Genomic DNA, 72089 nt, shown 5'->3' with positions numbered 1-72089 from the left:
ACTTGTATATAACTGTCATTAATTAAAAAAGGCTTAGGTAATATCGAACGATTTATTTATTTCTTTTTAAATCCAGAAAAACGAATTTGTTTATTTCTGATTTTTTTTCTTGCCCAAAACAATCCCAGGAACTCACTGATGAATCTCTGAAAGTTTCACGAAGATCTGTTCAGCCATCTCTGAGAAAAATGGCGACACACAGACACCACACACAGACACAGACTCTCATATATAGTAGACTAGCAGAAGTACCCGGCATTGCCGGGCGGGTGGGGTAGGAGGGGAGTGGAGGAGCGGGGGGGGGGGGGGAATGGGAGGGGAGGGAGGGGAGGGAGGAGGGAAGGGGGGAAGGGGAGGGAAGAGGAGGGGGGAGGCAGGAGAGGAAGGGGGTTCATGTATATGCTGGTGGGTGAATGTGGCTCACGTTTCTGAGTTAAGTGTGATGCCGATCAGGAAGAAGAAGAAGCGGTACTGCCAAATTAGTACACTTCCGGAATGGTTTGATTTATTTGTATTCAAATGTCTGGTGAATGTTTTGTATTTATTTATGCGAATGTGTACTTGTATATAACTGTCATTAATTTAAAAAACGTATGCACTATCGAGTGATTTTTTTTTTTTAACTCCAAAAAAACGATCTTTTTTTTTTCCAAAAATATATATTTTTGGCCTAAAACACTCCCAGGCACTCACTGATGAACCTCTGAAAGTTTGATGAAGATCCGTTCAGCCATCTCTGAGAAAAATGGTGACACAGACAGACAGACAGACATCTCTCTTATCGAGTAGATGTGCCATGTGGCAAACTAAAGAAAAGGCCCCTATATATGGTGTGTGCCATGTAACAAACTATCGAAAAGGCCCTTTTATATGGTGTGTGCCATGTAACAAACGAAAGAAAAGATCGGCGGGGTTGGGGGGGTTAGGGGGAGGGGGGTTGGAGGGAAGGGGGGGAAGGGGAGGGGGGAGGGGGCGGGGAGGAATGGGGGAGGGAGGAGGGGAAGGAAGGGGGAGGGGGGGAGGAAGGGGAAGAGGGCAGGAGGGAGGGGGAATGGAGGGGGGGGGGGGGAATGCAGGAGAGGAAGGGGAGGAAGGGGCTTCATCACCTTTTCGTTGAATATATGCTGGTGAATGTGGCGTTCATACCGTTTCTGCGATAAGGGTGATGCTGAACAGGAAGAAGAAGAAGCCGTACTACCAACTTCGTATACTTCCGGAATTGTTTGATTTATTTGTGTTCAAATGTCTGGTGATTGTTTTGTATTTATTTATGTGAATGTGTACTTGTATATAACTGCCATTAATTTTAAAAAGCTTAGGCACGATCGAGCGATTTTTTTTTAAACTCCAAAAAAACGATCTTTTTTTTTCTTTCAAAATAATAATAATAGATATACGTATATATATACAGTATATATATATATATTGTTACGGATCTCAGAGACGGCACTCCCCATTAGCAAGGGGGGGTTAATCCCCTTGGCCTGTTAAGCTGGCCGACTCTGGTCCTGGTACTTATAACGCTCTTTTGCGGGGTGAAATTGGTCAGGGTTATTGGTCAAGGTGTTCTCCCGAATACCTTTACCAATCCTTCCGCAAAACAGGGAGACATGTACCCCTCGAACCACGGACAAGATGGTATTTGCCGAGCGGTTTAGCAATCCGCAGCTCGAGCCATTAACAACGAACTAACCCGACTCCGAGCGTTGGCCAAAATCGCGCCACAGGTATTCAATCAGGGAAAACACTAAAGCGACCGGATGAGAGGAAAACCCAAAGAATAAGAAGGAACAGGTGTCATTTATTAATTATGTACAAAACCAAAGAAGAGGGAGGAAACAAAAGTAATATACAGAAGAAGAAGAAGAAGAAGACACACAGGGCAGCCTTAAGCAGTCTTATATTATTCCCCAGGACAACAAACAGGACAGACAAACAGACTTACACGAAAGGGGAATAGCAGGCAGGAATGACTGGAAGAAGGGATGAGAAGGCCCAGGCAGACGGTAGGCGTTGAGGTCTGGCTCCAGGAGTCGACTCGCGTCGTGGCAGGAAAACCCTGGCAGGTGGCGAGCACGTATCATTCACTGCGAGCGGACGTTGCATATAGCGATGGGATTGGGATGCTCCGTCTATAACAAATGGCTCGTGTCAACGCTCTCTCCTTTGAACAAGATGCCAGTTCGTCGCGCACTCCAGGTCCTTCCCCTCTCGTCGGTACCTTCTCACGCGTCTCTCAAGCAACTCTTGAACCCTCTCACTCAACTGGTACCTTCTCACCCGACTCGTACCTTCTCACACGTCTCTCTCTGCCTTCTCCCTAAAAAGGCTTCTTGCTCGTCCTTATATTACGTGTGTTGCAATCAATGCGCGCTTCATGGAGCCACGCCCGCGATGGTCTTTCGTCAGCCCTGGTTGGCTGGTGGGGGCTCGCTGGCCCCGCCTCGGGTGGTGCATCGGCGTGCCACGCCCGTGATCTGGCGGCTCCGCCCCCTTCTTCCTCGGCTTGACCGCATGGCTAATGGCAGCTTGGGGCAATCAAACGAACCAAGACAAGGGGAAGTGAATGCTGTTGGCAAGCGAGGTACCACAATTTGAAGAGGGAGAGCAAAATGGACGGAATGGGGCCTATCTTATTTGATTAATGCAACGCAGATTCAACTACTGGGAACAGATCCTTAACTGAAACACACAATAATGAAATAACTACGGAGAGGTCCTATGGTTCGCTACGTGTTGTACATGGACTAACTAGGGTGCGATCTTTAACAAACCAATTGATGGGGATATTTACAGGGGAACATTTATAAGGGAAATATTTACTAAAATTTACTAGTGAAGGTTCTAAAAACCGTAACAATATATTGCCTAAAACACTCCCAGGCACTCACTGATGAACCTCTGAAAGTTTGATGAAGATCCGTTCAGCCATCTCTGAGAAAAATGGCGATACACAGACAGACAGACATCTCTCTTATATAGTAGAAGATAACAGGGGAGAAAAAGCATTTGTAGAAGGAGATCAAAGAAGTGAATTAATAAATTATTAAACATTCGCTGCACCACTTAAGGCCCACGTGCGCAGGTTGTTTTAAACTTTGTTTCATTACAAGATTTGCGGACAAATTGGGAGATTACGGGAAAGTCAAAGTGACGATCTCTTTTTCCCTCCACTCTCGTGAACTATATGAAATCTAAATATGTATTATGGTGGAATTGTCAAAATGAGGCCATTTGTAAAGCTGTTGTTGGCGGTAACCCCACAACAGTCTAAGTGTCTAACATATAAAACACAATGTCAGTTTGTGTGTTTGTACTGATGTCTGTCCCCCTTCATTAGGGTATCTTTTAAAGGCCAATCTTTTAAAACAAATGTGTGTTCACTTCGATCTATTTTTACGATAAAAACAAACTCGAAAAACATTTTTCATAAAAGAGTAATTATGTCTCATCTATTGGAGAAGTAGTCGGTGGTTTGCAAACTGAGCCTCAAGGGCGGTGTACAGAAGCGTTTTACTGTTTGTTTGTTTTTATTTTATTGTCAACCACCAAAATTACCGCATTTGGGTGACAGAAACACCTCAGGAGGGCTGGCAACATTAAAGAGACTCATAAAAATCAATGCCTGGTGTTATCTCAACAAGTCGTGCATCATTTGTCCTTGCCTTTTTTGGAAGAAGCAACAGTCAACGATGAACGTTACTTTATAGTGTTGGAAACTTTACAATGTTGGAGAACTACGACGATTGAATATTTCACATATCACCTTGTACTGTACCAGCAAGATTCGGCTCCCTGACAATATTCTTCGAAAGTACGACGGTTTTTGAATGATCTCCCAGTGGTTGATCCGTAGATGTGGACAAATTTATTTTTCCATCATGGCCGCCTGACCCATCTCCATCGGACTATATTTTATGGGCCAATGCAAAACTATTGTTTACTAATCAAAACCACATCCTTTGGATGAACTTAGGGCAATGATCACAAATGCAACTACAATTGCAAGCAGTGATGATAAGCTTCCAGGCAAAATGGCCACCATACCACGTGACTGATGACATCATCAGTTCAATACTTTTTTCCCACTGTTAGTCGATCAAATGTGTAAATTTTGGTTTGGATTGGTTAAGCGATTCTGGAGTTATATACTGTATTTCCAATTTATTTTCCTTAGATCCCAGATGGCCGCCATACCATGTGACTGATGATGTCATCGTTTGTAAAAAAATAAAAATAATAATAATAATAAAAAAAGAAATATATATATATATATATGTATATATATATATATATATATATATATATATATATATATATATATATATATATATATATATATATATAGTATATATATATACAGTATATATATATATATATATATATATATATATATATATATATATACATACATACATACATACAGACTTGGCATTTAATATGGTATATTTTTTTTATTCTTGACTTGGGTTTACTTTCTGAACTCAGTATATCAATCTGGTGAGTTTCTTTTACGCTTCGGTGATTTCTTTGTCAAAAGAACCATGTCACTGATTGTCTTTCGCAGCAAGAAGTCAATAACAGGATAATATCACAGGTGGCGTGACAAAATGTAAGGACAGGTACATTTGACGATTGGCTTCACAATCGGGGAAAAAAGGGTTGTTGGTTCTGTATTAGTGGAAAACAACTGCTGCACGTCTACAAAAGTTATTGCCGCTTCCTCTGGAGATGGTCCGTCAACTTGACAATGCTGTTTGTCATGGAGTGGTGGCTTTACGAAATTCCGGCATGAAACAGCGTGCTATTGCTTGGCAGTATGGCATCACTCAAGGTCAGGTGTCAAAGATCCTGAAATGAAATGCTCAGAGGGGTGTCCCTACTACAATACCGAGGCCAGGACGTCCCCGCAGAATCACAAGGAGAGATGATCGCCAGCTGCACCGGTTAGTCTGCAATGGCCGTCCCAAGTCAGCTAATCGGCTTAGGGCTGAGTGGCAGCAACTGACAAATGTGCCTGTATCCAGAAGGATAGTCAACCAATGACTGGTTCAAGCAGGCTATCGTGCCAGGCGTCCCCTGAGAAAGCCATGCCTGACCAGACAACACAGCCAGCGCCGATTGCAATGGGCCAGAGAGCACCGTCAATGGCAGCCAGGACACTGGAATCACGTGACCTTCAGTGACGAGTCTAAATTTCTGGTCTATGGTCAAGATGGCCACGTCCGTGTATGCAGACATGTGCATGAAGCCTACAACGAAGATTGTATAGTGCCAAGAGCCCAAGCTGGAGGTGGTGGGGTGACCGTTTGGGCTGCTTTTCATGCATAGGGCAAAACTGACCTGGTTGTTCTGAATGGAAACCTGAACCAGTTCAAGTACAGGGCCATTCTGGAAGAAACATTGCTTCCATTTGCTCGTGCAGCCTTTCGAGGAAACTTTGTCTTCCAAGATGACAATGCACGGCCTCATCGTGCTCGCATGATCCAACACTTTCTTGTTGACCGTGGTGTCGAGCATATGGAGTGGCCTGCCATGTCCCCGGATATGAATCCGATAGAGAACCTGTGGGCAGAAATAACGCGTCAAATCGACAACTTGGTCCAGCAGCCCACCACTGTGCGTGAATTGCAGCAGGCTATTGTCACTGCATGGCAAGCGATTCCTGTCCAAACCTTGGCAAATCTCGTGAACAGCATGCCTCAACATGTACATGCTCTCCTGAATGCTCGTGGGGGTTACACGAAGTACTGAACTGTAATTTTACTGTCCGTAATCCCAGTCATGATTTAACTTTTGTTTTCGTTGAAATTTTTTTTGGCTCATGTGTAAAATAAAGAGATACTTCTGGAAAACGTACAGAAGTTTAACACAGTACTGTCCGTGAATTGAGTTCGATATCAGTTTACATCACTTTGAAGGATCAATTTATTTGTTTCGAAATGTCAAATGTGGTTTTTGTTTCTTTTAAAGGTCACATTAACAAAATCTAGAATAATTTCAACATAATTCCAATGAACTTTTGGTTCTAAGACATCTTGAAAAGTAAGTTCACCCCCACAAAAAAAATATTCCATATTAAATGCCAAGTCTGTATATCTCTATATATAAAGGAGGAGTGTCTGTGTGTCTGTCTGGATGTCCGCTTATAACTCAAGAACTACACATCGGGGAAAAGTTTTAGACACAGATTCGGAATCAGCATAAAATTCCGGTGGTTATAGGCTACTTTTTATTTTAATATCAATGGTTGAAAAAACCGTGCCAGCTGCAATTCCATGGTGTAGTTTGTGGCGGCGCTATTGCCCCTTTCCGATCCCATGACGCATTGCGGCTCCGATTCGCGATAAGGTCTATGCGCTATCACCGACACTTTTCCACCTTTTCCATACCTTTTAATCAGATTTAACTTATCGTCCATCGTAACCACATTACGCTTGGAAACACTAGCATTATCCTTCTTCGGACCCATGGCTAACACAGACACAGTAAAGGAATACTGTACGTCACCTATGTTTTGAATGAGAATCAGCGGTTGCGCGTACGTACAGTATACTGTACGTACATTTTTATATACTTTTAATGTGCTTTTTATTGTATTTTAAATTGTTTTTGAGCTTCTTTTATTGTAGATTTTATTTATTTTAAATATATTTTTAAGGAAAACAAATGTTTTCACGTCCGTAGGAGTGACGTAATGTCGCACATAATGACGTTCGCTGCCCGGTCATGAAAGAAATTATGATTCTCTTGCCAAAGTGACATGCAGATCAGGCAGTAAACCTCCCAACTGAGTTTCTCAACAGTCGTCAGCCTCAAGGACTCCCAACACACAGGTTGATTCTCAAGGTGGGAGCACCAATCATGCTTCTAAGGAATCTTGATCCACCAAAGCTGTGTAATGGAACACGATTGACAATCCAGCAAATGATGCCGCATGTCCTAGAGGCAACCATCCTCTCAGGACAATACAGAGGAGAGAAAGTATTCATTCCAAGGATACCACTTATTCCTCCTGACCTTCCATTCTCCTCCAAGAGGATTCGGTTCCCCATCAGGCTATGTTTTGCTATGTCCATCAACAGGGCGCAGGGGCAATCAATGAAGGTTGTAGGCCTGAACTTCACAGAACAAGTGTTTGCCCATGGCCAGCTGTACGTGGGCTGCTCGAGGGTGGGAAAACCAAGCAATCTTTATGTCTTGGCACCACGTAAGAAAACCAGAAATGTTGTATACCAAGAGGTTTTGAGAAATTGAAAATTGAAAAAACGTCATGTAGGAAATGTACTGTGATATTGCTCTAAAATATACATGTTCTTTTCATCATATATTTGTATTATTCTTATTCAACCCGGGCGAAGCCGGGTACCTCAGCTAGTATATATATATATACACATATATACATATCTTTCAATCCTGACAAATCTCACACTCTTACGATGTCTCTCCGAAAAGACCGACTGGACAACCCTCCCATCCACTTTCTGAATAATCCTCTCGAAGAAGTTCTGTCACTCAAGCTTTTGGGTCTCACTGTCTGCCATGATCTTTCCTGGGAAAACCACATTTCAAATCTGGCCTCCAAAGCCAGTCGCTGACTGGGCATCCTCCGCCGTGATAAGTCCTTCCTTGGCACACCTGAGCTCCTTACCACATACAAGGCTTTCATCCACAGCTCAATGGAATACTGCTCTCCCCTCTGGGCTGGTGCTCCTGCCTCACACCTAGCTCGTCTTCACGCTGTTGAAACAAAAGCATTCAGAATCATTGGAATCTCCCGCGATGAAGCTAACTCCAAGGGCCTCTCACTCACTCACCGCAGGCAGGTTGGTGGTCTTTCCGTCTTCTACCGACTCCTCTCTGGCCTTGCCCCCCCAGCTCTCTCTGGGCTCTGTCCCGCAAATATTCCTACAGGTCGCACAAGATCTGCCTGCAACCCTAAATGGTTAAACTGCCAAAATTAAGACTCTCTGCTCACCTTCACTCCTTCATTCCTCTTTTCTCCCACCTCTGGAACAAACTCCCTCACTCTCTTCAATCCCACTCCACCCTCCAGGTCTTTAAAACAGCTGTTCATCACCATCTCTTATCTTCCCCCATCCAAAACCTTTATCTTTTCTACCCCCGCTAATTTCACCCCAATTCCACTTTTTTGAAATACCAACTTCTGTCCTGGAAGTCCTTGGTGTCCTTGTGTTTTATACTTCTCCCAGCCCCCCCCCCTTTCCCACGCCTCCTCCCCCAAGCCCTCTCCCTCCCACACATCTCCCTGCTCTCAAATGTTGTGTTTGTGTGCTTCCCCTTCTCTCCCCATCTTGTCTTCCGCTCCCTCTTTTATATATTTTGTTTGTCTGGTTGATTTGTTTGTGAAGTAAATGTTAGCTCTTTCACGAGCCTCGATGCAGTATACAACAAACAAAAAAAAAAAAAAAAAAAAATATTCCTCATGTGTAGTCAATTATGCGTATGAAGTTTTGGATTGATCCGTTGAGTGGTTCTGGAGATATGGATTTTCAAATACTTTTTCCTTAAATCCAGGATGGCTGCCATACCACGTGACTGATTATGTCATAGTTCAGGAAAGTTTTTCCACATGGGGAGTTGATCATATATGTGAAATTTCTTATTGATCCGTTCAGCAGTTTTGGAGAAAAATATGTTTAAAGGTTTTCCTTAAATCCAAGATAACCACCATATCACGTGACTGATGACATCATAGTTTACAAATATTTTTTCCACATCAGTAGTTGATCATATGTTTGACATTTTGCATTTATCCGTTCAGAGGTATTCCGGAAAATGTTATTTTTGTTTTTTTCCTAAAATTCAAGATCGCCGCCAAATCACATGCCTGATGACATCATAGTTTGCAAATATTTTCCCCCATCGGAATGTAAACATTTGTTTCAAGTTTTGTATCTTTCGGAAAAGCGGCTTCGGAAAAATAGATTTTAAAAGTTTTATTTTTAAATCCAATATGGCCGTCAAACCACGTGACTGATGACGTCTTTATCGCAAACTTTTATCCCCATAGCTTGGTGATCACATGTGTAAAATTTCGCATTGATCCGTTCAGCGGTTCTGGAGAAGATGTGCAAAGTTTATGACGTCATAGGCAATGGTAGCCAATGTAAGTCAAAGTTGCAAAAACAAAATTCATGATGCACTCAGTTACATTGGTATATATATAATGAGTTAAAGTTTTGTAGAGCTAGCTGTAACGGTTTTTTCGGAATCGTTGAATAATAGCCGGCGAAGCCGGTGTTGTCAATAAACGAGTACGTATTATGTTGAAAACCTGATTATGCCTTGGCTCGAGAATCCGAAGCGCAGTGGGCGCAGCCATCTTGCGGAGGCGGAAGTATGCATAACAAATTTAAAACGTTCATTAGGAGTTTCTTTCAGCCGTCGTCGTTTGATTCACAATCTTATGCACCTCCGATGTATTAATAAAATAATTTAAGACCAACATCGGCCCGCACGGGCCTGGTTATCTTCAACAAAAGGCGTCACCAAACACCGGACCCAATGAGAGTCGAGCATTTGCAAAAGTATTTCTAAAATGAAAGCGCTCAATGGTGGGCGCCATCGACCGGATGCGGAAGTTTGCATAAAACAATTGCGAAAAAGTTCAATAGGAGTTTGTTTCACCCGTCGTTCTTTGATTCACAATCTAATGAAACCTCTCATTAGTAATTAAAATACGTTAAGACCAACCTCGTTATCTTCAACGAAAATCGTCATCAAACACCAGAACCAATGAGATTCGAGCATTTGAAAAAATATTTTTTTTAAAGCTTATTATGCGTTTCGGACGGTGAAAACGGCGACAAATATTCTAACATTGACGAAGAATTATTTTTTAGAAATCTCGCGGCCATATGGGATGGTTTTTCACGGCCAGAAATACGGTATAAGCAGTTTACATATTTAGTTTAGAAATACGGATAGTTTTTCACGGCTGGAAATATCCGAAGTTGAGACGGATTTCACCGAATTAATCACTGCAAGCTAACTTCTTCTGGTGGACGAAGCCGCCGTGCCCGGAGAGTCAGAGAACCAGCCCTGGCGCCTGACAGCGACTGAAGTTAGAAGACTACACACTTAGTGTGAAAACGTATGTTAAGCCCAGTTAAAAATAGGCCTTAAGCTAGCACATCGTATAGTTACTTCCTGAAGCTTCTTGTGACATTTATTGTATGCAGGTATTGCCATTGGGGAGGACAGTCTGCTCTTCTCTTTTACCAAGTCTTACCAGGTACGGTACCTACTACACCTACCTACTACCAACTACCTACCTACCTGCTACCAACTACCTAACCTACTGATGCAATGGTGATGGGTAAAATAGTGGCAAGAGGTTTTGGCTTCGCCGGCTCATTGCGGCTTTGCAGTCGGTACTAGTAGCCGGCGAAGCCGGTGTTGTCAATAAACGAGTACGTATTATGTTGAAAACCTGATTATGCCTTGGCTCGAGAATCCGAAGTGCAGTGGAGGCAGCCATCTTGCGGATGCAGAAGTATGCATAACAAATTTTAGCCGGCGAAGCCGGTGTTGTCAATAAACGAGTACGTATTATGTTGAAAACCTGATTATGCCTTGGCTCGAGAATCCGAAGCGCATCGGGTGCAGCCATCTTGCGGAGGCGGAAGTATGCATAACAAATTTAAAACGTTCATTAGGAGTTTCTTTCACCCGTCGTCATTTGATTCACAATCTTATGCGCCTCCGATGTATTAATAAAATAATTTAAGACCAACATCTGCCCGCACGGGCCTGGTTATCTTCAACAAAACGCGTCACCAAACACCGGACCCAATGAGAGTCGAGCATTTGCAAAAATATTTCTAAAATGAAATCACTCAATGGTGGCCGCCATCGACCGGATGCGGAAGTTTGCATAAAACAATTGCGAAAAAGTTCAATAGGAGTTTGTTTCACCCGTCGTTCTTTGATTCACAATCTAATGAAACCTCTAATTAGTAATTAAAATACGTTAAGACCAACCTCATTATCTTCAACGAAAATCGTCATCAAACACCAGAACCAATGAGATTCGAGCATTTGAAAAAATATTATTACGCGTTTCTGAGGGTGAAAACGGCGTCAAATATTCTAACATTGACGAAGAATTATTTTTTAGAAATCTCGCAGCCGTATGGGATAGTTTTTCACGGCCAGAAATATGGTATAAGCGGTTTACATATTTAGTTTTAGAAATACGGATAGTTTTTCACGGCCGGAAATATCCGAAGTTGACACGGAATCCACCGAATTAATCACTGCAAGCTAACGTCTTCTTGTGGAGGAAGCCGCAGTGCCCGGAGAGTCAGAGAACCAGCCCTGGCGCCTGACAGCGACTGAAGTTAGAAGACTACACACATACTGTGAAAACGTATGTTAAGCCCAGTTAAAATTTCTTAAAATAGGCCTTAATCTAGCACATCGTATCGTTACTTCCTTAAGCTTCTTGTGACATTTATTGTATGCAGGTATTGGGGAGGACTGTCTGCTCTTCTCTTTTACCAAGTCTTACCAGGTACGGTACATACTACACCTACCTACTACCAACTACCTAATCTACTGATGCCATAGTGATGGGTAAAATAGTGGCAAGAGGCTTTGGCTTCGCCGGCTCATTGCGGCTTTGCAATCGGTACTAGTAGCCGGCGAAGCCGGTGTCGTCAATAAACGAGTACGTATTATGTTGAAAACCTGATTATGCCTTGGCTCGAGAATCCGAAGCGCAGTGGGCGCAGCCATCTTGCGGAGGCGGAAGTATGCATAACAAATTTAAAACGTTCATTAGGAGTTTCTTTCACCCGTCGTCGTTTGATTCAGAATCTTATGCACCTCCGATGTATTAATAAAATAATTTAAGACCAACATCGGCCCGCACGGGCCTGGTTATCTTCAACAAAATGCGTCACCAAACACCAGACCCAATGAGAGTCGAGCATTTGCAAAAATATTTCTAAAATGAAAGCGCTCAATGGTGGGCGCCATCGACCGGATGCGGAAGTTTGCATAAAACAATTGCGAAAAAGTTCAATAGGAGTTTGTTTCACCCGTCGTTCTTTGATTCACAATCTAATGAAACCTCTCATTAGTAATTAAAATACGTTAAGACCAACCTCGTTATCTTCAACGAAAATCGTCATCAAACACCAGAACCAATGAGATTCGAGCATTTGAAAAAATATTTTTTTTAAAGCTTATTATGCGTTTCGGACGGTGAAAACGGCGACAAATATTCTAACATTGACAAAGAATTATTTTTTAGAAATCTCGCGGCCATATGGGATGGTTTTTCACGGCCAGAAATACGGTATAAGCAGTTTACATATTTAGTTTAGAAATACGGATAGTTTTTCACGGCTGGAAATATCCGAAGTTGAGACGGAATTCACCGAATTAATCACTGCAAGCTAACTTCTTCTGGTGGACGAAGCCGCCGTGCCCGGAGAGTCAGAGAACCAGCCCTGGCGCCTGACAGCGACTGAAGTTAGAAGACTACACACTTAGTGTGAAAACGTATGTTAAGCCCAGTTAAAAATAGGCCTTAAGCTAGCACATCGTATAGTTACTTCCTGAAGCTTCTTGTGACATTTATTGTATGCAGGTATTGCCATTGGGGAGGACAGTCTGCTCTTCTCTTTTACCAAGTCTTACCAGGTACGGTACCTACTACACCTACCTACTACCAACTACCTACCTACCTGCTACCAACTACCTAACCTACTGATGCAATGGTGATGGGTAAAATAGTGGCAAGAGGTTTTGGCTTCGCCGGCTCATTGCGGCTTTGCAGTCGGTACTAGTAGCCGGCGAAGCCGGTGTTGTCAATAAACGAGTACGTATTATGTTGAAAACCTGATTATGCCTTGGCTCGAGAATCCGAAGTGCAGTGGAGGCAGCCATCTTGCGGATGCAGAAGTATGCATAACAAATTTTAGCCGGCGAAGCCGGTGTTGTCAATAAACGAGTACGTATTATGTTGAAAACCTGATTATGCCTTGGCTCGAGAATCCGAAGCGCATCGGGTGCAGCCATCTTGCGGAGGCGGAAGTATGCATAACAAATTTAAAACGTTCATTAGGAGTTTCTTTCACCCGTCGTCATTTGATTCACAATCTTATGCGCCTCCGATGTATTAATAAAATAATTTAAGACCAACATCGGCCCGCACGGGCCTGGTTATCTTCAACAAAACGCGTCACCAAACACCGAACCCAATGAGAGTCGAGCATTTGCAAAAATATTTCTAAAATGAAATCACTCAATGGTGGCCGCCATCGACCGGATGCGGAAGTTTGCATAAAACAATTGCGAAAAAGTTCAATAGGAGTTTGTTTCACCCGTCGTTCTTTGATTCACAATCTAATGAAACCTCTAATTAGTAATTAAAATACGTTAAGACCAACCTCATTATCTTCAACGAAAATCGTCATCAAACACCAGAACCAATGAGATTCGAGCATTTGAAAAAATATTATTACGCGTTTCGGAGGGTGAAAACGGCGTCAAATATTCTAACATTGACGAAGAATTATTTTTTAGAAATCTCGCAGCCGTATGGGATAGTTTTTCACGGCCAGAAATATGGTATAAGCGGTTTACATATTTAGTTTTAGAAATACGGATAGTTTTTCACGGCCGGAAATATCCGAAGTTGACACGGAATCCACCGAATTAATCACTGCAAGCTAACGTCTTCTTGTGGAGGAAGCCGCAGTGCCCGGAGAGTCAGAGAACCAGCCCTGGCGCCTGACAGCGACTGAAGTTAGAAGACTACACACATACTGTGAAAACGTATGTTAAGCCCAGTTAAAATTTCTTAAAATAGGCCTTAATCTAGCACATCGTATCGTTACTTCCTTAAGCTTCTTGTGACATTTATTGTATGCAGGTATTGGGGAGGACTGTCTGCTCTTCTCTTTTACCAAGTCTTACCAGGTACGGTACCTACTACACCTACCTACTACCAACTACCTACCTACCTACTACCAACTACCTAACCTACTGATGCCATGGTGATGGGTAAAATAGTGGCAAGAGGTATGCAGGTATTGGGGAGGACTGTCTGCTCTTCTCTTTTACCAAGTCTTACCAGGTACGGTACCTACTACACCTACCTACTACCAACTACCTAATCTACTGATGCCATAGTGATGGGTAAAATAGTGGCAAGAGGCTTTGGCTTCGCCGGCTCATTGCGGCTTTGCAATCGGTACTAGTAGCCGGCGAAGCCGGTGTCGTCAATAAACGAGTACGTATTATGTTGAAAACCTGATTATGCCTTGGCTCGAGAATCCGAAGCGCAGTGGGCGCAGCCATCTTGCGGAGGCGGAAGTATGCATAACAAATTTAAAACGTTCATTAGGAGTTTCTTTCACCCGTCGTCGTTTGATTCAGAATCTTATGCACCTCCGATGTATTAATAAAATAATTTAAGACCAACATCGGCCCGCACGGGCCTGGTTATCTTCAACAAAATGCGTCACCAAACACCAGACCCAATGAGAGTCGAGCATTTGCAAAAATATTTCTAAAATGAAAGCGCTCAATGGTGGGCGCCATCGACCGGATGCGGAAGTTTGCATAAAACAATTGCGAAAAAGTTCAATAGGAGTTTGTTTCACCCGTCGTTCTTTGATTCACAATCTAATGAAACCTCTCATTAGTAATTAAAATACGTTAAGACCAACCTCGTTATCTTCAACGAAAATCGTCATCAAACACCAGAACCAATGAGATTCGAGCATTTGAAAAAATATATTTTTTTAAACCTTATTACGCGTTTCGGACGGTGAAAACGGCGTCAAATATTCTAACATTGACGAAGAATTATTTTTTAGAAATCTCGCGGCCGTATGGGATAGTTTTTCACAGCCAGAAATACGGTATAAGCGGTTTACATATTTAGTTTAGAAATACGGATAGTTTTTCACGGCCGGAAATATCCGAAGTTGAGACGGAATTCACCGAATTAATCACTGCAAGCTAACTTCTTCTGTTGGACGAAGCCGCCGTGCCCGGAGAGAACCAGTCCTGCCAGCGACTGAAGTTAGAAGACTACACACATACTGTGAAAACGTATGTTAAGCCCAGTTAAAATTTCTTAAAATAGGCCTTAAGCTAGCACATCGTATAGTTATTTCCTTAAGCTTCTTGTGACATTTATTGTATGCAGGTATTGGGGAGGACTGTCTGCTGTTCTCTTTTACCAAGTCTTACCAGGTACGGTACCTACTACCAACTACCTACCTACCTACCTACTACCAACTACCTACCAAGTCTTACCAGGTACGGTACCTACTACACCTACCTACTACCAACTACCTAACCTACTGATGCCATAGTGATGGGTAAAATAGTGGCAAGAGGCTTTGGCTTCGCCGGCTCATTGCGGCTTTGCAGTCGGTACTAGTAGCCGGCGAAGCCGGTGTTGTGAATGTGAATGAACGCGTACGTATTATGTTGAAAAGCCAGATTTTGCTGGATCCTTTGAGAATTTCGAAGCTTTGACGCACCAAATCACTCCATGGAGGCGGCCATCTCGCAGATGCGGAGGTATGCATAAAAAATTGCGAAAAAGTTCAATAGGAGTTTGTTTCACCCGTTCTTTTTTGATTCACAATCTTATGCACCTCTAATTTGTAATAAAAAATACTTTAAGACCAACCTCATTCTTGTGGCATTTTAAATTTTCAACTCAGGCCTGCACGGGCCCTGGTTATCTTCAACGAAAATCTTCACCAAACACCGGAACCAATGAGATTCGAGCATTTGAAAAGATATTTCAAAAAAGCTTATTACGCGTTTCTGACGCTGAAAACGGCGTCAAATATTCTAAAATTGACGAAGAATTATTTTTTAGAAATCTCGCGGCCGTAGGGGATAGTTTTTCACGGCCGGAAATATCCGAAGTTGAGACGGAATTCACCGAATTAATCAAGAAGGAAATTTTATAAATTTTAATCTCATCCAGAATGCAAATGGTGTCATTTTGAACTAGGTACGGTACCTACTACACCTACCTACTGCCAACTACCTAACCTACTGATGCCATAGTGATGGGTAAAATAGTGGCAAGAGGCTTTGGCTTCGCCGGCTCATTGCGGCCTTGCAGTCGGGTCATATTAATCCTTACAAGAACAATAGCCTTCCAGTGGGAACCTCAATGGAAGCCTAATTGATGACATCACTCAGCAGCAAATGGAGAAAATTTTCAACAAGTTTGGAAAATTAGATTGAACGATGCATTAGAGAAGATGGCGGTTATATTGTGGCATAAGCATGCTGATGTAGAAGTTTCCTCGTCAGAAAATGTCAACTCATCAAGAAATTCATGGGAATTGTGGAGTTAACAACAGCAATATCAACATTCATAACATTATACGTTAACTATAATTATGATGTTTGTTTCTTCTCCTCCACTGCCAAACTCTGGAACTCTTTACCTTCCCATGTATTTCCAAACACTTAGACCTTCCCCTTTTCAAAAAGCAGATTTTTTACTTTCTCAAAATCTCTTAGACTATTCTCTCCTTCTTCACTTTTCTATCAATGCAGGCCTCATTAAAGGCCTGGCCTCGATGAGGACGATATAGTCCATTAATTTGGAGCCTTCAACGTAAAAACAAAACAAGAAAGAGCAATCAGAGATTGCAGACCCTCGCCAGGACGTGTTTTTAGTGGTTTTTAGGGCTTTTGTATTAAAACAAATATGGCGGTTGAACCACGTGACATATGACGTCATAATTATCATTAAATTAAATTCTAAAGGTAGAGTTGCACCTGTGGTAAAAATTTCCTGTCAATCGGACCAACGGTTGTAGAGAAAATCATATTCATTCCGTGCGGACAAACAGACAAACAGACAGACAGACAGACAAACGGACAAATGGACTCAAATGCAATACCCACTCCTCTGGCGAGGGTAAAAAGTACATTTTTACCTGCGACATGTCATATCTCTAGAAGAGCTTCGCGTTGCTGTTGTTACCTATGCCACTAAAGGTGGGTGGAGGTTATGTTTTCACCCCTGTCTGTCTGTCTGTCTGTCTGTCTGTTCATCCTTTTGTTTGTCCGTTTGTTTGTGAACAAGATATCTCAAAAAGTTGTGGACGGATTCGGATGAAATTTGGCAGAGATGTAGCGTATGTGACAAGGACGAAATGATTAGATTTTGGTGAACATCGGGATTCGGATTCGGCTACTAGAGTTTTTAAAAGTGATTCTTCGCCATTGGCAGATAGGGCCAAACACGATACATAGCAGGATATCCCAAAATGTTATGGACGGATTTTGACGAAACTTGTTGCACAGGTTGTGTGTCTGACAAGGAATAATTGATTCAATTTTGGTGAAGATCCGGATCCGGATAGTAGAATTTTTAAAGTGATTCTTCACCATTGAGTGAAATGGCCAACCAGGCGGAGGTATGCTTTCTACTGAGTGCCGTTCTAGTTGTTGCTGTTGTTGTTGTTGGGGGTCGATTTTTGATATGTGCACCAATTGGTTGGACAGCTGCTGGACCAAACCCCCATCTGTCTCTTGACTCCCCCCACAACAGAGTCGACACGAAATGATATGGCCGCCATCTTGTTTTCTGGTGAGCCTAGCACATTAGTCCTATATAGGCCTCTGCTGATGAAACACTGCCTGACTTTGTTGCATCAGATTTACATTGGCTTTGTTTGGGTCGAGTGTTAAATTACACTGTTAAATTACACTTGTTGACAAAATCGAAATTTTTTCTCTCTTCAAAGTTGTAAGCATACTTTTCGAGACCAGTTTTGCACGCCAATTCGAAATCTGTTTTTGGTTTTTCTCCAGCACGTCTAGTTTTTGTGACAACACCGATCAAATTTGAAAGGTTATTGCCTTATTTAAAGGTAATAACCTTTCAAATATCACTAAAACTTGTACGTGCGAGAGCAAAACTAGAAACAGATTTAGAATTAGTGTCCCAAGAGCTGTCTTGAGTGCTATGCATGGATGCGAAGCCAAAAGCAAACAAACAATGCGGAAACTGTAAGGTATCTCGACAAACTACGATCAATTGTAGTACACGTTTATTGACTCTGCCGATACAGGCCCGATTAACTGCAGCGCCATCCGATCTGGGGCGTAAGGATACCATGCGGTCACGGTGTAGGGATACAACGGTGAATATTTGCAGCTTCATACATGACATCCTCCCCTTTAAGTCCAAAATTACCAAGAGCAATACGTGCTAGATTTCCAGAATTGACATTTCAAAAGCAACATTTCCAAAACATGTGAAAATATGTGTGCAAACGATTATGAGAATAATGAAAATACGTGAAAGTAGAACGTGTTTCAACGTGAAAATAGAACATGTTTCAACGTGAAAATAGAACATGTGTCAACGTGAAAATAGAACATGTTTCAACGTGAAAATAGAACATGTGTCAACGTGAAAAAAAAACGTTCAAATATTCGACCGGTTGGGTGCTTTTCTCTCACGCATTGAGCGTCGCGGTGTACCAGTGGATACAGAGTCCAAGGTGATCCCTTTGGGTCGCGGTGTACCAGTGGATACAGAGTCCGAGGTGATTCCTTTGGGTCGCGGTGTACCAGTGTGTACAGAGTCCGAGGTGATTCCTTTGGTCTCCACGAAGGGTGTAGTGTTCGCAGAGGTTTTCGGGGCATCCGAGCCGGCTGGAGCGGCCACGACGATCTCCGGCAGTGGTGGGTCGAACTGTTGTCCTGACTGTGACGATGCTGCCTGACTGACGATTTCTCTCACGCATTGAGCGTCGCGGTGTACCAGTGGATACAGAGTCCGAGGTGATTCCTTTGGGTCGCGGTGTACCAGTGGATACAGAGTCTGAGGTGATTCCTTTGGGTCAAGGTGTACCAGTGGATACAGAGTCCGAGGTGATTCCTTTGGTCTCCACGAAGGGTGTGGCATTCGCAGAGGTTTTCGGGGCATCCGAGCCGGCTGGAGTGGCCACGACGATCTCCGGCAGTGGTGGGTCGAACTGTTGTCCTGACTGTGACGATGCTGCCTGACTGACGATTTCTCTCACGCATTGAGCGTCGCGGTGTACCAGTGGATACAGAGTCCGAGGTGATTCCTTTGGGTCGCGGTGTACCAGTGGATACAGAGTCTGAGGTGATTCCTTTGGGTCAAGGTGTACCAGTGGATACAGAGTCCGAGGTGATTCCTTTGGTCTCCACGAAGGGTGTGGCATTCGCAGAGGTTTTCGGGGCATCCGAGCCGGCTGGAGCGGCCACGACGATCTCCGGCAGTGGTGGGTCGAACTGTTGTCCTGACTGTGATGATGCTGTAGGCTCTATCGACTCACAGTGACGGTTGGTTATGTGGTCCTGATTTCGACGAATTTCGCAGCCATCCTGCAGGCGAATCACACAGGACAGTGGACCTGGCTTCTCGATGATGTCCCCCGGTAGCCACGTCGCACCTGCACCAAAATTTCGGGCAAACACTGGATCTCCAATGTTGATACATCGACTGTTGGACGACGTATCATGCACCAACTTTTGATTAAGCTGGCTCTGATAAACATTTGATGATATGTCCGGTTTGTGATTGTCGATCTCAAGTGTCGTTTCATCAATAACTCAGATGGAGCTGCACCGGTTGTTGATTGTGGCGTGATGCGGTATTTGAACAGGAGACGAGAAAGCTTTGTTTCCAGGGTTCCCTCCTGAAGTTTCTGCAATCCGGATTTGATGATTCCCACAGATCGTTCGGCCAAGCCATTTGAAGCCTGGTGATGTGGGCTGACAAACTTATGTTTGATGCCGTTCCGACGTGTGAACTCGGCAAACTCGGTACTGGAAAAACACGAACCGTTATCACTCACGATCATCCTGGGCAGACCATGAGTGGCGAAACAGCGTCTGAGTCTTTCGATGACAATGGCTGACGTAGTACCACGCGTCACATAGGCATCAATCCATTTTGTGTGCACGTCCGTAATTATTAGAATCATGCTGCCGTTAATAGGCCCGGCATAATCGAGATGCAGGCGATGCCACGGTTCACTGGGCCATTCCCAGGGATGCAGTGGCGCTTTCGCAGGTGTATTCCGGGTGCTCTGGCAGGGGTAACAATGTCGAACATGATGTTCGATATCAGCATCAAGATTCAGCCACCACACATAGTTTCTGGCGAGTGACTTCATCTTCACAATCCCGGGGTGACAGTCATGGATTTCATCCATGACCCTGGAACGCAGATTTTTCAGGATCACGACACGACATCCCCAGAGTCGGCAACCATTTTCCACGCTGAGTTCGTTTTTACGTGCTTTAAAAGCCACAAAATCTGGGTCACCCTCAGGTAGCAAATGCCATCCAAGCTGTACAGCCTGGACAGTTCTGGACAGAACGGGGTCTCGTCGAGTATGAGTGCGGATCTGGCCGGAATCGACAGCACAATCTTCCAGATGATCCATCAGTGCGATAATGGATCCTGGTGTAGGCGAATCATCAACGGATTCTGGAAGGGGTAACCGACTCATGGCATCTGCATTTGTGATAGACGAACCGGGCTTATAACATATGGTGTAGTCATAAGCAGCGAGAAACAGGGACCAGCGGATGATCCTGGGCAGTAGTGTGTCAGATGTCGCCTTAGTTGGACCAAACAGACTGATCAGCGGCTTGTGATCAGTGCGAATCGTGAAATGATGTCCAAGAAGGTACTGGCGAAATTTGCTGATGCCGAAAACGATTCCCAATCCTTCCTTGTCAAGTTGGGAATAGTTCTTCTCTGCCGGGGACAACGTTCTGGATGCAAATGCAACCGGTCTTTCCGTACCATCAGGCATCACGTGTGATAATACACTCTCCACTCCATACCGACAGGCATCGCATGTCAGCACAAGATCCTTCTCTGGATCAAAATGAACGAGAACATTGGACGATTTGAGCAGATCCTTAGAGGTCTGGAATACTGATTGTTCAGTAGACCCCCAGCTCCAGGAGCTTCCTTTCCTCAAAAGCCGATAAAGGGGGCCCAAAACGTCGGTCACATTCGGGATGTAACGACCATAGAACTGAAGCAAACCGAGGTATGACTTCAATTTGGTCACGTCTCGTGGAGCAGGAGCATCCTTGATAGCTCGGACTCTCTCATCTGTCGGGTGTAGACCCTCGGCATCAATCGTATGACCCAGGTACGTGACTGATAGCACCATAAACTTGCACTTGTCTCGACGCAAACGTAGGCCGGAGTCCGAAATCTTCTTCAGAACTCTCTCCAGGTTTTGTAGATGTTCCGCATCCATACGACCAGTAACCAGAATATCATCCTGGTAACAAACGACATTGTGTTCGGTGGCAAACAAACTGTCCATGACACGCTGATAAATTCCAGGTGCAGATTTCACTCCAAAACTGAGTCGGTGGTACCTGTACAACCCACGATGTGTGTTGATGGTAAGATACTGTTTCGAATTCTCGTCCAAACGGAGCTGCAGATAGGCGGATTTGAGATCGTGTTTCGTAAAAGTCTTGCCTCCCGTGAGACGAGCATAGAGGTCTTCGATCCTCGGGATTGGATATTTATCCAATGAAGAACACTTGTTCACGGTCATTTTATAATCCCCACATATGCGGATGGACTGGTCCGATTTTATGACCGGAACGATGGGTGCCGCCCATTCGACATACTGGATTTGCTCGATGATCCCCAGATTTTCAAGATGATCCAGTTCCTTGTCAATCCGCTCACGCAGGGCGAAAGGGACTGGGCGAGCCCTGCAAAATATAGGATTGGCATCCCGGTCAACCCTGAGTTTAGCCGTATGTCCTTTCAAGGTTCCAAGCTCATCCTTGAAGACATCCGGGTACGTATCCAGCACATTTTTAAGTGTATATGCTGCGGTAGGAGAAACGTTGGCTGCCCGGAGTTGATGAATATCTCGACAAATACGTTGGCTGCCTGTAAAGTATCTCGACAAACTACGATCAATTGTCGTACACGTTTATTCACTCTGCCGATACAGGCCCGATCCACCTCAGCGCCATCCGAGCTCGCGCGTAGTGATACAATGCCGTCACGGTGTAGGGATACAACGGTGATTATTTGCACTTCATACATGACATTATGAAAGCTTGCTTCTAATTTATTGGTGGAGAAAAGCCAATGACAAAAAAGAATTTCTGGGCTACTTAACAGTGGATTCAGCACTTTATGGGTTAATCTTCCTTGTATGTAAAGTTTTTAGACGATTTTTCCTTCTTCCTTTAAAGGTATTTTAAACATGCTCCCAATTTCACAATCTCCCCGTGATGGACATTAACGATGTGTTCCTCTTCTTCACCACGTTCAAACGACGCTTCTTCTTTTTCTACATCAAGATTATTTTGTTCCTTTTCTCTTGTTTGTATCCTCAGGCTCATTTGTTCGGTGTTCTCGCTCTTCCAGGAATTTAGGTTGCGGATGCAAAAATTTCAAATAATCCTTTGCTGGGGGATTAGCTTGGGTTAGCCACGCGGTCTGGAAGTGGACAATGATCCGCCTTTTGAGGACCCTTGAGGTAATTTGACCACGAGGTTGATGGCGGATCGTGCGCTCATTTTGATTTTCGGCTCTGTCACGTTTGCATAATCACGTGATACATTGAAGGTCATGTGACCTGGCTCGCGGATAGTGAGATTCCGTCACGTGTGCTTTATCCGTCGAGATACAACAGGCTCGACCCTCCCCCTGAGGTGTTCACATAAAACAAACAGACGGGATAATCTCAAGACAAAAGCGCTCGAAGGTTGTGGTGTCATTAAAACATTTAAATAACAACCCCAAAATGAGGCAAAGCGTGTGACGAAGTACACGTGGCTGTATCTTATTGGCTGATCATTGGTTTAACCAAGCCCTCTCGAAGAGGATTCTGGACTTCTGGTTCTGGTCCACTGTTCGAGGCAGGCCCAGTGAACTGGGCCAAAGGTTGATTACTCGCGCCACCATAAGCCAATCACGTGAGTGTTGTGATGATTTACGACTGTTTGTCTTTTTCCGCAGAATAACCGGATAACAAAGGCAGCTAAAATCGACAAATTTCGGTACCTGGGTCGTTTTGTTGAGTGGCGTATATAGAGCCTTGCGGCTCTGATACTAGATCTGATACTAGTTACATATTCTAGAACCACGGATACGCGGCAGTACAGTTAACGTCCTCTAACTAAGGCGGTATTACATGACAAAGAGGAATCCAGGATGTGAGCGAGCACCTCATTAGGATGCATGGTAGTCTTAAAAATAGCGATTGATTTTGGAGCTAGTTATATGTGAGTATATTTCTGGTGTTATTATTATTCTTTTTGAATACATTTTACACTCTGTAGCACAATGATAAGATCCGGTGAGTCTCGCGCGCAGGTCGGCGGTTCGATTGCCCCGGGCCGAGCGGTTTAACATTCAGCATTTAAAGAACGTATAACGGACAAACATGACGAAACATGATGGTGACGAAAACATGTCTGACAAAACATGATGGTGACGCCGCTACGCCCCGGAAGTTATCACGTTCCCCATTACAGTATCTGACGAAACGTCCGGCGTTGTGTATACATGTCTGAAGAAACGTCCGGTGTTGTGTATACATGTCTGACGAAACGTCCGGTGTTGTGTATACATGTCTGACGAAACGTCCGGTGTTGTGCATACATGTCTGACGAAACGTCCGGTGTTGTGCATACATGTCTGACGAAACGTCCGGTGTTGTGTATGCATGTCTGACGAAACGTCCGGTGTTGTGTATACATGTCTATTGTCTGACAAAACGGCCGGTGTTGTGTATACATGTCTGACGAAACGTCCGGTGTTGTGTATACATGTCTGCCGAAACGTCCGGTGTTGTGTATACATGTCTGACGAAACGTCCGGTGTTGTGTATACATGTCTGACGAAACGTCCGGTGTTGTGTATGCATGTCTGACGAAACGTCCGGTGTTGTGTATACATGTCTGACGAAACGTCCGGTGTTGTGTATGCATGTCTGACGAAACGTCCGGTGTTGTGTAGGCATGTCTGACGAAACGGCCGGTGTTGTGTATACATGTCTGACGAAACGTCCGGTGTTGTGTATGCATGTCTGACGAAACGGCCGGTGTTGTGTATACATGTCTGACGAAACGTCCGGTGTTGTGTATACATGTCTGACAAAACGTCCGGTGTTGTGTATACATGTCTGACAAAACGGCCGGTGTTGTGTATACATGTCTGACGAAACGGCCGGTGTTGTGTATACATGTCTGACGAAACGTCCAGTGTTGTGTATGCATGTCTGACGAAACGTCCGGTGTTGTGTGTGCATGTCTGACGAAACGTCCGGTGTTGTGTATGCATGTCTGACGAAACGTCCGGTGTTGTGTATGCATGTCTGACGAAACGTCCGGTGTTGTGTATACATGTCTGACGAAACGTCCGGTGTTGTGTATACATGTCTGACGAAACGTCCGGTGTTGTGTATGCATGTCTGACGAAACGGCCGGTGTTGTGTATACATGTCTGACAAAACGTCCGGTGTTGTGTATACATGTCTGACAAAACGGCCGGTGTTGTGTATACATGTCTGACAAAACGTCCGGTGTTGTGTATGCATGTCTGACGAAACGTCCGGTGTTGTGTGTGCATGTCTGACAAAACGTCCGGTGTTGTGTATACATGTCTGACAAAACGGCCGGTGTTGTGTATACATGTCTGACAAAACGTCCGGTGTTGTGTATACATGTCTGACGAAACGTCCGGTGTTGTGTATACATGTCTGACGAAACGTCCGGTGTTGTGTATGCATGTCTGACAAAACGGCCGGTGTTGTGTATACATGTCTGACAAAACGTCCGGTGTTGTGTATACATGTCTGACAAAACGGCCGGTGTTGTGTATACATGTCTGACAAAACGTCCGGTGTTGTGTATACATGTCTGACGAAACGTCCGGTGTTGTGTATGCATGTCTGACAAAACGGCCGGTGTTGTGTATACATGTCTGACGAAACGGCCGGTGTTGTGTATACATGTCTGACAAAACGGCCGGTGTTGTGTATACATGTCTGACGAAACGTCCGGTGTTGTGTATACATGTCTGACAAAACGTCCGGTGTTGTGTATACATGTCTGACAAAACGGCCGGTGTTGTGTATACATGTCTGACAAAACGGCCGGTGTTGTGTATACATGTCTGACGAAACGGCCGGTGTTGTGTATACATGTCTGACGAAACGGCCGGTGTTGTGTATACATGTCTGACGAAACGTCCGGTGTTGTGTATGCATGTCTGACGAAACGTCCGGTGTTGTGTATGCATGTCTGACGAAACGTCCGGTGTTGTGTATACATGTCTGACGAAACGGCCATTTAATTCGGGAAATATTCGTCAGTTTCCGTTTCCCCGGGTGAGGCTGTAGTCTGGAGGCATATCCCCAAAAGTGGCCTAGAAAAGGTGGTAGGGGTACACTCATGTTACAAGCTGGCAACAACGTTTTTCTGAAAGCCCAGACCTCTAGGAACCCAAAAAGTCTTGTTGCCAGCTTGGGAAATGGTTTGGACCAGATTTGTGGCCATTTTTCAAAATGGCCGCCTACATTTTTGGTGTTTTCTAATATTTCAGCTCTAGAACTTATATCTGGCTGTCTTAAAGGTCTCTAGGGTTATGACCTTATAACATATAGTCATACAACAATCCTCACCCAAATTGGGGTGCATGGCATATCTATAAGTGGTTTTATTGAAGCAAAAAGGCAAAAATATGCCTGAAAAACGCGTTCATTTTGATTTTTCCAAATCACTAAATTGCATACTGTGAAGTTGTTCTTTGGTCAATTTCTTTCAAAATAGTTTTAAAATTTGCCCAGATCCCTCCTCTTCATTAGCAAATCTTCAGGAATATACCCAAGTTCTCAGAAAATATGTTTTATGCATGATCAGCTACCCCTACCCCCTAAATCACAAAACGTGCCAATTTTCAATATTTCCAGATTCCAACCAATATCATTGTTGTATGACTTTTTCTCATCATGATAGGTCCAAATTAACTTACTCTATGTGATTAGGTGTTAATAAAAATTGAATTTCACACTTTAGTGAAAATCCAAGATGGCTGCCAAATGGCCATAGAATATTTGGTGGCGCGAGACCATAAGACTGCAATTTCATTCAGAGGCACTTCTAAAATGTTCCATTTATACTAAATATATGAGGCACTACTATTCTATAGGTCACATGTATGTGAAAGAGTCTTGATGAGTTGAAGATGTATTATTTTAGAGGGGGACTTTATGTAAAATTTATGTTTTATAACATTTGAATTTCAGGAAAGTAGTGTGGATTTGGAAGTGCCTTGTTTGCGGAGTATATTAGTTCCAACATAGCTGACAAACAAGGCACTTACATAAATGAAGACATAGAAGATTGTAAAATATAAGCTATATTATTTAATGTAAAACAAAAATAAACATACATAACTTGTATACATAATGCAAACATTATTATGTTACACTGATCCAAACAATACAAACGTCAATGCAATGCTTGCACCTTTAAACTAAACAAATATTTGGCACTGAATTAACAAAGTCATACCCAACAAGCTAATCTGGCTATTCATACATAAGTGACAGAATGTGGGATACAGTCATATCATAGACTAGTAATACATTGGTGGAACAGAGCTGAAGCAAGACTAGTTACATTACGTCAAATACAGCCAGCATAGTAACAATATGACATTATGGAATATACTCAAGTTTCCATGCATGTCGTCTAATCACTATCAGAGTCATTGAGGGGGTTCCTGCATAAGTCTGCACATTTGCATGCCAATGTGCACCGCAATCCATTTTTCCTACAGTTGCACCTGCCAGTTAGACATGCCTGAACATGCCTGAACTAAGGCCATTCCATCAACAATTGTGCATGTTGGTGTGTTAGATGCTGGGGCATTTGCCTGAGACACACCATCTTTCTCTAGAAGAGGTAGCAACTGTGACTTGTTTGTTTGTCTGAGGGTCCCATCAGTATTGGCTAGAGCTAAAGGTACATGGCAAAGTTCTTGTGTGAGAAGTGAATCTATGTCAATATCTCTGCCTGCCTCCATGACAACAATCAGTCGTTGAAACAGATCGCGATCTGCTTTGACAATAGCAGTACCCTTTTTCTTCTTGTCCTTGGACACCTCAACAGCAAACATGGATGCAAATGTCTTCAACTTTTGTTTTGGGATGCTTGTGTGTAGGCTGGTCTTTTTCTCAATGAAACGCTCAGTCACAAAGGTACGGGCCACTTGATGTCCAACCTTCTCCGCACATAGCAGGTCCTTTTTAATTGCGGCATTTGCAATATCCCCAGTAGTGAGACATACAAGTTCCTCAGACTCTTTGTTGAAGACCTCAAATCTCTGAAACATCGACATCAGGCTTTGGACATCAGATTCATCCCTCAGCATCCTTGCTTTTCCAGATTCCTTGTGCACAGACTGGTCATCATTATTATCTTCTGTTACTCCGAGCATGTCCCTAGTTTCATCGGCAATCCTAGCTCTATCGATGTAGGTCAGTCCCCACCGATTTAGGGCAGTTTCAGAGCGTGTGATACCAATGACTCCTCCAGCGATTTTGCCCATCTTGTTGACATGCTCCAGTCCTTGATCATCAGGTACTTGGTTGAACTTTTGTGTGCTTTCCTTCACTCCGAAGTCCCCTTCATTGAAACCTGCCAACACCTCAGGCGCAGTGTGCCCCAGCTGATTCATATCTGCCAGGAACACACTGCCCCATCGCAGGTAGTTTGGCCGGTCGAAGGCTCCGAACCAGTGGAGCATCTCGCGAAAAGTGGTCAGGAACAATTCCCACTTGGCATCTCTGATGGCACGGGTGAACCTCAGGAGGATGCTCACAAGATGCATGTATTGCCGCCAATATACAAATGTGGCATTTGCCTCGTGTTCCTTGTCCATGTCTTCTATTAGGGCACTGACCTGGTAGGCCTTGGGCACCAGACGCCTCAGAGCACTGTAGATGGCCTCATCGTCTGCCTGCTGGAAAGCTCTCGAAAGGTCCTCTGATACCTGATTGATTTCTGCATCAATCTGTACTTCATTTTCATTCAGCCAATGTAGGATCTTCTGCCACAGAATTCACCATAATGCCTCAAACACAAGCTTGTGGGCACGGATTGTGCGGTTCCATTGTTTCCCGTTGAGGATGTTCTGTGCAGTGTTCTCGCCATACACACCACTTTCTACCAGAATGTCCTTCAAGCCGGAATCTGCCATGTACTGTCCAATAACCTTGGTGAAATTCATTTGAATATGGAAACCACCAAGCATCACCACTAGGTTTTTGCATTTGTCTGGTTTGGCCCACTGCAACATCTTGGCTTTACAGTACAGTTGCTCATCAAAGGTAAGTACTGTATACGTTTGCCCTAGTGCAGCAGTCATCCTTTGGCAGTTTTGAATCACTGTCCAGATGGTGTCAAACTCATGTGCAGGCTCATTGATTATCGGCATAGGCCCTACTGTAGTCTTTGCTGGATTCACATCAGACACACGCTGGTTAAATGCTGTCCAGCCTGGAACATGCTGGTCCTCGGTGTGAGACTGACGTGCAAGGAGCCATGACACATCTATGGCCATAGCCTCAGAGATAACCTGGGCATCCGATTCCATATACCAATCAGCTTTCACAGCTACTGGAAATGTTGCTTCGGGTTTCTGGGTGCCCATGCCTGAAGGTTGAATCTCATTGAAATGCTCTGGCACAGTTACAGATCTGCTACTGCTTGACTTGACATCAGGTGCAATGGTCTTTTCGCCAGGTATGCTTCTTCGAAAGGCAGCAGACTGTGAGGCATGAAAGGAGCCTTGACCGTCAAGGGTCTCCTCTATGATGTCAATGTTATCATTAGCATATCTGATGTATCCTTGGTAGGTAGCTTGTGCAAAATTCAGGGGTATTATTGTGTTGTTTTGCTCAACATATCTGGCCAAGACAGAGTTTGCAAGGGCAGTGTCAGCTCTTCTTACAGTTTCATAACTAACACCATGTCCTGCAGCATGCATTAGTTGCACCAAGTCCTTGGACCTTGTTGCTTGGTGAACAGTGAGAGCTAGCCCTAGTTGCTTTGGTGTCTGCTTTCTGCCACCAGATGCCAAACATACTATGTCCTGTGCTATGCTCAAAATCCTTTTGCTTTCTCCATCATCATCACCTTCGGAGGTCCCTTCAGAATCTTCAAATATGCTGTCACAATCACACAGCAGGCGTAGGAAAATGTAAAGGCTTTCAGGAACCACCTTCTGTGCACTTTCAGTATTGATGTCTCCAATATCTGAGTGTCCTGGCATTGTCTTGATGTCATTTCTCATTTTGACTGCCACTCTGTAAAGCCAACTCAAGAGTTCCTTGTCCTTTGTTTCGGCTGAGAAAGATGGAATGTGCTGGGAGGTTTCATCAGAATCTTGTATCTCACTTTGTTCTAGCTCATCTGCCATCTCTGCTAAGTTCTGAACAACAATACCTGTTTGAATTAGTGGGAAGACTAGAAGTGAATCCTGTTGATTCATGGACTGTACAAAATCTGCCCTATCTCCTAATACCCTTTTGACTTTGTTCTTGAATGCTTTGTAACTCTGTCGGTCACATTGCTCCACACAGACACTGAAGTCTCTTCTCATCATGTAACAGTATTGGTGCCAGATGGTTTTCATGGTATAGATGTCTCCTCCAGACAGCCCAGCATCCACCTCCTCGATCATTTTGTTGAAACAAACATCTGGTGGATATTCTGGGCCTTCTTCTACCACAGTTGACTCAGACTTCCTCCTGAAGGTTACATAACAAGGAAGGTGGTACTTCCCTTCAGCAGCTATTAGGTCACTTATTCCTGCCAACCGGCATCTCATAATCTTGTTCTTTTGAGCATTATTTAGTATTCTGTCTGAGGTCTCTAAAGTGGCTACATTCCTCAATTGCTTTCCTGCCTTATCCTCCTGACAGAAAATACATTTGTCCCAGGACACTGAAGCAACTGATGCTCTAGAAGAGGGGCGAATGCATGTAGATGGTTGGTCACACGAGTCCTTTGCTTCCTTTTCATGCCGATTTTTCAGTCTCTCAATATGGTTGGCATGTGTAAACTTTGAATAACAGCCCCTGTGCCATACTATGTGTTCTTTTTCATCATCAAGGTCAATACTCTGTATTCTGTCAAGTGTTGAGATGTATTCATGGTCATGGTATTTCTGTCTCGTAATCACACAGTCTTTAAAGCGTTCGAGACCAACATCTGTGGGCTTGGTTGTCTTTTCATTTTTTCTGTTGCCTTGGCAAATGAAGCATGTGCTCCAGTCGATGTCCAGTGCAACTGATTCTCTCTTCCGTCTCCCGCCTATCACAGCTACAGGTTCCATCTTCATTCATATCTGGAAAGAGACAAAGACTATGTCTACCACAACACTGAAAGCTATTTACAGCACATGCAACAAGCAATATGTTATAGTACATTGTTAACACAACAATTATGTTAAAATGATGATTCGGGCAGGACCTGAGGAAGGATACAAAGGAAAGCATCATTATTGCAATATATTATGTCTCAAAAATGTGTTGGTATCAAATGGTAGACTGCATTACCTTAACTTAACGTCATAATGTGAAATATTATATTTTATTGGCCATTTGGCAGCCATCTTGGATTTTCACTAAAGTGTGAAATTCAATTTTTATTAACACCTAATCACATAGAGTAAGTTAATTTTGACCTATCATGATGAGAAAAAGTCATACAACAATGATATTGGTTGGAATCTGGAAATATTGAAAATTGGCACGTTTTGTGATTTAGGGGGTAGGGGTAGCTGATCATGCATAAAATATATTTTCTGAGAACTTGGGTATATTCCTGAAGATTTGCTAATGAAGAGGAGGGATCTGGGCAAATTTTAAAACTATTTTGAAAGAAATTGACCAAAGAGCAACTTCACAGTATGCAATTTAGTGATTTGGAAAAATCAAAATGAAGGCGTTTTTCAGGCATATTTTTGCCTTTTTGCTTCAATAAAACCACTTATAGATATGCCATGCACCCCAATTTGGGTGAGGATTGTTGTATGACTATATGTTATAAGGTCATAACCCTAGAGACCTTTAAGACAGCCAGATATAAGTTCTAGAGCTCAAATATTAGAAAACACCAAAAATGTAGGCGGCCATTTTGAAAAATGGCCACAAATCTGGTCCAAACCATTTCCCAAGCTGGCAACAAGACTTTTTGGGTTCCTAGAGGTCTGGGCTTTCAGAAAAACATTGTTGCCAGCTTGTAACATGAGTGTACCCCTACTGTCACATTTCCTGGAAGTGCCTCCAGACTACTGTGTCGTCTTCTCGTCCACGTGGCGATCAGAGTTAAGTTGTGTTTTTTCTGCTCAAAGTTAAGTATTTTGTTTTGCTGTGTTTGTGTCTACTGTTTCTGGTTCGATCGTGTTTTGCTTTTCGTGCACAATTGTGTATTAGTCAGTCAGTTTGGTCGTACGTGTTTGAGGCCTAGTTGGCCTCGATGCCTGTCTTCCTCTCATGGTGTTCTCCTTCCAACAACAACCTCCTCCTCAAATCTCCCCTCCCCTCACCCCACCCCTCCCCTCACCCCTCCCCTCACCCCTCCCCTCTCCTCACCCTACCCCTCCCCTCACCCTACCCCTCCCCTCACCCTACCCCTCCCCTCACCCCTCACTCCTCCTCACCCCTCACTCCTCCTCACCCCTCACTCCTCCTCACCCCTCACTTCTCACCCCTCACTTCTCACCCCTCACTCCTCACCCCTCACTCCCCCTCACCCCTCACTCCTCCTCACCCCTCACTCCGCCTCACCCCTCACTCCGCCTCACCCCTCACTCCTCCTCACCCCTCACTCCTCCTCACCCCTCACTCATCCTCACCCCTCACTCCTCCTCACCCCTCACTCCTCACTCCTCCTCACTCCTCACTCCTCACCCCTCCGCCTCACCCCTCACTCCTCCTCACCCCTCACTCCTCCTCACCCCTCACTCCTCCTCACCCCTCACTCCTCCTCACCCCTCACTCCTCTCCTCCTCTCACTCCTCCCCTCCCCTCACTCCTCCCCTCCCCTCACTCCTCCCCTCCCCTCAAATCTCCTCCCCATCAAAACTGCCAACTCACTCCTCCCCTCAAATCTCCCCTCTCACTCCTCCCCTTCAAAACTCCCAACTCACCCCTCCTCCTCAAATCAGACACTCAGTCATTTCAAATTGATGCAAAAGTTTTTTTATTGTTTTTATTTTTACCAATTTGAAGGGAAGGGCCTTTCTAACAATTTTGGTTCGAGTGACAACCATTCATATAAAAAAAAAATTTTGGAGGATTTTTCTCATCACGAATCTTCCCCGTACCGACCTGCGTTGTCATCCGAAGGGTCCCGAAAGTCTTGTTCCAAGTCAGATTTGTTGGGATACATGTGAATGTGTCCCCTCTCTCTCCCCCTCTCCCACTCCTCTCTCTCTCCCACTCCTCTCTCTCCCACTCCTCTCTCTCTCCCACTCCTCTCTCTCTCCCACTCCTCTCTCTCTCCCACTCCTCTCTCTCTCCCACTCCTCTCTCCCTCCCACTCCTCTCCCTCTCCCACTCCTCTCTCTCTCCCACTCCTCTCTCTCTCCCACTCCTCTCTCTCTCACTCATCTCTCTCTCACTCATCTCTCTCTCACCCACTCCTCTCTCTCTCCCACTCCTCTCTCTCTCCCACTCCTCTCTCTCTCCCACTCCTCTCTCTCTCCCACTCCTCTCTCTCTCCCACTCCTCTCTCTCTCCCACTCCTCTCTCTCTCCCACTCCTCTCTCTCTCTCCCACTCCTCTCTCTCTCTCCCACTCCTCTCTCTCTCTCCCACTCCTCTCTCTCTCTCCCACTCCTCTCTCTCTCTCCCACTCCTCTCTCTCTCTCTCTCTCTCCCACTCCTCTCTCTCCCACTCCTCTCTCTCTCTCCCCCCCATTCCTCTCTCTCCCCCCCATTCATCTCTCTCCCCCCCATTCCTCTCTCTCCCCCCCATTCCTCTCTCTCCCCCCCATTCCTCTCTCCCACCCCATTCCTCTCTCCCACCCCATTCCTCTCTCCCCCCCCCATTCCTCTCTCCCCCCCCCATTCCTCTCTCTCCCCCCCCATTCCTCTCTCTCCCACCTCGCTCTCTCTCTCTCCCCCCCATTCCTCTCTCTCCCCCCCATTCCTCTCTCTCCCCCCCATTCCTCTCTCCCCCCCATTCCTCTCTCTCCCCCCCATTCCTCTCTCTCCCCCCCATTCCTCTCTCTCCCCCCAATTCCTCTCTCTCCCCCCCATTCCTCTCTCCCCCCCATTCCTCTCTCTCCCCCCCATTCCTCTCTCTCCCCCCCATTCCTCTCTCTCCCCCCCATTCCTCTCTCTCCCCCCCATTCGTCTCTCTTCCCCCCATTCGTCTCTCTCCCCCCCATTCGTCTCTCACCCCCCCCATTCGTCTCTCTCCCCCCCCCATTCGTCTCTCTCCCCCCCCCATTCGTCTCTCTCCCCCCCATTCATCTCTCTCCCCCCATTCGTCTCTCTCCCCCCATTCGTCTCTCTCCCCCCCCATTCGTCTCTCTCCCCCCCCATTCGTCTCTCTCCCCCCCATTCGTCTCTCTCCCCCCCATTCGTCTCTCTCCCCCCCATTCGTCTCTCTCCCCCCCATTCGTCTCTCTCCCCCCCATTCGTCTCTCTCCCCCCCATTCGTCTCTCTCCCCCCCATTCGTCTCTCTCCCCCCCATTCGTCTCTCTCCCCCCCATTCGTCTCTCTCCCCCCCATTCGTCTCTCTCCCCCCCATTTGTCTCTCTCCCCCCCCCATTCGTCTCTCTCCCCCCCCATTCGTCTCTCTCCCCCCCATTCGTCTCTCTCCCCCCCATTCGTCTCTCTCCCCCCCATTCGTCTCTCTCCCCCCCATTCGTCTCTCTCCCCCCCATTCGTCTCTCTCCCCCCCATTCGTCTCTCTCCCCCCCATTCGTCTCTCTCCCCCCCATTCGTCTCTCTCCCCCCCATTCGTCTCTCTCCCCCCCATTCGTCTCTCTCCCCCCCATTCGTCTCTCTCCCCCCCATTCGTCTCTCTCCCCCCCATTCGTCTCTCTCCCCCCCATTCGTCTCTCTCCCCCCCATTCGTCTCTCTCCCCCCCATTCGTCTCTCTCCCCCCCCATTCGTCTCTCTCCCCCCCCATTCGTCTCTCTCCCCCCCATTCGTCTCTCTCCCCCCATTCGTCTCTCTCCCCCCATTCGTCTCTCTCCCCCCCATTTGTCTCTCTCCCCCCCATTTGTCTCTCTCCCCCCCATTCGTCTCTCTCCCCCCCATTCGTCTCTCTCCCCCCCATTCGTCTCTCTCCCCCCCATTCGTCTCTCTCCCCCCCATTCGTCTCTCTCCCCCCCATTCGTCTCTCTCCCCCTCGTCTCCCCCCATTCGTCTCTCTCCCCCCCATTCGTCTCTCTCCCCCCCATTCGTCTCTCTCCCCCCCATTCGTCTCTCTCCCCCCCATTCGTCTCTCTCCCCCCCATTCGTCTCTCTCCCCCCCATTCGTCTCTCTCCCCCCCATTCGTCTCTCTCCCCCCCATTCGTCTCTCTCCCCCCCATTCCTCTCTCTCCCCCCCATTCCTCTCTCTCCCCCCATTCCTCTCTCTCCCCCCCATTCCTCTCTCTCCCCCCCATTCCTCTCTCTCCCCCCCATTCCTCTCTCTCCCCCCCATTCCTCTCTCTCCCCCCCATTGCTCTCTCTCCCCCCCATTGCTCTCTCTCCCCCCCATTGCTCTCTCTCCCCCCCATTGCTCTCTCTCCCCCCCATTGCTCTCTCTCCCCCCCATTGCTCTCTCTCCCCCCCATTGCTCTCTCTCCCCCCCATTGCTCTCTCTCCCCCCCCATTGCTCTCTCTCCCCCCCATTGCTCTCTCTCCCCCCCATTGCTCTCTCTCCCCCCCATTGCTCTCTCTCCCCCCCATTGCTCTCTCTCCCCCCCATTGCTCTCTCTCCCCCCCATTGCTCTCTCTCCCCCCCATTGCTCTCTCTCCCCCCCATTGCTCTCTCTCCCCCCCATTGCTCTCTCTCCCCCCCATTGCTCTCTCTCCCCCCCATTGCTCTCTCTCCCCCCCATTGCTTCTCTCCCCCCCCATTGCTCTCTCTCCCCCCCATTGCTCTCTCTCCCCCCCATTGCTCTCTCTCCCCCCCATTGCTCTCTCTCCCCCCCATTGCTCTCTCTCCCCCCCATTGCTCTCTCTCCCCCCCATTGCTCTCTCTCCCCCCCATTGCTCTCTCTCCCCCCCATTGCTCTCTCTCCCCCCATTGCTCTCTCTCCCCCCCATTGCTCTCTCTCCCCCCCATTGCTCTCTCTCCCCCCCATTGCTCTCTCTCCCCCCCCATTGCTCTCTCTCCCCCCCCATTGCTCTCTCTCCCCCCCATTGCTCTCTCTCCCCCCCATTGCTCTCTCTCCCCCCCATTGCTCTCTCTCCCCCCCATTGCTCTCTCTCCCCCCCATTCCTCTCTCTCCCCCCCATTCCTCTCTCTCCCCCCCATTCCTCTCTCTCCCCCCCATTCCTCTCTCTCCCCCCCATTCCTCTCTCTCCCCCCCATTCCTCTCTCTCCCCCCCATTCCTCTCTCTCCCCCCCATTCCTCTCTCTCCCCCCCATTCCTCTCTCTCCCCCCCATTCCTCTCTCTCCCCCCCATTCCTCTCTCTCCCCCCCATTCCTCTCTCTCCCCCCATTCCTCTCTCCCCCCCCCCCATTCCTCTCTCCCCCCCCCATTCCTCTCTCCCCCCCCCATTCCTCTCTTCCCCCCCCCATTCCTCTCCCCCCCCATTCCTCTCTCCCCCCCCATTCCTCTCTCCCCCCCCCCCCCCATTCCTCTCTCCCCCCCCATTCCTCTCTCCCCCCCATTCCTCTCCCCCCCCCCTTTGGGTCGCGGTGTACCAGTGGATACAGAGTCCGAGGTGATTCCTTTGGGTCGCGGTGTACCAGTGGATACAGAGTCCGAGGTGATTCCTTTGGGTCGCGGTGTACCAGTGTGTACAGAGTCCGAGGTGATTCCTTTGGTCTCCACGAAGGGTGTAGTGTTCGCAGAGGTTTTCGGGGCATCCGAGCCGGCTGGAGCGGCCACGACGATCTCCGGCAGTGGTGGGTCGAACTGTTGTCCTGACTGTGATGATGCTGCCTGACTGTGACGTTTTCTCTCACGCATTGAGCGTCGCGGTGTACCAGTGGATACAGAGTCCAAGGTGATCCCTTTGGGTTGTGGTGTACCAGTGTGTACAGAGTCCGAGGTGATTCCTTTGGTCTCCACGAAGGGTGTAGTGTTCGCAGAGGTTTTCGGGGCATCCGAGCCGGCTGGAGCAGCCACGACGATCTCCGGCAGTGGCGGTTCGAACTGTTGTTCTGACTGTGATGATGCTGCAGGATCTATCGACTGACAGTGACGGTAGGTTATGTGGTCCTGATGTCGACGAATTTCACGGCCGTCCTGCAGGCGAATCACACAGGACAGTGCACCTGGCTTCTCGATGATGTCCCCCGGTAGCCACGTCGCACCTGCACCAAAATTTCGGGCAAACACTGGATCTCCGATGTTGATACAGCGACTGTTGGACGACTTATCGTGCACCAACTTTTGATTAAGCTGGCTCTGATAAACATTTGATGATATGTCTGGTTTGAGATTGTCAAGTGTCGATCTCAAGTGTCGTTTCATCAATAACTCAGACGGAGCTGCACCGGTTGTTGATTGTGGCGTGATGCGGTATTTGAACAGGAGACGAGACAGCTTTGTTTCCAGGGTTCCCTCCTGAAGTTCCTGCAATCCGGATTTGATGATTCCCACGGATCGTTCGGCCAAGCCATTTGAAGCCTGGTGATGTGGGCTGACAAACTTATGTTTGATGCCGTTCCGACGTGTGAACTCGGCAAACTCGGCCTGGAAAAACACGAACCGTTATCACTCACGATCATCCTGGGCAGACCATGAGTGGCGAAACAGCGTCTGAGTCTTTCGATGACAATGGCTGACGTAGTACCACGCGTCACATAGGCATCGATCCATTTTGTGTGCGCGTCCGTAATTATTAGAATCGTGCTGCTGTTAATAGGCCCGGCATAATCGAGATGTAGGCGATGCCACGGTTCACTGGGCCATTCCCAGGGATGCAGTGGCGCTTTCGCAGGTGCATTCCGGGTGCTCTGGCAGGGGTAACCATGTCGGACATGATGTTCGATATCAGCATCAAGATTCGGCCACCACACATAGTTTCTAGCGAGTGGCTTCATCTTCACAATCCCGGGGTGACAGTCATGGATTTCATCCATGACCCTGGAACGCAGATTTTCCGGGATCACAACACGACATCCCCAGAGTAGGCAACCATTTTCCACGCTGAGTTCGTTTTTACGTGCTTTAAAAGCCGCAAGAGCTGGGTCACCCTCAGGTAGCAAATGCCATCCAAGCTGTACAGCCTGGACAGTTCTGGACAGAACGGGGTCTCGTCGAGTATGAGTGCGGATCTGGCCGGAATCGACAGCACAATCTTCCAGATGATCCATCAGTGCGATAATGGATCCTGGTGTAGGCGAATCATTAACGGATTCTGGAAGGGGTAACCGACTCATGGCATCTGCATTTGCGATAGACGAACCGGGCTTATAACATATGGTGTAGTCATAAGCAGCGAGAACAGGGACTATCGGATGATCCTGGGTGGTAGTGTGTCAGACGTCACCTTAGTCGGACCAAACAGACTGATCAGCGGCTTGTGATCAGTGCGAATCGTGAAATGATGTCCAAGAAGATACTGGCGAAATTTGCTGACGCCGAAAACGATTCCCAATCCTTCCTTGTCAAGATGGGAATGGTTCTTCTCTGCCGGGGACAACGTTCTGGATGCAAATGCAACAGGTCTTTCCGTACCATCAGGCATCACGTGTGATAATACACTCCCCACTCCATACCGACAGGCATTGCATGTCAGCACAAGATCCTTCTCTGGATCAAAATGAACGAGAACATTGGACGATTTGAGCAGATCCTTAGAGGTCTGGAATGCTGATTGTTCAGTTGACCCCCAGCTCCAGGAGACTCCTTTTCTCAAAAGCCGATAAAGAGGGGCCCAAAACGTCGGTCACATTCGGGATGTAACGACCATAGAACGGAAGCAAACCGAGGTATGACTTCAATTCGGTCACGTCTCGTGGAGCAGGAGCATCCTTGATTGCTCGGACTTTCTCTTCTGTCGGGTGTACCCGACACCCGGGTGTCAGGTGGACACCGTGACCGCATTGTATCCCTATGCCCCAGCTCGGATGGCGCTGCAGTTAATCGGGCCTGTATCGGCAGAGTCAATAAACGTGTGCTACAATCGATCGTAGTTTGTCGAGATACCTTACATGGCCACGAGGATGGGATCGGTCAGCATCACTCCACAGGTTTGTGAAAACAGCATGGCTGATGAGCGAGATGGCCGCACCAGTGTCGACCTCCATTTGCAATGGTTGATTGTTGACGACAACAGTGGCAAGAAGAGGGTCCCGCTTATGGTGAGAATCAATATGAAGCAGGTCATACGATTCTGAGTTGTCGGAAACAGAGCTCACCTGGTCAAACTCAGGTTCCTCCAAACCGATAAACTGATGAATCTTCTTGTCAGCAGCTTTCCCTTTTCCCGATTTGCGAGTGATGCAAGCTGGAGAAATATGGCGATTTTTCGAACAGAAATGGCAGGTCGCATCTTTGAACCGACACGTCTCCGGAGGGTGCTTTCCGTTGCACCGAAAACATTTGTTGTGGGTTTGAGACTGCACTGGCTTCTGACGAAGAGACTTGTTTAAACGTTTTGGCTGATCATGATCCAACCGATTCACAGCGGGGCTGGTACCAGACAAGCAAGTGGCACCGATGCTTGTAGCGTTGCGTTCAGCACTTTCCATGGAAATGGCGTTGACTCTGGCATTTTGGAACGTCAGTCTTCTCTCAGCAAGCAGGCGTCTACGAGTGCGGTCATCGGACATGCCAACCACCAGCAAATCACGGAGCATGTCATCAATCGTGTCCCCAAACTCACAAAGATGTGACAGTTTTTTGAGTTGTGCAATGAAGTCTGCGATCGACTGACCTTGCTGCTGTCTGCACATGTAAAAATTAAACCGACACAGGATGACTGAAGGAGATGGATTACAATGTTCCTTCAAAGCGGCCTTGAGCTCTGCATAAGTGAGCTCCTGGATTGTCCGAGGTCGAATCAGGTTTTTAACAAGTGTGAACGTCTCACCTCCGCAAACGGACAGGAAGACGGCCTTCATCCGGGCTTCGGTCGCGATGCCGTTCGCCTCGAAGTAGAAAGACAACCGCTCAGAATACGTGTCAAAATCTCCCTCATGAGGGTCGAATTCATCGATATGGCCGAAAGAAGTCATGCTCTAGATGTTTATCCTCGTCGCCATGTAAGGTATCTCGACAAACTACGATTGATTGTAGCACACGTTTATTGACTCTGCCGATACAGGCCCGATTAACTGCAGCGCCATCCGAGCTGGGGCGTAGGGATACAATGCGGTCACGGTGTAGGGATACAACGGTGAATATTTGCAGCTTCATACATGACAGAAACAATGCATGCTAAGCCATGGAACCAATAAATTCCATATTCGTGTGCCACCTTGAGTCGAACGTCAGACCTGGGCAGCCGGTTTGTGAAGGACTTGGGCAAAAAACGTACCCAGTCTGAATGTTGCTATATTCAGTCAATGGCGAATCTGCATTTGGCGAATCCGCAAATGTCACGGTTAGAAAGTAGAAACCCTCACGTCATTTCCTCATTCATATTTAAACTCAATATCTCTATATTCATTCCAAACAGCATCATTCCAATGATACGTTAATACTATAACAAAATACTGCGTTAAATCACGATTGTATTGAGATATCATCAAACCAGCCCTTTGTCGTCATCTGTTCACTTCCGGATTCAGGAGCAGGTCCATATTGAGTCAATTTCAAAATCATAATTTTATTGAGGAACCTATGAAATCTCCTACCTACCCTACTACATCCGCTGGGACTCCACAACGTTCTACAGATGGTTTGGTGGGGCTAGCCTCAAACTGAGGGATTAGTTTCGGCACGGATGGACGGACGGACAGACACTCCTGTTTTATAATATAGTCTATATATATATATATGTATATACATATATAAATATATATATTACATATCGTCAGTTTTTAATTAAGAAAGTCGTGTTTTAATGCAATCTTTCTGTCAATCTTTCTGTAATGCAAGGAGGCGGTCTTTCTGTCTTCTACCGACTCCTCTCCGGCCTTGCTCCCCCAGCTCTATCTGTGCTCTGTCCCCCAAATATTCCTACAGGATGCACAAGATCTACCAGCAACCCTCTTCTGGTGAAACTGCCAAAATCAAGACTCTCTGCTCACCTTCACTCTTTCATTCCTCTTTACTCCCGCCTATGGAGCAAACTTCCTCACTCTCTTCAATCCCTCTCATCCCTCCAGGTCTTCAAAACAGCTGTTCACCACCATCTCTTATCTTCCCCCATCCAAACCTTGATCTTTTCTACCCCCGTTAATTCACCCCTGATGCGCTTTTTTGAAATTCCGATTTCTTTCCTGGAAGTCCTTGCAGTGTCCTTGTCTTTTATACTTTTCCCACCCCACCCTACCCCTTCCCACGCCTCCTCCCCCCAAGCCCTCTCCCTCCCACATATCTCCCGATGTCCCTGCTCTCAAATGTTGTGTTTGTGTGCTTCACCCTCTCTCCCCATCCTGTCTACTGCTCCCCTTATTATGTTTTGTGTCCTTTTTTTTTTTTGTGATTAATGTTAGCTCTTTCACGAGCTTAATTAATTAATTTATTAATTAACGAGCTTAGTCTTAATTAATTAATTGTAATTTTCTTTCACGGTAAATTTTCTATCTTGTATACACTAAAATAAAAAATCTCAAATAATAAATTCAAATATTGCTCGAAACACTTTGTACTGAACTTATGCACATGCGGTACCTTTTACAGTCTACTTTTTTTGCCAAATGACCCCCTTACATTGGTGTCACAACCTCATCACACAATAGTTTAACCAAAGCAGCTTCCACCGAGACACGTATGAAACATTGTTTGCCTTTACCGCAGTCAACTACATGGGGAATTTCTCAGGGAAGATTTATCATTCTGGCTTGCTGTGTGCTTAGGCACCTTTCGTGCGGCTGCCTTCAAGACCCTGATGGATGTTGATCGCCTCCAGAGCTATCCTCTTGTTGCTGGGAGTGCAGAGCTCATACCCCAGCATGGACAGATTTTTTTGCACTTTTCTGCAATGGTAAATGTCTCATCTCATCTTTTTTTCAATACACTGCTACACCATTCACCTCCCTCCAATCACAACCCGAATTGTTAGTCAGGCTGCTTAAAGGGAATAATATCCTGGCTTTCTGTGGTGGAACCTGACCAGATGACAATTTCCTGGCTTTCCGTTTCTGTGGTCAAATGGTGGAACGCTCGACAAAAGGCTCACAAAGTCACCCCGCTCTCCATAATCTCAGCTATTAAATTACTGATTTGTCTGCAGCTGTAAATATCGCCATGGAAGCGAACAATATTGTCAATGTGCGTGCATCATGAGCCCTCTTTACACGATGGCACAGGCCTTTGCTTCGCTGCAAGTCGCAAGTCAAATTTGCCTGTGCAAGTTTGGGAATGAATTTATTGTGTGGGAACATTAGGAATGGCCTTAAGCCTTTGCGATTTATGTGTGAAAGAAAAATGTATCTCCCGACTTGAGAGCAGCCTTTTCAGCACGGCGAATGACTCGAGGCACACATATGCCATAAATTTTCAAGATTTATGGCGAATCTGCTTTATACTGCTCTCGTAATTGATGATACACCGAGACTAATTTGCATTAATCTCGGACATTGTACTGGGAAAGTATTTATATTCCGGTTACTTAGCTCCACTGTTTGCCTTATTAGTGACACAGTTGTTTTTTGTGATGGTTACAATTTATATACATACGACTATATATATATATATATATATAATTATGTATAATTTTATTAAAACACACCTGACCACAAGTGTGCCTCACTGACCGGGGTCCTCAGTCGAGGTCCTCAGCATCATCCCGTTTCGGCCCTTCAACCTCGATACACCTGGATACGTACATACCCCCACCCATAGCCAGTGAGAACACAGACTACAAAAACAAAACCGCCTCCACTCACAAAATCCAAAGCCCATCACCCACTCACTCACTCACACACTCACACACCAAAAAAAAACTACACCGAACCAACCGACCACCTACCCTTACAACATGCACCACTCAAACAAAAACACATTAATGCAAAACCACACCCACTCCTGCAACACACACACACACACACACACACACACACACACACACACACACACACACACACACACACACACACACACACACACACACACACACACACACACACTTAATTAATTGTACAGTATCGGTTGTTCCTAAACTTAAATAATTTAAAGGATTGTTGTAAATGATGTTAATTTCACAACATCCCATATTCAACTTTATTTAAATTGTAAACCTCAAACATAGTTCCTCCACCTAAAGCAAGAACCTTAACCCGTAAGCAATTGACTAGTTTCCCGACTGCATGGAACATCAGCTGGGTACCGTTCTTCCTCGAGGTTTCAATCCTTTCAGCCCAGGACCTCTCCAAACGGCAGATCCACAACCTCGATCATGGATACACATCAATAGATGGTACATCAGTAGATCCACAACCTCAGTTGCATCCAGGCAGTCAGTCAACCCATCAATGCAACATAACTTATTCCAACTTTACTTGCAATAGGATTTAATGTGTTATCATATATTTATAACTTTCCTTACACACTCTATAATATGATAATATCATTAAATCATTCAAATCTTACCCTTAAATACATCAATCGACCAACCAACATGACCACACCACCTACCTTTCGATCAAACCACTTCGAATGTTCAAACTGTCATTTATAATGGTTTTTGGCATGCTGCTGTAACACACAAACACACAAACACACACACACACACACACACACAGACAAACACACCATTCACACATCTCCATTTCTCTTCCGTGCTCAGTCACTACCCCTTTAGGCTTAAATGAACCACCACCCACAACCTCAACCGACACTGTTCGACGTGCCTCCATAAACGTCCTCCATATCCAAAGTGAGCCTTTCAAGGCAACCTGGGCTACCTTGTCACACATCCTCCTTCTTTCTGTCCCACACACTCCAAGCTGAGCAAGAAATTCAGAAAAGGAATTGCCAATATACCCTCTACACCCCACTTCAAATGGCTGAAACGAAACTCGCCAACCCTTCTCCCGGCACTCTGCCTCCAGCTCACTGTACTTTTCTCTCTTCCTCTCGTGCACCTCCTCCATGTTCTCTTTCCAATGTACAGACAATTCCCCTAAGATGACCTGTCTTGTTGCACCTGACCAGATGACAATGTCGGGCCGCAACCTTGTCACACAGAACTCCTCTGGGAATACCAATTGTGGCTTTAGGTCTGCCACCACCTGCCAATCACAAGCATCTGACAGCCCTCTTGCTTTCCACCTCCACCTCTTTCCACCTCTTAGCACTTGACCCTCTTTGACAAACAACACCTCTCCCCCATCAGTCTCCTTCTACACTCTTCTCTCTCTCAATCTCAGCACCTCTTGTTGCACCATCTGCACTACCACCGCCAGCACCTGATCATGCCGCCACTTGTATCTGCTTGCTACCAATGCTACTGAGCATGCACTCAGTGCATGCTGCACCGTTCCCACACCTCCACACAAATAGCATCTCTCCTCCTGCACCAACCACCACAATCTCAAGTTTACTGGTGACCGAAGCACATCATACGTTGCCCGCATCAGGAAACTCAACAATATTGGCTCCATCCTCCAAATCCCTTGCCACTTCAATGTCCTCACCCACACACCTTCCCTCCCCGTCCAAGCACCTTGCTGTGCTTGTCCAACTGCTTTCACAAATCTCCCCTCCTCCTCCTTTCTTCTCACCTTCCTCTCAAACATCTTCCTCCTCTCTTTCACACATGCCTTTCCCCATCGCTCATGCTTCATCCACCCCCCACTCCCCCCAGCCATGCTACCCGTGCTGTACCATCCGCTCCTCATAAATATACACGTGTGTATATATATATATATACAGTCATGTGAAAAAGTAAGTACACCCCATGTAAAGTTTTTACTTTTTCAACATATTTCAACATGCAGCTATTTGATCTTCATTTCAACAATATTGATAGATAAAGGTGATAAAACTTAACAAAGAGCATGAAACATTTACATTTTGTAGTCCATTGTCTAATTTAAATAAACATAAATGCAAATTTCACAAGTGGAAAAAGTAAGTACACCCTTGGCTCTAATAGGTGGTATTGCCCCCTTTGGCAGAAACAACCTCAAGTAGGTGTTTCTTATAACTGTCAACCAGTCTCTGACATCGACTGGGAGAAATTTTTGCCAACTCCTCCGACCTCCATGCAGAATTCTTTCAGCTGTGCGATGTTTGAGGGGTTTCTTGCATGCACAGCTCGTTTCAAATCCACCCACAACATCTCGATGGGATTTAGATCCGGGCTTTGACTTGGCCATTCCAGAACCCTCCATCTCTTTCTTTTCAGCCATTCCTTGGTGGATTTACTGGTATGTTTAGGGTCATTTTCATGTTGCAAGGTCCACATTCGGTTGAGCTTCAACTTTCCGACAGATGGCCTCACATTATCCTCAAGCACCATCTGGTACAAGGAAGAATTCATAGTGGATTATATGATGGTGAGCTGTCCAGGCCCTGATGCAGCAAAGCTGCCCCAAACCATAATATTTCCACCACCATGCTTTACAGTTGGTATCAGGTTCTTGTGGTCAAATGCTGTCTTTGGTTTTCGTCAAACATGTCTTCTGGTACTGTGGCCAAATAGCTCTACCTTTGACTCATCTGTCCAGAGCACATTGTTCCAGAAGTGCTGGTCTTTGCCTCAGTGTTCATTTGCAAACTTTAGTCTTGCCCTGATGTTCTTTCTGGACAGCAAAGGTTTCCTCCTGGCACACCTCCCATGTAGATCAAATTTGTGCAGTCTCTTTCTAATGGTAGACTCGTGCACTTTGACATCAACAGTGGCAAGAGCTACCTGTAGGTCCCGTGATGGCATTGTGGGGTTCTTAGAGACTTCTTTCAGCAACTTGCAGTCTTCTCTCGGGCTGAACTTGCTGGGGCGACCTGGCCTGAACAATATGGCAGTTGTTTGGAATCTTCTCCACTTGTAGATGATCTTCCGGACAGTCGAATGATTGATTTCAAATTGTTTGGAGATCTTTTTAAATCACTTACCAGACTCGTAGGCATCTATAACCTTCTTTCTGAAGGCCTCAGAGAGCTCTTTTCATCTAGGCATGGTGACGCCGCACACTTCAACAACAAAGAGCAAACCAAACTAAATGTCTGAGGTTTAAATAAGACAGGTTCTTCCAAGATCCTCTCTAACGATGTTCTAATCATTTGCACCTGAGCTGGTGCACCTGATTCTAATTTTAGGGAATTTGAAATAGTGATAAATGTAGGGGTGTACTTACTTTTTCCACATGTGAAAGTTGCATTTATGTTTATTTAAATTATACAATGGACTACAAAATGTAAATGTTTCATGATATTTGTTATATTATATCACCTTTATCTATCAATATTGTTGAAATGAAGATCAAATAGCTGTATGTTGAAATATGTTGAAAAAGTCAAAACTTTACATGGGGTGTACTTACTTTTTCACGTGACTGTGTATATATATATATATACAGACTTGGCATTTAATATGGAATATATTTTTTTTCTTGACTTGGGTTTACTTTCTTAACTCAGTATATCAATCTAGTGAGTTTCTTTTACACTTTGGTGATTTATTTGTTAAAAGAACGATGTCACTGATTGTCTGTCGCAGCAAGAAGTCAACAACAGGATTATATCACAGGTGGCGTGGCAAAATGTACGGACAGGTGCATTTGATGATTGGCTTCACAGTCGGGTATACAAGGGTTGTTGCGTTCTGTATTAGTGGAAAACAACTGCTGCACGTCTCCAAAAGTTATTGCCGCTTCCTCTGGAGATGGTCCGTCAACTCGACAATGCTGTTTGTCATGGAGTGGTGGCTTTACGAAATTACGGCATGAAACAGCGTGCTATTGCTCGGCAGTATGGCATCACTCAAGGTCAGGTGTCAAAGATCCTGAAACGACATGCTCAGAGGGGTGTCCCTACTCCAATACTGAGGCCAGGACATCCCCGCAGAACCACAAGGAGGGATGATCGCCAGCTGCACCGGTTAGTCCGCAATGGCCGTACCAAGTCAGCTAATCGGCTTAGGGCAGAGTGGCAGCAACTGACAAATGTGCCTGTATCCAGAAGGCTAGTCAACCAACGACTGGTTCAAGCAGGCTATCGTGCCAGGCGTCCCCTGAGAAAGCCACGCCTGACCAGACAACACCGCCAGCGCCGATTGTAGTGGGCCAGAGAGCACCGTCAATGGCAGCCAGGACACTGGAATCACGTGATCTTCAGTGACGAGTCTAGATTTCTGGTCTATCGTCAAGATGGTCGCGTCCGAGTGTGCAGACAAGTGCATGAAGCCTACAAGAAAGATTGTATAGTGCCAAGAGTCCAAGCTGGAGGTGGTGGGGTGACAGTTTGGGCTGCTTTTCATGCAGGGGGCAAAACTGACCTGGTTGTTCTGAATGGAAACCTGAACCAGTTCAAGCACAGGGCCATTCTGGAAGAAATATTGCTTCCATTTGCTCATGCAGCCTTTCGAGGAAACTTTGTCTTCCAAGATGACAATGCACGGCCTCATCGTGCTCGCATGATCCAACACTTTCTTGCTGACCGTGGTGTAGAGCATATGGAGTGGCCTGCCATGTCCCTGGATATGAATCGGATAGAGAACTTGTGGGCAGAATTAACGCATCAAATGGACCACTTGGACCAGCAGCCGACCTCTGTGCGTGAATTGCAGCAGGCTATTGTCACTGCATGGCAAGCGATTCCTGTCCAAACCTTGGCAAATCTCGTGAACAGCATGCCTCAACGTGTACGTGCTCTCCTGAATGCTCGTGGGGGTTACACGAAGTACTGAACTGTAATTTTACTGTCCGTAATCCCAGTCGTAATTTAACTTTTGTTTTTGTTATTAAAAAAATTTGGCTAATGTGCAAAATAAAGAGATACTTCTGGAAAACGTACAGAAGTTTATCACAGTACTGTCCATGAATTGAGTTCGATATCAGTTTACATCACTTTCAAGGATCAATTTATTTGTTTCGAAATGTCAAATGTGGTTTTTGTTTCTTTTAAAGGTCACATTAACAAAATCTAGAATAATTTCAACATAATTCCAATGAACTTTTGGTTCTAAGACATCTTGAAAAGTAAGTTCACCCCCACAAAAAAATTATTCCATATTAAATGCCAAATCTGTATATATATATATATATATATATATATATATATATATATATATATATATATATGTAAACACATATATCGTGACACTGTAAGTTCAAACATCATGAAGAAAGAAAACATCAAAAGGAATAAAAAGAAACCTGGGGAAAATTTTTGAAGATGGAGTAAACATCAAAATGGCCAAGAATTTGAATATAACACTTGAATTGCAAATGGTACAAATGTTTTTTTTCAAATTGTTCTTCTTCATCTGTCTAGCACGAAAGCATCGCCCTGATGGCAGTTTTTCAAAAAGTCAGTTGAAGAAGTGACTTTCGTCGGTACATACAGTGCCTATAGAAAGTCTACACCCTCTTTCAACATTTTCACCTTTTGTTGCTTTATAGCCTGGAATTAAATTGCATTAAATAAGACTTTTCCACCTTTATTTACACATCGTAACACATCGTAACGTTGTTTGGCGAGGGGGGGGGGGGGGGGGGGGTCAAGAAGTCGTGAGTTTTTTGAAGTGTGTTTGGGTTTATTGTCCTGCTGACCTTTGACGGAGACCCAGATTTCTGACACTAGGTTCAACATTGTGCTCCAAAATGCCTTGGTAATCTCCTGATTTCATGATGCCATGCACATAATCAAGGTACCTCGTGCAAGAGGCAGCACAGCAACCCCAAAACATCACTGAATCTCTTCCATGTTTGACAGTAGGGAAGGTGTTCTTTTCTTTGAAGTCTTCATTTTGTTTTCTGCAAAAATAGAGATGATGTGCTTTACCAAAAAGCTCTAATTTGGTCTTATCTGTCCACAGGACATTCTCCCAGAAGGATTTTGGCTTGTTCAGGTGTGTTTTGGCCAACTCCAATCACGCTTTCTTACGCCTCTCTCTCAGCAGTGGCGTCCTCTTGGGTCTCCCACCATAGAACCCCCTATCATTGAGTTGGCGATGGATGATGTGAGTTGAAACTGTCGTACCTTGTGTCTGAAGGTCAGCTTGAATCTTTTTGGCAGTTGATCGAGGTGCTTTCTCCACCATACAAACAATCCTTCGCTGCAATCTTGGATTCAGTTTTCTCTTGCGACCACATCCAGGGAGGTTGGCTACAGTGCCATGGTCCTTAAACCTCAAAATAACATCGTGTACGGTGGACGCAGGAACATCAAGGTCTCTGGAGATGGACTTGTAGCTTTGAGATTGTCCATGCTTGGCTAAAATCTTGTTTCTGACCTCCTCAGACAATTCTCTGGTTTTCTTTCTTTTTTTCCATGCTCATGGCGGTACACACAGTGACACAAAACAGCAGAGTGGCTCCTTTTCTCTTTTCAACCTGGTTAAAAAAAAAACCACCTTCAGAGGCCATTTTTCCCCGTAAAGCGGGGGTTGGCCTTTTTCGGGAACCGTGGTTGTTGTTGTTTTTCGGTCCCCTTTTTGAAGCAATGTTTTACGGCCGGATGCCCTTCCTGACGCCAACCCTTTTTGCCGCCTTTAACGACAAACAGGGAATTACCAGTGAGCTGGTACTCAATTAGCCGACCTCGGAAGGATGACAGGCTGAGTCAACCCCCCTGGCGTTAATTCAGCGATCGACTGGGATTCGAACCCAGGATCCTAGGATCCTAAGCCGGCACCCTAGCCGCTAGCCCACCCAACACCAGGGCTTTTCAACCTGGTTGAATGAGTGATTTTTATATTGCAGGCACCTGCAACTCAACATAAGTGAGTTCAATTCCAAAGTAAAGGTGAATCACCTGTGTTACATATTTATGTGAATGTATGTGGAATTACCATTCAGGTCTTTGCTTATCCATGTGTAGTAGATGAAGGGTTGTTGTGGTTGGAGGGTCAGGAGCCCTTCTGAAAAAGAGGCCGGAAACGGAAGAGGAAAAGACACGAGGAAGAAAAGCGACGAGTATTCTTCTTCCTCGCCCCGCTCCGACGAAAGGTGGGATTGATTGAGCCGTGTGGAAAAGCGGCGTTCCCGAGCCCGTCTGGCGAGAGGAATTACCGGGACGGATACCTGCCCGGTGGACGTCAAACTGTCGTGTGGCCGTGCACCGACCCAGCGTTTGGCACCGTTCGCGACACCGTCTAAAAAGACGCGTACGGGTCGCACGTTGGGGCCTAACACGCCTTGCAAGCGGCGTGGGGCTTTTGGCTTGCTTTCCCGTACCCGCTTCGCGTGGCCACGAGGGGCTGCAGCCGTGGTGCCTGGTACGATACCTGCCCGGTGGAAACACGTCCACCCGGGGTTCGTTCAACCGCCCGAGTGCGGCGACGCCGACCATCATCTTGGTCAGGAGGGGCCCAGAGACATTGTGCGGGACCGAGACCAAAAGGGGGTCGTGAGTACCAACGGGGACACACATATATAAGATGGCCATCTTAATCATATAGGGAATTGATTGTGGATTGGGAATTGTTGATGGTTGTTTGTTGTTGATTGCTCGGGGAAAATCTCCGTGGTTGTATCATTGAAATTGTATGGTATCATTACCATTGAAATATATCCTTGAACATCAGTTGTCTCTTGGGTGGAATTCATATGGATTGCGTGGCGAAAGCGCATATATAATACAACTTTCTGGCGAAGTTCCTCTCACGGTCCGGGGGTCACCGAGACCAGGTATTCACCGAGGGGACCACGTAACAGAATTGGGGGCTCGTCCGAATTACGATTTGTGGCTTCGCAATTGGGTCTACGTCCGGGATTTAAAATTGTATAACATAATAAAATAATAGTTTTATTAATTAAAATTAATTAATTAATTATTAATTGGTAAATTTTTTGAGAAATTGGGGTAAAGTCTTGGGTGAAGGTTAACAGGTGTTAACGATAGGCACCATGGCGTTTGTGGCACAGAACTTTGTGGTAACCCCGAGTGAGGCACAGTTCCGAGCGTTACTAAAGTCGGACCTCTTGAAATTGGCCAAACATTTTAACTTGGAGGTCCGAACTAATTTGAGGAAGGCAGAGTTGCAGACCACGGTGATACAGTCTATGGTGGGATTAGGAACATGGGACGAGTTAGCCTGGCAGTGGCTACCCGAAGAACCAGAAGACGTTGAGCTCCGGAAACTGGAGTTGCAATTACGGAGCCAGGAACGGATTAAAGAAGAAGAAAGGAAAGCAGAAAAGGAAAGAGCAGAAGAAGAAAGGAAAGCAGAAAAGGAAAGAGCAGAAGAAGAAAGGAAAGCAGAAGAGAGGAGAGAAGAGAAACAAGCAGAGGAAAGGAGAGTGGAACGAGAACTCCAGGAAAGGTTAGAAGGGAGAAAAGCAGAGGAGAGGAGAGCTGCAAGGGACCTCGAAGCAGAGGAGAGAAAAGCGGAAAGGGAATTAAAGGAACGTGACATGGAGCTTCAGCAGGAAATTAAATTCAAGGAGCTGGAGTTAATGAGAGAACGGGGAGAGGTACCACCCTTGCTGACGGGGTCGACACCTAACCAGAAAACCTGGGATGTGGGCAGACATGTGAGGCTGGTTCCACCGTTCAGTGAAAAGGAAGTCGCGAAATTTTTTCCACACTTTGAGAAAGTGGCTCGACAATTAAACTGGCCGGAGGAGGCCTGGACCATACTAGTGCAAAGTGTGCTGGTGGGGAAAGCTCAAGAGATTTATTCGGCGCTACCAATGGACCAATGTGCAGATTATGAGGTACTGAAGAAGCACATCCTCAAAGCCTATGAGTTGGTTCCGGAAGCTTACAGGCAAAAATTCAGGAATGCCAGGAAGAGGGAGAGTGAGACCCATGTGGAGTTTGCCAGAGTGAAAGAAAACATGTTTGATCGGTGGTGTGAGTCAAAAGGAGTCGGGAAAGACTTCGAAACATTGCGTGACTTGATCCTGGTGGAGGAATTTCAGCAGTGTGTCCACGAGGACATCAAAGTGTACCTGCAGGAAAAGAAAGTACCAAAGTTGTGGGATGCAGCCACCATGGCAGATGATTATGCCTTAACCCACCGAATAGGGGTCCACGAACTTAACTCCTCGCCTAGATCTCCGCAGGGGAGGTGGGGAACAGCAGGTGCGGAGAACGACAATACATGGCGGCGGCCTCGAGAGGATTATGGGGACAACGTGGATACCCCACCTGTTCGAAATCAGAGGGATGCGGGCCCAAGACAAACTTATATTTCGGGGGGCCCGAGGCAGACCACGAGTTTTTCCTCCGGGCCTACTTGCGCTTTTTGCAAGAAACCTGGACACTTGATGTCCAGTTGTTACCGCATGAAAAGGGAAGACCCAGAGCGGAGTCCGACTATTACGACTCCAAATGCAATGGCCATTGTGAGAAATCGCCATCAAAAGGGTTACCAACCATTTATTTCAGAGGGGTTTGTGTCACTGGAGGGAGCCTCGACTAACCGGAGACCGGTTAGGATATTGAGGGACACAGGAGCACATCAATCTTTAATGCTTGAAGGCATTTTGCCATGGTCCGAGGAGACGGCAACGGGGGATAGTGTTCGTTTACAGGGGATCGGGGGCGGTGTTAGTGCTCCACTTCATGTCATCCATTTGGAGTCCGATTTGGTGTCAGGACCGGTCACCGTCGGTTTACAAGCCACACTTCCTGTAGAGGGTGTATCTGTGGTTATCGGGAATGATTTGGCCGGGGGTCAAGTTTATGGTAACCTGAGGGTTGGTAAAGAGCCCAGCAAGGAAAATAACACCACACCAGCTCGGGGTGGCGACAAAAGTACCAAGTTATTTGTAGGGGGACTGAACTTCAAAACAGAGGAGGAAGTTCTGACCTCTGTCTTCAACAGATATGGGCCGCTGGTGGAAGTGCGGTTGGTAAGAGACAGGGAAACGCAACAGTCAAGAGGGTTCGGCTTTGTCACGTTTGCAAGCACAAACGACGCCAGAGAGGCAGAGAAGAATTGGAATGGCAAGGATTTGGAGGGTCGGACCATAACAGTAGGGAAGGCATTTCGTAGGCGTCGAGAGGTCTACAGGAGAGTACAACTGGGCGGTAGTTTGGGTGGTGGCCGCAATCAATATTATTATGGAGGCTCCCTGAGTTACGTCAGCTCCCGAAGGAAGGATTGTCAAAGTAGTGGCCGAGAAGGAGACCGCTATTCAGGGGACTACAGTGACAAGCGGTCCCCCATAATTATTAGGGAAGTTCTGAAAAGCTGAAGCACTGAAGGCGGCGGAGCCGCCGAGCCAAGATTCCTACACGGATTAACCGTGAACGCTCCGTTCCTAAAGGCGTCCATGTAGTGAACTTTCATGCACGGACTAACCGTGAACTCCACGTTCCTCAAGGCGTCCATGTATAGAACTTTCCTGCACGGTCTAACCGTGAACTCCACGTTCCTAAAGGCATCCATGTAGTGAATACTCGGCTTGGCCTCCCGGAAAAAGTGCTATCGAGTTGCTTAACTTTGGATCTTTGATCAACCCCTTCACCTTCATTCACAAGAAACTGACAGTCAAAGTCAGAGGGTCATGAGATGGAGTTTGGCTTGGTAGGAGTCCAACGGGAAATTGAACATGTAAAGGGCAGGGACAATGTCGTTGCTGGTGCTTTGTCCAGAGTGAATTACCTTGTAAAATCTCTGGGGGTTTTGTAAAATTTTGTTGCTTTATTTTTGAGTTGTGATAATTGTTGCCCAGGGGAACTGATGATTTGGGGGTTGAGTTACCTGGTTTGTTTATCCAAGTTGGCCGGCAAAGAAAGTTTTCGCTGGGTTCAAACTTTCTTTCTTGAAGGGGGGAGTGTTACATATTTATGTGAATGTATGTGGAATTACCATTCAGGTCTTTGCTTATCCATGTGTAGTAGATGAAGGGTTGTTGTGGTTGGAGGGTCAGGAGCCCTTCTGAAAAAGAGGCCGGAAACGGAAGAGGAAAAGACACGAGGAAGAAAAGCGACGAGTATTCTTCTTCCTCGCCCCGCTCCGACGAAAGGTGGGATTGATTGAGCCGTGTGGAAAAGCGGCGTTCCCGAGCCCGTCTGGCGAGAGGAATTACCGGGACGGATACCTGCCCGGTGGACGTCAAACTGTCGTGTGGCCGTGCACCGACCCAGCGTTTGGCACCGTTCGCGACACCGTCTAAAAAGACGCGTACGGGTCGCACGTTGGGGCCTAACACGCCTTGCAAGCGGCGTGGGGCTTTTGGCTTGCTTTCCCGTACCCGCTTCGCGTGGCCACGAGGGGCTGCAGCCGTGGTGCCTGGTACGATACCTGCCCGGTGGAAACACGTCCACCCGGGGTTCGTTCAACCGCCCGAGTGCGGCGACGCCGACCATCATCTTGGTCAGGAGGGGCCCAGAGACATTGTGCGGGACCGAGACCAAAAGGGGGTCGTGAGTACCAACGGGGACACACATATATAAGATGGCCATCTTAATCATATAGGGAATTGATTGTGGATTGGGAATTGTTGATGGTTGTTTGTTGTTGATTGCTCGGGGAAAATCTCCGTGGTTGTATCATTGAAATTGTATGGTATCATTACCATTGAAATATATCCTTGAACATCAGTTGTCTCTTGGGTGGAATTCATATGGATTGCGTGGCGAAAGCGCATATATAATACAACTTTCTGGCGAAGTTCCTCTCACGGTCCGGGGGTCACCGAGACCAGGTATTCACCGAGGGGACCACGTAACACCTGCTTGAAATGTAATTATTTCTAACAACTTCTAAAAGGTGCCAATAGTATTGTCCGGGCCATTTTAGGATTTCTGTGTGGAATAAGGTAAGATTTAGTAATTTTTTCAGCTTTTTTTTGTTTTGTTCCACTGCAAACCAAAGAAATACACATGTGGATACCAAAATATTTTTAAATTTCAACTATTTTCTGGAAGAAATGATGCATTTGTTGAAAAAAGTGCAAGGGTGCCAATATTTTTGGCCACGACAGAATGTATGTGTGTGGGTATACGTATATGTATATATATATATCACATTAGTGTGGTGAGTGGGTGGAAAACGTCAGTAAGCACTGTGAACATGAACCAGGTAATTTATTTTGCAATTATACAAGATGTTTTATAGAGGTCATTCTTAATTTGCACAGGCACAATAATTATGCGCTGCTGCTGCACTGCTGCTGTGCTTTACGGTATGTTGCTCACGGTATATTTTGAGATTTTTTTCTGGTGAAGTAAATGGTCCGAGGATAAAGGATATTCCTTTAATTGGACTGACATAACGAATGCATGTTTTGCATTTAGAAGGGATTGCTGAGCTGCTGGTACATGGTCAAAAGGACCCCATTCATATATGTATACTCGTATATATACAGTATATGTATACATAAATGAATGAATGAATGATCGTTTTAAGGCCATTTTCCCCGCTAGAGCGCGGGTTAGCCTTGCGGGCCCCATGACAATCATGGTTCCCTGTTTGAGGCAATGTTTTTATGGCCGGATGCCCTTCATATACATTATATATTATATATACGTACATATTAAAGGGGCCCTTTAAAAAAAAGACAAACAAATCTATAAATCTATAAATAGACAAACAAGAGGATCTTTCAGAAAGTAAGAAGTATTCCACAAATAATAAATTGCAGAATATTTCTTCAAAGTCAGATCATTCGGTTGAAATGACGTCACATTAGCAACATACGTGAAAATACCCATTCTTATATTGTTTTCCTAAAATCACAGACTGGTGTTTTCATGTCTTTTGCTGTCGTGACGTCATCACACCATAATTGTGTGATTTAATGTTCTACAATTATTCTATTATTGATCTAATAAGAGGACAATCAAATTTTGCCCTTCAAATATTTCTTTCTTTGAAAAGATAAACACTTCATGGAGAATATATTTGGAATAAAGTCGTCTTCAAATGATTTGAGCTTGTTCGTAAATACTAGATAATGTAAAGCAATGTATTCTCCTTTTAATTCTGGCATGATTTACATGTATTCAACTGGCCTATGTCATCACTATTTTCTGGAACTCATTGAACAGTGGTGAAATTGATAAATAGTTCATTATGGAAATGCAACTGAAGTGGAGCGGTAGCTGTTGGTGATGCTTAACACAGGCTGGCCCAGGACAAAGTTGGAAACCAATTGACATTAACAGCTGCAATATTGCTGAACAAGGTGCATGCAAATCAGTTGGTCCAACAAACCTGTCCTTGACAGGAAGGTGCAGAGGTAGCACACTTACCTGTGAGCTGTCGAGCCTGGGTTAGATTCACGACCCGGCTATAAACTGTCGTATCAGTGTTTTGCAGGTAGAGGGTTGCATCACATAGTGCACCATCCCTCAGATGGGTATCCCAAAGATGAGGATCCATCTGCTTGTATTAGCTGGTGGATATAAAACATTCCATGGTGTCTTTTTATTCTCCCTTCTTGTGGGGTCAGCTGGGAAAGTTTTTGGCCCAAGTCTTTCAAAGTTTAGCTGGTTATGCCTGACATTCGATTTAAGGTGATTGGGATTTATAATTTGTTCATGGTGTCATTGATAACTCACCCACCCTTGTGAAAAACACCATGGGAACTTTAGTATCCACCAATGCATAATAGTAGATGAGACACCCAGCTTAATGTAAAGCTGAAGAACAGCACCCTTTGTTATGTAACACCTTGCCTTCAAATATTCTGGTCGATATAATCAACGTTTGGCTGTAAGTACGCTACCTAGCTCTGTGCCATCCTGCCACACTTGATTTGGCCATTGCTTCATCATATAATAGTAAAGAAGGAAAGTGAAAAACCTGGTCTTAAATTTAAACCTAAACAAGAGCAATTCAATTGTGCCAATGTGTCTCCGCGCAGTCCCTGACCATGACAACCGGTAGATGCCCTTGTTGACTGTCCTAAAATGAACAAGTTTGATTTAAATCCCTTCAGCTGTTCTGAAGTATCACATTTTCACCAGACATGACAGGTTTTGGATCGATCGATGAAGCGGTTTTGGAGAAGGGTTTTTTAATTTTAAATAACGGCTTTCAAGCTAATATGGCTGCCAAACCACATGACATATGACATCAAAAATGTACACGTTTGATCAAGTTTGTGGATCGTTTGGGATCACATTTGTGAAGTTTCATGTTGATTGGATAAGGTTTGTTTCTCAATCCAATATGGCTGTCAAACCACGCGACCTACGACATCATCATTTTCAAATGATATGCAGCAATGTTGTTGGATGCCATTTGTAAAGTTTTGCATCGATAGGGTAAGCGGTTTCTGAGATATAATTATTTAATATTTTCCTTCAATCCAATATGGCTGCTACACCATGTGACCAATGATGTGTTCGTGATCAACTTTTAATCGCCATGCCTAGTCGATGACACATGTAAAATTTTGAATCGATCGCTTCAGTGGTTTGGGAGATGTTTTTTTACAAGGCATAAAAAGACTAAAATGTTGGCAACTGAAAAGATCTACCTGTTCAAATTGGGAGACGATCATGTGGAAATAGTGGAAAGTTTCATCTTCCTGGGTTGAAGCGGGTGGAGGATGTGGAGGAGAAATTAATAAACGGTTCGCATTGGGGAGAACAGTAATGTCAGTTGACAAAGATCTGGAAAGACAAAGATGTGATAATACAATCCAAGAGGGGGGGTGTTGAATGCTCTTTCTGGTGTTTCCAATTACAACATATGGATGTGATTCACAGACAGTGAAAAATAAATAAATGAAGAAGATTGATAGTTTTAAAATGTGGTGTTTGGGGATGAATGTTAAAATTCCATGGATTGTAAGAAGAAAAAACAAATCGGTGCTTGATGGAATTAGACCACCATGTACATTAGAAGTGCTGATGCTAAAATGGGAACTCTCATATTTTGGACACATTACGCATGCAGAAATCAAAAGTCTGGAGAAATCGACCATGCTGAGGAAAGTTGAGGGAAGAAGAGGAAGAGGCAGACCTTGTTTGTGTTGGATGGATGGGGTAAAGGTTGCAACCAAACTATCTTTGCCAGAGCTTCTGGAAGCAGTTCACGTTTGGGAGAAGAAGTTTTATCATGTTTGTTTATATTGTCATGTGATTCCCCTTGGTGAACAGCACAGGGACCATGGATAGCCAAAGCCAGCTTTAACTACAAAGGCGTTCAGTTCAATTAGCGGATTTCACTATATACATGTCACTCTGAATCTGAGTTGAACGTTCAACTAATACTCTGAACTCTGATTTCACTCTGAACATGGCCGGTCCAAACACAAATGCGCAAGGGAGAAGAACAAGGGAACCAGAGGAGAGGAAGAACAGGGTAAGATCAGAGGGCCAGAGAGCAAGAGTCCAGGGTAAGAGCGGAGGGCAAGAACAAGAGTCCAGGGTCAGCGAGCAAGAGCAAGAGAGAGATGTCCGTCCTCGAGTTCCTTTATTGTTGGGGTCGTGACGTCATCAGTACTTCTCCACCAATCAGCGCACCGCTTCTTGCTCGCCTCTGACGTCCTTGGTGGCCTTTGCCAATCGGCACTCGGATTCCTCCTTGGCCTCCCTTCCACCAATCAGCGGGTAGCTTCTTACTCCACCCTGGCCAATCACGAGTCCCCAGGGTGTGTCTTCAGCCTGCCCGAGCTATGTGAGGCGATGTAGATGGTGGTGTCCATCGGCAGTGTTCAGAACTGGCTTCCGGTTGGTTTTATTGTTATTATTTAGTGCAATAAATGGGCATTTCTCACTAGTTTATATGGTGCAGTGCCAAAAGAGCTAAAGGATAAATCACTGAGGTTTGATGAACAGGGAAATTAACATAATCCCTATACTAGTTAACATGGCCCATTCCTCGTAATGGAGATGAAGATACAAGCTTAATCCGAACACACAGTTTAAACAAGTACTTATTACATCTAGGTTTCTACATGACATTCAGAGCACCTACCTATACAAATCTACCTTAACTAAAGTATCCCTTCCCCCACAAACGTAACACAGCTCCCCCTCCCGACCCCCCCCTGGAACTGTCGTCCCCGCAAGGTTCATTGCAGGCGCTACCATCCCATTGCAGGCGCTTACCGACTCACACTTAATTAACCTATGAAATAAATCAGGAGGGCTGTGGGAAGTGAGCCGAATTAATCCGACATCCGGGCTAAACAAATTCCTTACTTATAATTTGGTGGTTCTTCTTCTTCACGACACTCGGAGCACACTAATCTATACAAATCTACCTGGACTAAAGTAATCACTGCCTACCCCCTACAAACGTAACAATATGTATTGTGCCTTCTGCACTGTCTCCATGTTGCTTTGCTTTCCAGCTCATTGCCTGTGTTAATCAACACCACCTGCATACCTGCACATCTAACTTCCTCCACTCGAAGCAGTCAACACGTTGCTATCAATGAAATCCTCTCCTGTTATCTCCCAGTCTTGTTTCTCGTCTACATACAGTAAATGAGCTCTCCGACACTCTTCGTTTTTCAGATGACCACACATTGTGTCTCCTGTTTTGTACCACTTCTTATTGATGGGTGGAGAGCAGCTGTGTCACTCTCTGCTTATCTGGAATTGATTAGATGTTGGTCTGACAAATGGTCAATCTTGACAATTCTCACAATTTCACCCTGTTGCTCTGGATCTACAAACTAACCCATCTATCTATTCTATGGTAAGCCAATGCAGAAGGTTCAGTCTATATAACTCTGTAGTTCTGACCCTGACCACTCCAGTGTTGATCACACAACAAAGTTTGCCTCCAATTCCAGACACACGCTCGGTATAAACTGTAAAAGTACAAACTTGGTAAAGGAGAAGACATCCAATCTATTGAAAGTTAGATTATGCAATTCCCCTTTCTGTTCTTACATGAAACCAATATAGCTGCACTTTCCATGTCTATAAAGCTTTGCATCCAACTTCATCTATCGAGCGAAAGCCTTCCTCTGTGCTGGTTTTGCAAACACCATCTTATCCTCACCTTTATCATTTCCCCAATTGATCGACAACTCGCTACCTTCGTACCACTTCGTACCTACCATTCACGGTGATATAATTAATTTAAATTGAGAAGAGGTGTTTGGCCTCAGCCATGTGCAACTCTGTGTCCTTCTCCAACAAGGTTATTGTAATGTGTTAAACCTCAGATTCAAAATCAAATCACACAGCTTTAGTTGTAGAATTTCCATTTTAATTTGGACACCTTTGCCGACTGAGACAATGCGCAAAGGAAAGTTTGTCCTCCATATTGTACCCAGAAGATGCAAGTTTCAGTTGACAATTGGTCAGCAGTGTTGCCTTTTGGATGCCAGTTTGAGGTTGCAAACATTCAAGAATACCGAGATACTGTACCACGTACACTCTATATGGCTGCAGTACTTGTACCGAGTCCAATATGAGGGGTGAAACTAAAGTTACAGAACTATGGTTCATTGTCATACATATACTTCATGTATCAGAGGATGTAGGGGAATGGTGGGACACAGTAAGGAAGAAGAATAGAAATCAACAATATTAACGTGAAGACATGGCAGCCATTTTCAAAGTGGATTGTTGTATCGCATGCAATTTCCAGTTAAAATGGCAGATAGCACGAAAGTACTTCCTGGTTCATTTCTAATGTTGAAATCATTGTCTTGTCGCTATGTAATACACATCACACCGAGCCCCACCATCCGCTTACAAACGCATGGCCAAAAAAGCTTTAAGATTCAAGATAATTTATTACCCGTATTATCAAGAACAAATAAATTTGACGTCCACTGGCAATTTACTAACTAACTAAAAATAATCTGAACAAGTACAAATACATTCAAAGTACACCGCCCCATGCCAAATAATTAAATATGCTGCAGCGCGGCATTGCAGGGGTGCCTCCGGCGCCCGGCAATACCGCAGTGCAGCTCATTGAGGCTGCATTGGGAGGGAGAGGTGTACACTAATTGATTGATTAATTGTATAATTAAAATCAATAAAAGATTATCACAAAATATTTTCATAATCAATTGGCTAATCGCATAACTAAACCACTAGTGCTTCATCCGAAGATGTATCTTTTAGAAATTTAATTAAATAAGTCATTTATAAAAAATTAAATAATTAATTGATTACTCAATAAATAATTAATCGATTAATCAATAAATAATTAATAGATGAAATGATTAATCAATAAATCAAAAATATCCTTGATAGCCACATCACTTGGTTACTCATGTCCAAATATTAGCTTCCCAGCTCAAAAGGTGCCTGAGATATTGGCCAAATGAGAAAGAAAATAAATAAATGATTAATAATGAAAATAAATAAATAATAATCCCAAAAAAAATTAATTATTAATCAATTTGGTCAGAGAACACATAAACTACCACTATTTCATCAGAATCGGTAACTTTAAAAAAAAAATTTTTTTGTCATTAATCGAATAATTAAATAATTAATCGATTAATTGATTGATTAATAAATCAAAAATAGCCTTTGCAGGCAAATCACCTGGTCATTGGCGTGTCCAAATATCAGCTTCCTAACTCAAAAGGTGCCTGAGTTAATGGTCAGAAGAGAAAGGAAATTTGATTAATTAAATAAGTACTTAATTAATCGCTAATAATTAAATAACTCCTCAATTTATTGATTAATCAAAAAACAAAATATACCGTTTTTGACAAAGGACTTGCTCACTGTTGTGCCGAAATTTCAGCTTCCTAGCTCAAAGGATGGCTGAGATATCGCCCGGACAAACAAACAAGAAAGAAAGCAAGAAAACAAACAACCAGAGTGAAAACTGAGTACTCTCTTTCAGCGTGCGTCACTGCCGAGCCCCCTTCGGTGCCCAGCAAGGACGATTTGCAATGCCTGGAGATGGCAAAGGAAAGGAGCGGTGTACAACAAACAACCAGAGTGAAAACTGAGTACTCTCTTTCAGCGTGCGTCACTGCCGAGCCCCCTTCGGTGCCCAGCAATGACGATTTGCAATGCCTGGAGATGGCATAGGAAAGGAGCGGTGTACAATATGCAAAGCCCGTCTGCATCCACTTTGTATTCAGACTTCTTCCATACACAAAACATGACGAAAATAGCGAAAAAAAACACAAAAAAATTGATGATTTTAGGCGACCTTGACCTTTTGACCTCAAAAGCAATCGGCTTCAGTGATCCAATATGCAAACTCTGCTCAAATTTCAACTCAATCGGATAAAATTGGTGACTTTATGCAACATTGACCTTTGACCACTTGATCGAAAACAATTGGCGTGTAGATTTTGATTGGTGAACCAATTCAGTGACCCAATATGCACATTCCTTAAATTTCAGGTCAATCGGGTGAAAATTGGCGATTTTACGCAACCTTGACCTTTGACATTTTGATCTAAAAAAAACAAGCAGCTTCTAGCTTTTGATTGGTGAACCAATTCAGTGACCCGATATGCAAATTATTAAAATTTCTGGTGAATTGGGTAAAAATTGAAGATTTTATGTGATGTTGATTTTTGACCTTTTGGCCAAATTATTAAGTTGTCTTATCCTTAATATCACAATAAAGCTTTGTTGAAAATTTGATAATGAAAGAAGAAGAAGCACCTTTGAGGCCATTTTTCCCCACAGAGCAGTGGTTGGTCTTTTTCGGGCACCGTGGTCCCCTTTTTCAAGCAATGTTTTATGGCTGGATGCCCTTCCTGCCACCAACCCTGTTAGTTGCCTCTTGCGACACACAGGGAATTACCATTGAACTGGTACTCAATTTTCCGACCTCGGAAGGATGACAGGCTGAGTCAACCCCCCTGGTGTTAGTTCAGCGATCAGACCAGGATTTGAACCCAGAATCCTAGGATCCCAAGCCAGCACCCTAACCACTAAGCCAACACCAGGCTGATGAACGCTCAAATGATAAAAAAACCCAGAATCCTAGGATCCCAAGCCGGCACCCCTACCGCTAAGCCAACACCAGGCTGATGAACGCTTAAATGATAAAAAACCCAGAATCCTAGGATCCCAAGCCGGCACCCCTACCGCTAAGCCAACACCAGGCTGATGAACGCTCAAATGATAAAAAAAAAAACCAGAATCCTAGGATCCCAAGGCGGCACCCCTACCGCTAAGCCAACACCGCTGATGAACGCTCAAATGATAAAAATAAGTTATGGCCCAGACAGACAGACACACAGAAGTGATTGCAAATCTCGTCTCCCGCTGCACGGGGGACGGCCTAGAAATCTTAAGAATGATGGCTGCGAGGGATCAGGGATTAGGCTACATATCAATATTAGTATACATTGAATCAAACCCTTCTTGCGTATTTATCATTGAAAATACAGATTGCATTTAGCACATGCTTATTGAAGTCACTTTTTTCTCAGGCCTTCCAAGGTTGTAAATTATAGTTGGTCTTTTGATTTGGTTTAAAATGGAATCCTATAATGTTTCAATTTCTAATTTAAAATTTTCAATTTCTTTCGCGCAGCATGGCAAGGGGCAGTGCCAGTAATGACAGCACTTACCTTTGAGTTGTCTCAACTGGTTTCGATTCTCAGCACGGCTACAAATTCTGGGATTGGCGTACCGACCCTACACCATCCCTCAGATGGGTATTAAACCGGGTGTCCCATCTGCTTGCATTAGTTGGTGGACGTTTCGAGAAGACGAGGCGAGCTATCACCGGCATCCAGAACAAATCACTAATTTCTGCCTAAACTGCAGGTAGAATGTGGTTTCTGTCTGGACATTTCCTGTACAGTGGAAGCGAATCCACTCTCCCAGGTATTCACCTGTCGCAAGTCAATGGGCGTCTTTGGCTGCGAAGAGCAAAGCAACAACACCAAATTAAATTCCGAGCAGCTTTACACTACTTGGACCTTTTTAGATTACAAATAAATAATAAATCATCAATATTACATCACCAATAATACAAATATTACCAAATATTATATAATATTATTATATTATATTTTAAAATATTACAAAATATTACCAATATAAAATAAATAATGAATCATCAATATTACATCACCAATAATACAAATATTACCAAATATTATATAATATTATTATATTATATTTAAAAATGTTACAAAATATTACCAATGTAAAATAAATAATAAATCATCAATATTACATCACCAATAATACAAATATTACCAAATATTATAAAATACTATTATATTATATTTTAAAATATTACCAATATAAAATAAATAATGAATCATCAATATTACATCACCAATAATACAAATAATACCAAATATTATATAATATTATTATATTATATTTTAAAATATTACAAAATATTACCAATATAAAAGAAATAATAAATCATCAATATTACATCACCAATAATACAAATATTACCAAATATAAAATACTATTATATTATATTTAAAAATATTACAAAATATTACCAACATAAAATAAATAATAAATCATCAATATTACATCACCAATATCACCAATATTACAAATATTACCAAATATTATAAAATATTGGTTCATGAGTTATCAAGTGACCACTACATTCGTTGTGTGTGTGTGTGTGTGTGTGTGTGTGTGTGTGTGTGTGTGTGTGTGTGTGTGTGTGTGTGTGTGTGTGTGTGTGTCTGTCTGTCTGTCTGTCCGCAGCATAACTACCCGATGATATCATCCGATCTTGATGAAACTTGGGTAGGAGGTTGATATCATTATCTAGTTGTGTCTTGCATGGAGTGGGCGTATTGTGCCCATTGTGGGCGGAGCCACGCCCGAAAAAGATGTCTTTTTCGGGGGTAATCGGGTTCAAGCTACATCTTCTCCGAGGGAGTTGGTGGAATCTGACAGGGGTTTCGGTATTTGGTTAGGCCAATGTCGTGTCTAGCGCGATTTTTCATTTTCACCCAAAGGTCAAGGTCACAAGGTCACGAAATTTAGAAAAGTCAATTTTTGATGGTTTTATTACATTGTTCGCTTCCTGATAGGGTTAAATGTCGTACATGATCTTATATTATCACATACATCATGAAATACAAGTTTTCCAACAAATTTCAGAATCTTCGACCTTTGACCTTTGAAGGTCACAAAGGTCAACTCTTCAAAGTTGTCGGAATTGAACCGAATTTTCGGTATTGTGTAGCTAACTAACCTCATAACTGATTATACATTCTTTTCTATCTCATTTCAAGGTCACTAACCTTCGTTTTGACATTTCCAGGCCTGGCCTGTCCGGGCCTGTTTCGGTTATAGTTCGTCCTTTGTCATTGAATACCGCTCGCTCGTGAACCATCGTCGTCTCCTGACTTGTATTATATTTTAAAATATTACAAAATATTACCAATATAAAATAAATAATAAATCATCAATATTACATCACCAATATCACCAATATTACAAATATTACCAAATATTATAAAATATTATATTTTAAAATATTACAAAATATTACCATTATAAAATAAATAATATCACCAATACTACATATATATATTTGTACAAAAGAAATGTTTGTATTATGATTGGTGGAAATCATGACAACACAGCAACTCCAGTTCAGTCAGGCCATTATCCTCAGTTAAAACAGGCCTGTGCCTCTGCAGCGATAGTGAGCCGATCCATGCTAGTACAAACAATTTCCAATTGATGTTGGAATTGGTCTTCTACAGGGCATCTAATTGTTTAGGCCCATGTACATTTTTGTATGTTATAGGCTGTGAAACCCAAACCTGCGATTTACTTACCTCCCGCTGGGGGCAACATATGACCACGTCACGATTACTGAACCGGTCCAATATGCTTTCTCGCCAAAGACGACTTTTTACATGATTTATTGATCACCTCTAGGATTTAAGCAAGAACAGAATTCAATAGTTAGCGTAGAGCTCGACTCGTCGGGTGAGTGTCTAGATATGATATATGATTACTGACATCATCTCCACTCCAGAAAAATCGTTTTAATGTCTGTCAGAAAGGATTTTTTTTTCTTTAGAGATTTGTGGCTTGTCAGTCACGTGATTTACTATAAAAAGCAGGTGCAATGGAGGTGCATTGTACCATTTAAAGGACATCGATGGTAATGGTTTATGTGATGGCAATTCCAGCAGGGAAAAGGCAACCATGCTTGTAATGTTTGACTTTTGCTATTCTCTGGTTCGTTGTCGGGTTCAGGTGAAGGAAGATCCGATGCCCTGAATCCTCTTTGGCCGTGCCTCGTATGTGACCCCTTGAAAATGAGATGCGCTTCTTCTTCCTCAACCACTGCTGGGTCAACGCGTGCCACCTGTCAGGTGCGGAACAGCCTCTGACAGGTACTGCGCTCACACTCACACTACCTTGCCCAATAGATGCCCTTCTGATTAATTATTTAGGTCCCGAAAGGCATTAGTTTTCAGCAATGCCCACAATTCTCCTTTATGATCCAAAGTGATCAGTGGCTCTGGTTGGTGGATCCTCATGCCACTTTAGGGACTTGTGTTAATTTTTTTTTTTAAACCATCTCAGGGTCAAGGTGGAACTTGGACATACATCAGGAGAAGACAGAGGACAAGTACATTAGGAGACATCCACGTACTTCTACGTCAATAACAAGGACATTTGATGCATCGACACGGTATATGAGATTTAACTCCGTGATCAATTCAAGTATCTTGAGCTATCAGCTCAGATGCAATAGTTGCTCATTGTAGTTGCACAAGTACAATGATGACCATACACGATTCCGAGTAACTCCTCGCAGTGACTTTCTAATTTCCATCACAGTTGGGAGAAGGCACCGTTCAAATCTGGGAGAACTGGAGCAGTTTGCACAAGAAGAGTTGGTGAACCTGCCAGTAGAGAGGTGTAGGAAGCTCATTCATGGCTATAGGAAGCGCTTGACTACAGGTATTTTGTCCAAAGGCCGTGCTACAAAATATTAAACTAGGGTGTCAATAATTTTGTCAATGCCATTTATTTTTATTTTCTGATTTAAAAGGATATATTAAGTTCTGAATCAAAAACAAAGGTTCTGTCATATTAACAGTGAAATAAATAATTGTGGATACCAAATACTTTTGTCAATTTCAACTTCTTTTTTAGAGAAAATTGTTAGTTATTTGAAAAAAGTGCAATGGTGCCAATATTTTTTAGCCACGACTGTATATGAAGCATCGGTCATGTGCGAGAGGTACAGGGACTAATATGCACATCGAGCATCGGTCATGTGTGTGAGGTGATGGTGAGCTGTAGCATACTCTTTTCAGGGCGTCAATGCTGACGAAGCAGCTTCTGGGCAGAGTTATGCTGGATGGTTTGCCATTCCTTTCTCAGCAGTAAGTCAGGGCAGGAATTTGGAATTTGTACACGGTGCTGGCGACAACGCACCTGCTCTCCACGAAGGATACCATGAGATCTTTAATGCCCACCATCTTAGGCTGGTAGGCTGGAGGCCCATTTTGACATCCATCCAAAGGACGACGCACACATGGATGCCTCCTCGTCCTGCATTTGAATCACCATGGTGACCGTTTATAGCTGGGTCGACATTCAAACCCAGGATAGACAGCTCGACGGTGTGCAAATACCCCTTGGACATTCCGCCAGCCCCTTTGTTGCTGAATAAAGGTAATGCCATAATTGGTTTTGGTAATGTCTTTACGTATTTTCTTTAATTGAGGCTATGACATTTTCACTGTTCCCTTTCAAAATAAGGAAAAATAGTGGAATGGTCCAATTTAATCAGTCAATTGCAGCTAAAGCTAGAACAGTCCAGGGATTTTTAGTTTGGTTATTTTTTTTTATCAAACTTGCTGAGACTTTGCAGCTCCTGTTCAGGTATTCCATTTTCACAGCCAAACAGTTCAATCTTGGTTTCATCAGACCACAGAATCTTGTTTCTCACAGTCTGAGAGTCCTCAAGGTGCTTTTTTGCAAACTCCAAGCGGGCTTTCATGTGTCTTTCACTGAGGAGAGGCTTCCGTCTGGCCACTCTGCCATAAAGCCCAGATCGGTGGAGTGTTGCAGTGATGGTTGTCCTTCTGGAAGTTTCTCCCATCTCCACACAGGATCTCTGGAGCTCAGCCAGAGTGACCATCGGGTTCTTGGTCACCTCTCTTACCAAGGCCCTTCTCCCCCGATTGCTCAGTTTGGCCGGGCGGCCAGCTTTAGGAAGAGTCCTGGTTGTTCCAAACTTCTTCCATTTAAGAATTATTGAGGCCACTGTGATCTTGGGAACCTTCAATGCAGCAGAATTTTTTTTGTCGGCTTCCCCAGATCTGTGCCTCGACACAATCCTGTCTCTGAGCTCTGCAGGCAGTTCCTTCGACCTCATGGCTTGGTTTTTGTTCTGATATGCATTGTCAGCTCTGAGACTTTATATAGACAGGTGTGTGCCTTTCCAAATCATGTCCAATCAATTGAATTTACCACAGGTGGACTCCAATCAAGGTGTAGAAACATCTCAAAGATGATCAAGAGAAATGGGAGGCACCTGAGCTAAATTTCAAGTGTCATAGGAATGGTTATGAATACTTATGTCAATGTGATATTTCAGTTTTTTCTTTTTCATAAATTTGCAAAACTTTCTAAAATTCTGTTTTCTCTTTGTCATTATGGGGTATTGAGTGCAGATTGATGAGGGAAAAAATGAATTTAAACGATTTCAGCATAAGGCTGCAACATAACAAAATGTGAAAAAAGTGAAGGGGTCTGAATACTTTCTGAATGCACTGTAGAGTACAGTAGATCTTCGCTCAGTTCTATAAGTAAAACTTACCTCACGGACGTCAGGATTCCTCCAAATTTCTTTTTTTAGTGTTATAAATAGCATTAGCGACTGTTTAAAAAGCTAATCATACGTGTTTGTGGTTTATAATATTTTTACTTCTGGTAGAGGCCGTTGGGCTGTTGCTCCTACACCATTATTTATGGCTATTTATAAATTAATAAATATAAATTTATACAATAATTTTATATAATTTATATAATTTATATATAATAAATTATAAATAATTTATAAATAATAATGATAAATTAAATTAAATATATTATAAATTAAATTCATTATAAATTCTTATATTATATAAATTCTTCATTATAACTTGAATAATAAAATAAATAAATGAAATTATAAATTAAATATAATAATTTAGAAATGTTTATATAATATATAATTTATATAAGCTATTTATAAATGTTGACTCGACGTTTGTTCAAGAAGAAAAAAAACAGGAGAAAAGAGGGTTTGTTCTGGAGAATGGTAGTACAAACTCAGAAATATTAGTTATTTATTTATTTTGTACTCTGTTTAGAATTTAGGTAAATCGGAATTGTGACAAATATGCATTTCTCTATGTCCTCCATTTTCTATCTCTTTCATTTTGCTTCATTTGCTTCAACACAACAGATGCTTGCAGACCGTTCACTCGACTACGCAACTACCTCACACGGACATGGTCGCGTGGCGACCGGAGCAGGGATAGAAAGGAGAAAAGGTGGCACAGCGTAAATGATCAATGTATTGACAATGGAGCCACAGTTGGACACAACGAGCAAAGGAATGAACGAACAGGAAAATAGGAGAGAGAGGAGAGGACAAAACACAAGAACCAGCAAATACCAAGGTTGGGTTAGGTACAGTACGTTTAATGGACCAGTGTAGAAAGATAAGGGGTCGTGTACAGTGGGATTCAAAACAACTTCGAGAAGGTAGTTCAACAAACGTGAGAAAAGAGAAGTGAAATAGTGTAGGAGCTATGCTCCAACGTAAATCGAAAGAATGGACGCGACAAAAAGCTGGAATTCGTCCGAGTTTCTTTATTGTGTCAAATCAACTCGGGTACTCTGAAAAGCCCGTTTATCGGGCAGCAATATATATACACATTATCCCGGAGCGTTTGCCCGGGAAAGGCGAGAGGGGGCATGCCCGGGCGTCCCGGACGAGGCCTGGCAAGTCGAGAGCGGGCATGTCCGGGCGTCCTGGACGAGCCTGGCATGGTAATCGCTCCGCGTCCTCGGTAGGTGCAAGGCGATTGTGTATACCCAGCGGTAGCCGCTACACACGTCCCCCCAGAATCGACTTGCACCGGCAGGGTCAATTTAAGGGGGGTCCTGATGACCCGGCCGAAGCGACCCCTGGCGGGTCGTGGGGGGGGGGGGGGGGGTCCGGTGTGGTGGTGGGCGGTCGAGTAGGGGGCACCGTGGACGGGGGGCGGCATCGCCGCGGCGGAAGGGCCAACCGTGGCGGTTGGTCGATGTCCACGTGCGCCGGCTTGAGGCGGTTCACCGCAATCCGGTCCGACCTGCCGCCGATGTCGATGACGAACGACTTGTCATCCCGTCGCAGGACCCGGAAGGGCCCGTCGTACGGCGGCCGGAGTGGCCCCCGATGTGCGTCATGACGCACAAAAACGTACTCCGCTGTGCGAAGCGCTGGGGGGACGTAGGACTGGGGGTCACCATGGTGGGACGTTGGCAAGGGGGCAAACCGTCGGGCGGTCTCCTGGAGGTCCGAGTGCTGGTGAGCTGCGGACCAGGGACTGGTAGCGTCGGGCACGAATTCGCCTGGGACGCGTAGCGTCTGGCCGTAGACAAGCTCGGCGGTGGATGCCCGGAGGTCCTCCTTGGGGGCCGTGTGGAGGCCCAAAAGGACCCACGGCAGCCGGTCGGCCCAACCGCCGTCCTGAAGGCCGGCCATGAGCGCGGCCTTCATGGAGCGGTGGAATCGCTAGCACAACCCGTTGGCTTGGGGTTGGTAGGCCGTAGTATGGTGGAGCTTGACCCCCAGGTTGCGGGCGACCGCGCCCCACAGCTCGGAGGTGAACTGCGGTCCGCAGTCCGACGAGATGTCCGCCGGTGCGCCGAAGCGGGCGACCCAGGTGGCGATGAAAGCCTGCGCCACGTCGGCGGTGGTGGTGGAGACGAGGGGAACGGCCTCCGGCCACCTGGTGGTCCTGTCCACCATGGTGAGCAGGTGTGTGAAACCCCGTGATGGGGGGAGGGGGCCCACCAGGTCCACGTTGACGTGGTCGAAACGTCGTTCGGGCACGGTGAAAGGTGCCAGCGGGGCCTGGGTGTGTCGGTGGACCTTGGCCTGTTGGCAGGCTGTGCAGGTGCTGGTCCAATCGCGGACGTCCCGTCGAAGGCCGTGCCAGACGAATCGCGCCGACACCGGCTTCTCGGAAACTTTCCGGCCCGGGTGGGAAAGGCCGTGGAGGGAGGCGAAGATGCGGCGTTGCCAGGTAACAGGCACGATGGGGCGAGGCTGGCCTTGGGAGACGTCGCAGAGCAGGACAGTGTCCACGAAGGGGATGTCGGCCAGGCGGAGGCCCGTGTCCGCCGCCCGGAGGGCTTGCACCGTGGTGTCGGTGGTTTGGTCCGCCGCCATAAGCGCGAAGTCCACGCCGAGGTGGACCGCGTTCGCGCTGGCCCGAGAAAGACAGTCGGCCACGGCGTTGTCTTTGCCGGCGACGTGCCGGATGTCCGTGGTAAACTCCGACACGGCGGAGAGGTGGCGCTGTTGGCGGGCCGACCACGGCTCCGTGACCTTGGCCATTGCGTAAACCAACGGCTTGTGGTCGACGAACGCCGTGAAGGGTCGGCCCTCCAGGAGGTGGCGGAAATGGCGAACGGCCAGGTGTAGACCGAGGAGCTCACGGTCAAACGTGCTATATTTGAGCTCGTTCGGCCGGAGTTGCCGGCTGAAAAAAGCGAGTGGCTGCCAAACCCCGTTCACCCATTGCTCATGTACGGCGCCCACCGCATAGTCGGAGGCATCCGTGGTGAGGGCGATGGGAGCGTTGAGCACCGGGTGAGCGAGCAGTGTTGCGTCGGCGAGGGCCCACTTTGAGCTTTTAAAGGCCGCGTCCATTGCTGCAGACCAGACGACCTCGTGCTTGGCCGGCTTGCCCCGGAGGGCTTCGTAGAGGGGCCGCATGAGTTGAGCAGCGCAGGGCACGAAGCGGTGATAGAAATTCACCATTCCCAGGAATTCCTGCAGGGCCTTTATGGAGCGGGGACGCGGAAACGTGGTGATGGCCCCGTTCTTGGTGATGTGGTGGAACAAAAAATCAACGGCCATCGTACCGAAGTGGCATTTGGCCGGGTTGACGATGAGGCCGTGCTCGCTGAGGCGCCCGAACAGTGTTCGGAGGTGGAGGAGATGCTCGGCCCCGGACGTGCTGGCGACGAGGATGTCGTCCAGGTAAACGAAGAGGAACGGCAGGTCGCGCAGCACGCCGTCCATCAAGCGCTGGAACGCCTGAGCCGCGTTCTTGAGGCCAAACGGCATTCACAGGAATTCGAATAAGCCAAACGGCGTGATGACGGCCGTTTTTGGGACATCGGCCGCCCTGACAGGTACCTGGTGATATCCCCGTATTAAATCGATCTTTGAAAAAATGACCCGTCCTGCCAAACGGGCGGAGAAGTCTTGGATGTGCGGGATCGGATACCTGTCGGGGGTGGTATCGTCGTTAAGGCGGCGGTAGTCGCCACATGGGCGCCAGCTGCCCCCTGGTTTTGGGACGATGTGTAGTGGCGAAGCCCACGTGCTATCGGAGCGCCGCACGATGCCGAGGTGTTCCAAAGCGTCGAACTCGGCTTTGGCCACGGCGAGCTTGGCTGTGTCGAGGCGGCAGGCTCTGGCGTAGACCGGCGGGCCCGTGGTTGGTATGTGGTGCTCGATCCCATGTCGTACTGCGATGGCCGAAAACGTCGGCCGCGTGAGGGCCGG

The 72089-nt window shown here is 45.3% G+C and overlaps 1 long non-coding RNA gene across 1 annotated transcript; it reads left to right on the top strand.

Annotated features, from left to right (window-relative positions):
• Positions 1–15163: 15163 nt before the first annotated feature.
• Positions 15164–65936, top strand: LOC137428223 (uncharacterized). The gene is made up of 4 exons (XR_010984664.2): positions 15164–15306; positions 41236–41363; positions 65549–65688; positions 65882–65936. It is a non-coding gene; the product is annotated as an uncharacterized LOC137428223 (long non-coding RNA).
• Positions 65937–72089: the final 6153 nt, after the last annotated feature.

This window comes from Myxine glutinosa, chromosome 5 (assembly GCF_964187855.1).
Source record: "Myxine glutinosa chromosome 5, kmMyxGlut1.1, whole genome shotgun sequence".
Classification (NCBI taxonomy): Eukaryota; Metazoa; Chordata; class Myxini; order Myxiniformes; family Myxinidae; genus Myxine; species Myxine glutinosa.
This window is presented reverse-complemented; position numbering and strand designations above follow the sequence as displayed.